At 37.6% G+C, this 72089-nt stretch overlaps 3 protein-coding genes and 1 long non-coding RNA gene across 4 annotated transcripts; all 4 read left to right on the forward strand.

Moving 5' to 3' along the window:
- Positions 1-14788: 14788 nt before the first annotated feature.
- LOC145802968 (uncharacterized) lies at positions 14789-15217 on the forward strand. Its single transcript, XM_082895989.1, has one exon. It carries the CDS (start codon positions 14789-14791, stop codon positions 15215-15217), a length of 429 nt encoding a protein of 142 aa, XP_082752115.1.
- A 6449-nt stretch (positions 15218-21666) lies between these two features.
- On the forward strand, positions 21667-22095 carry LOC145803001 (uncharacterized). The gene has a single exon (XM_082896080.1). It carries the CDS (start codon positions 21667-21669, stop codon positions 22093-22095), a length of 429 nt encoding a protein of 142 aa, XP_082752206.1.
- Positions 22096-30764: 8669 nt separating this feature from the next.
- Positions 30765-32093, forward strand: LOC145795472 (uncharacterized). Its single transcript, XR_014336466.1, has 2 exons — positions 30765-31332; positions 31858-32093. It is a non-coding gene; the product is annotated as an uncharacterized LOC145795472 (long non-coding RNA).
- Positions 32094-44860: 12767 nt separating this feature from the next.
- On the forward strand, positions 44861-50738 carry LOC114304264 (beta-fructofuranosidase, soluble isoenzyme I). The gene is made up of 5 exons (XM_028249436.2): positions 44861-47619; positions 49333-49494; positions 49598-49830; positions 50056-50143; positions 50270-50738. Exons 1-5 carry the CDS (start codon positions 46753-46755, stop codon positions 50483-50485), a joined length of 1566 nt encoding a protein of 521 aa, XP_028105237.2. The 5' UTR covers positions 44861-46752; the 3' UTR covers positions 50486-50738.
- The last annotated feature ends 21351 nt before the right edge of the window (positions 50739-72089 follow it).

Below are 72089 nucleotides of genomic sequence, written 5' to 3' on the forward strand. Positions count from 1 at the left end.
CGTTTTGACCTCAGACTGTGTCTTCTGTGCGTGGCACTCGAATATGTGCAAGGTGTATCCCTTTTGTTTGTCTCTTTTAAGATTTGAAGGTTGCCCCACACGTGTTTTTTTGCGAACACGTGTTGAGTTATACGTCATTATGCTTGCATTGTTATGCATTTTCAATGGTCTGGCGAGACCTTAAATACGCTCGGTCTAGGAGACCTTAAATTCTCTGAAGGTGCAAGTCCTTCGGTGTTTTTTGTGCCCGAACGAATTTTGGTAAGTTGCATTGTACATATATTTCAAGCGACTCGCGTCGTCGCATATTCAAGTTCCCATGCATTATCATGCATTTCAAGCGATGCGTGTCGTTGCGCATTCGAGTTCATAAGCATTTCGAGCGACATGCGTGGTCGCACATTCAAGATCATATGCATTGTCATGCATATCACAAGACGTGCGTTATCACGCATTTACATCAGCATGCATCAACATGCAACATTTGCATTTCAAAAACAAAAACAAACAAACAAACAAAACAACATGCATCATTTGCATTTCAAACAAAAACAAAAACAAAAAAAAAAAAACAAAATGCATATGTCATGCATCATTTTAAGTTATTGCATATGTCATGCATTTCATTGTAATATATTGCATATGTCATGCATTCCACTGTGAATATATCCATTCCATTGCATATTGTAGATATTATATTGTAGGTTGCATGCATTCACTGCATCACTTCCATCTAGGGTTTGCGCCTTTCCTTGTTGAGCTTGGTCTGGTATGTGCCCATACTTTTCACGTCTATACAATCGTAGTTCTGTATGACCGTTCTATGTTAGACATGGTTTGTTTGTGTACATGTCTTTCCTAGGCAAGATTTGGTTTGGCCCGCGTGCCTTATCCATTGAATATATTCCATTCCAGTGCATATTGCATTGTAGCTTGCATACATTCACTGCATCACTTCCATCTAGGGTTTACGCCTTTCCTTATTGAGCTTGGTCTGGTATGTGCCCATACTTTTCATGTCTATACACTCGTAGTTCTGTATGACCGTTCTATGTTAGACGTGGTTTGTTTGTGTACATGCCTTTCCTAGGCAAGATTTGGTTTGGCCCGCGTGCCTTATCCATTGTATATATTCCATTCCAATGCATGTTGCATTGTAGCTTGCATGCATTCACTGCATCACTTCCATCTATGGCTTGCGCCTTTCCTTGTTGAGCTTGGTCTAGTATGTGCCCATACTTTTCACGTCTATACACTCGTAGTTCTGTATGACCGTTCTATGTTAGACGTGGTTTGTTTGTGTCCATGCCTTTCCTAGGCAAGATTTGGTTTGGCCCACGCACCATATCCGTTGTATATATTACATTGTAGTGTAATTTTTGCATCCTGCATTAGGATCATGTTCTTTCATTAGCAGGTCATTCCCCACTTATGTCATTCCACCCAATTACTTGTTCTTGTGTCCGTCTACATCACTCATAGTTCTGCATGTGTACGCGCTTTGAGGGTTGCGGCACCTTTTCTATGGTAGACGGACTTGTTACCTCCATCAATCTATTTGACATCTGTGTGGTTTTGAACCGCTCATGATTGGATCATGATTCAATTGCATTGCATTTTCTTTTGCATTATTATACATAGTTTTGTATATATTGCATATCATTTTGCATTCATTTTGCATGTTATGCATGTTGCTAACAATATTGTACCTGTTATGTACGATTCATTTGAGGCTGGGGCAACCAGACGAACTGCGCAGGTATTGTATTCTCCGCGTGAGACGTATCGAGAATTGCATAATTCTCTTACATCCTTTCTGCATTGTAGTGTAGTTGGATTTGCGTATGCTAGCTTAAAACTGTTGCATGTTATGCTTCGTTACATCTTTCTTTGCATGATCATAAGTTATGTTCGGCTTCTTACATTATCAGTTGCATTTTGCCCCTGCCTTCAGGTGCATATCTTTATCATCTTACATGCTTTGTCTAAGTCTTCGGCCTTGTCAAAAATGGGTCGTCTCTAGGCTTTGACAGTCGCTCCCGTCATTGTTATGACTTTCGAGTTCTGTCAAAGAGGGGCAACTGTAGACACCCCATTTTTGACTGTCCTCAAGACTTGGACGTCACCGCTTGAACACCCGGTGATCATCCTTGTTTGTGTTTGTCTTGAGTTCCCGGAGGTCTCGGCTATGCGCCTTGCCTCAGGATCTCTCGACTCGACTATTTTGTGTCTGGTTTTGCACCAAACACTTGTGTTTTGCCTTGGAGGGGCAGGGAATGGCTTGTGGGCCATCCCCACACATCATCGACCATGGCTTGAGGCCACCGGTTGTATTTTGTTTCCACCGGCCAAATGTTTGGCCGGACGGCACTATAGATGGTCAACCGGCCATTTTTTTTGGCCAAACTGCATTTTTGGGTGGCCTACCACTGTTCATCTGCTTTTGCAGATATTTTCATGCCAGCTATGATAGCTGGCATACACTCTGCTCCCCTCCATACACGTGTATGGAGGGATTTCCCTCTTATCTAGCTTGTCTTGTAAGCTTGCAAGATTGAACCTTCTATAAGAGGAGACCTCTCCTCCCTCCTCTAGGTTAGACACAAAATCTCCAGAGAGACCTTTGATATTAGGGTTAGGTTTTGTATCCATTCTATCTCTATATCTCTCTCTTTCTTTGCCTTGTGTGTGTTTTAGTCTTACTATTCCACACAAACACCTAGTCTTACACCTTTTCTTGGTTGCTAAGGGGCCAGAGGTTTGTTCTTGGTGTTCTTGGGTGGTTTTGAGCTCAAAGAAGCAGCCGGTCCACCATTTGTGAAGAGGGTCTTCAAGGGTAAGAACTTATCCCTTTTATTCCCCATTTTTGCATAGCTTTTTTGACTACCTTGCAACTATTTTTAGACTTGGTGTATAACATATAAAAGTTTTGTTTTTGCCTACTCTAAATAGTTGTTTAAGAGTGTTTTGATCTTTGAGGTTGTTTGACCCGTCTTAAGCCTTGTTAGGCTCCATTTTTGTGCGTTTTTGGTGAGCTCCGGGACCATTGTGTTTGGGCCTCCTCACCAATGAAATCTTGAGGGATTTTAGTGGTGAGGATGGTGCCTTGAGGTCCAAAGAAGGAGAGGGCCACCCCCTCTGCTTGTTGTCCTTGAAAAGGGCCATTTTTGCCTCTTGAGGGAGCATCTAGTTTAGGTTCATGTTGATCATGCCTTAACTGATTTTTGTGCTTATATTGCCATGATATAGCATTTTTTTAAGTTGGTTTAGGCATACCTTGCATGCTTTGCATGCTTGTCTTGTAATGCCATGTTTTCCCCTTAACATGCTTTAGGTTTTGATCCTTGTTCTAGCATGATTTTGGCCAAGTTTTGTGAAGCTTTTGTGTTTGTTTTAGCATGCTTAAGCTCTTTTCTTGGTCATTTTGGTCGACCATAGCATGCTTAGTATAGCCACCTTGCATTTTGGCTTGTTAGCCTTAGGTGTGTGAGTGTGTAGCATGCACTACTTGCATTATTTCAGTGGGTTGGAACCACTTACCATGTTATTTCAATCCTTATAACATGCTTGCATACTTGCATTTGATACTCCTTTGTTGCTTTAAAAGGTTGTTGCCTCATGCTCCATGAATGTGCTTCTTTGTATGCTTGCATGTTTAAGCCACTTAGATGCCATCTAGGTATTCCCTTGGCATTGTCTAGGTCTGCCTTGAACCTGTTTTAAGTCCTCTTAGCCTTGAGAGGCTTGGTTGACTTAGCCATGGTTTAAGTCTCCTCGGCTTGCCTCAAGTACTTGGACAAATTGCATGCCCTGTTTGTCTTATTTAAATTGGTTTGGCACCATCATTAAAATGATTTCCAGAGTTTACATTGCATGCTAATTGCCCATGTTTAGGCTCTTTTAAGTGTGCTTAGAGATTGCTTGTTTGATGCTTAAGTGTTGGCCCATCAACATGTACATGTGTGTGTGTGTAGGCCCTCATTTCCATAACATTGGCCGCTGTTTTAGGCTTGTTTGCGGGCTACCTAGATTAGTTTAAGTCCACCCCTTTGCATGTTGTTGCATGTTCACCTTGTGTGTTGTTGCATACTAGTGTGTTGTTACATGATTGAATGAAGTCACATGCTTGCTTGTATGCTTGAACATCCATATTGTGTCTTGTATACTTGTAGGTTGCATTGCTTCGTGCTTTACATGCTTCTTTACTTAGGTTGTGTGCCTAACCTACATTACACATTACATTGCCATGTTGCATACTAGCCTCCATACCTAGGATGCATTGCATTGGCATGCATGCTTCACCTCTTGAGTTGAGTATGATAGAGGCTGAGCCCCCTTTGCTTGATTATGTACATTGCATTCCATATCAAAATGCATACTTGGTTCCTTGGGCCATCATGCATGGAAATGCGCAATTGGTGGTCCGAGAATCGAGAATCATATCCCTTTGAGTCATGAATATGATAAGGGGTGTGATTGGTGCATACATTGCTTGAAATGCATTGCCATGCTATGTTTTGCCCTCTGCTGCTGTCAAAAACAGATTCTGCAGGAAGATTTGGCCGGCCGGCCATCCATAAGTGGCCGATGGATTAATTTGTGGCCGGTGACCATTCTCCATGGCCGGTGACCAATTCCCTCAGCCGGTGGTGTTCCACAGCATTAAGGGAAGCAACCCTGAAATTTGTGCAGTCTTCAGAGAAGGATAACAGTCAAAACAGAGGCAACTTGTGCATGGCAGTGGCATTCCGAGCGGAACCAAGCGCGCATTGCATTGGGCCCTCTTCTCGAGGCTGTTTACTTCTTTCATTAGATTAGTTAATTTGTTAATTAATTAATTGGTCTGTAATATTTAATTAGCTTGTAGGTTAATTAATTTGTATTATTCTTTCGGTCCCTCCGAGCGAGGGCAAATTTGTAATAAGTGTGGATGCGTGTGTGCATGTCTTCCAACCCCCACTTCTTTCTCCCTTTTACTTACCTGCTTTTGATGGTTAGTATCAGGACATGTTTACTTTAGCATACCTTATGCTATGCATACGTGCATCATTCATTAGTCTTGCATGCACCAGGCTCGGCGCATCATGCTAACTGCATAAAAGTATTTCAAATCTAACTTGAATGCATGCTATCTGTGCATTTTCACATGTTATCCTTAGATTAGCCGAGCCTATTCTAGATTGCATTCTGTATGCGTTGCATTAGCCACTTAACATGGACTTGGATCATGCATTGATTGCGAACATGTTCTTGTCTTGGCTCGGAGTACATTGTAAGTATTTTTATGCTTTAGCATCTCGCATGAATGTGAATGCCAACATGACAGCTTGCTTACCATGTGGCTAGATGCTTATGTGATATAAACTGCTTGAATGCCTGCGGGTGAAGGTTGGATTATTTGAGTTGGAACAACTCGTTGAAATCCGTGCTTTAGCCTACTTGTGAGTAGCAAATTTCAAACTGTTTTTCAAACAAACGGATATGCAATGCTTCGTTCCAAATTAGGCGATCGAGTCTATATTTTTGTGTTGTGCGCATCACATAGTAATTCTAGCTAATTAACTGGAATAAGAACACATAATGCTTTCAAAACAAGATATCACGGTTAGTAGAGGCCGATCTTTGATCGGGCGAGAGGGGGTGCTCATAGCTGACCTTCCCCAATCGTACCCAAGTTTCCGAGCCGAGGCAACTTTGGTGATGACGGACACGTGGCCTTTGGCACCGAGTCAGGGTTTCCTAAATTTCCCCATAAAAAAATATTTAGGTGGCGACTCTGTATCTGGCAAAGCAGTCCATGTTTGGCACTTCTTTTCAAAAATCTATTTCTCAAAACGATTTGCCGGATTTGGACTCTTTGGTTCAGATTAAGAACCGTGACAATTCGAGAGTCCGAACTACAGTGAGCCCAATATGAACAGAACGGGACCCATCCTCCCGGGGCATTCGGGGACGTCTACACCTACGAGAGGGAAAAGTAGTCTACGAATACAAAAAGTGGCCTGCAGGCCTCTATCTCCCTCTAGGCAAAGGCAACAAGGCATAGTCCAAAAACCAGGCCAAGAGGAGAAAGTTAAGAGGTCCCGAGACAAGGCGCTCAGCCGAAGCTCCGGAAACTCAAAACAAGCACAAACATGCACAATCACCGAGTGCACAGACGATGACGTCTGAGTCTTATGGTCGGTCAAAAATGGGGTGTCTACACTACCTAATATACCTCTCACACCTAACACCGAGAAGTGAAAGGAGGATCAAACGGTACAACAGTAGTCCAGATCCGAGGGTTGTGTTCCCATCATGGCAGAGCCCGCGACCGTCAGCCTTTTGGCAAGCTTTTGGGTAAGTCTCCGGCAAACCACCCAAGAATAGCAAATAGAAAACACTGTGACTTAAGCGCACCAATGCAAATGCAAATGCAAAGAACATTAAAGTGTAGATAAAATTTCACATCATGAAGTTCGAGTCAAGTTCTTTAATGTACCCAGCAGAGTCGCTAGAAACTATAGCTTGACTTTTCGTGCCCTCTCTCGGAAGACGAATAGCCTATAGTATCGGTCCCCCGTGGTTCTGAATCTGATCTCACAAGTGCAATATGAAATAGATAAACACCAAAGAATCCAAATCCGACAAATCTTTTGGAAAATCGATTTTGAATCAAAATGTCAGAAATGGACTGCTTTGCCAGATACAGAGTCACCACCTAAATGTTTTTGGAAAATTTAGGAAACCCATGACTTGTGCCAAAGGCCACGTGTCTGTCATCACCAAGATTGTCTAGGCTCGGGAACTTAGGTACGAGAGAGGAAGGTCATGAATTGAGTACCCCACTCACCCGATCGAAGATCGGCCTCTTCCAATCATGATGTGATTCTTATCTATATTATATGCTCTTGTTCCGATTATTAGGCTAGCATTACTATGTGATGCGCATACACACAAGTATGGACTAATTTACGAGAATTGGAACATTTGATTCATGTTTGTTTTGAAAATTGTTTCGAATATGTACCACTTGAAAAAGTGATCGCATATAAACGTTACTCAGCTTATTCCAATTCAAGCGACTAGCCTTCATCCACAGGCATTCAAGCAATTATAGCACTTAAGAAATTAGCTTCATGGCAAGCATGCTAGACATGTCAACATCAACATGCGATATGCTAAAGTGAGTAAAGGCTCACCTAGTACTCCAAGCCAAAAGAGAAATGAGTTAGAAAAATGCATGATTCCTAACTATGCAATATGACTAATGCAGCACATGCGATATGCAATCTAAACAGGCTCGACTACTTAACATGTCATGTGAATCAATTTGATAGCATGTGGTCTAAGCACGTATTAAAAGAATATTAAACTAACAATGCAAGTTAGAATGATGAACGGAGCCTCGGTGCATGCAAATATGGAATATGCTAAACAAAATATGATGCTCGAAACAAATCGTCATAAGCTAGTAAATAAAACGGAGAAAGATATAGGATTGGAAGACATACACATTATTACATTGCACTCTCACAAAGGAAAGTCCGAATGAATAAACTAGCTAACTAATTAAAGCTAAGCTAATTAATTTAACTACTACAAACCCAAATGAATAAATTAGCTAAACTACTTTAACTAATTATTACAACAAATTAATTAACTATTCTACCTAATTAAAATAATTACAATACGATACGAATTAGCTATTCTAACTAATTAATTAGAAAGCCACTTCTTTAAGCACAACACTAATATTATTACAACACAAATCTCAAGGATCGATGGAAGACTCATACATGAATGCGGTTTCCACCCGAAAAAGGCCACTGTTCTACTTCCATGAAGCCTTTGTTGCACAATAGAACATTTACACTATTTTCCACTTTAAGACCAACTTTGTTCTACTTAAAAAATGCACTGCTTGGTTTTGCATTGGTGGCCGGGTGGCCAGGAGTGATGGCCTGCCGTCCACTGATGGTGGCCTGCCGGTCACAAAAGGTGGCCTGCCGGTCATTGCTGCATGGTTCTTCTTGCTGCAACAGAGAACAAATAAGCATGCACAGGGTATCTTCAAGGGTTGTTTGCACAACTCACCCCTCCTTATGGTTTATGAACCAAAAGGTGCAAGTTCAATGAATGCAACAAAACAAGACTCTCAAAACCCCCTCCCTATCATGAAAAATCAAGGGAAGTAGTTGACAATGAATCTTGAATCGTTTTCATCACTAATGAGTATGAAACGACTCAAGACTCAAGGGTTCAATTAATGTCTAATTCAACCCAGGCCAAATTATTATCTTGCTCTTTTTTATTCATCAATTTTATTACTCCATTTTAGTTACCTCTCAATTCTTTAATAAATTGAGTCCACAAGTGAATTTAAGTCCTCTAATGGAAAGAGGACTCAAACCAAGTGTTACTTTGGGCATGAAAGAGACATCATACCGTTGGCAATGAACCCCCAAAGGAATTAAACTATTAAGCATGACACCTGAATCTCATGCTTAAACAAACAAATAATTTGAAACCACTTTTAAAGCAAAGAAAAAGCCAAGAAAGGAGGGAGGTTGCAGAGGTGATTAAAGGTGAGAACATGTAAGAAAAACACTAAATAAATGCAATCAACTCAAAGAAGGTGGTGTCTAAGGCCTAAAACACCAAACTCATGAGAACAATTACACTACAAGCATGCAATATAAGGCTAAAATGCAACAAACACTTACAAATAGTCCTAAAACAATCTTAAATAAGTCCTAAAACATGCTGGAATTAAGACAAAAATAGCTAGAATAATAAGCTAAAACATGGATCAATTTAAGCTGGTAAACAAGCCAAAGGAGGGGTGGCTAACCCCTCAATTTTTGGGACTTCAAAACCAATTTTTTAGCCTCTAAAAAGCTCTAAAAATCAGTGGTAAAAAGTTCAAAAAAAAGTTGATGAAGAGATGGGAAGCACAAGTGTAAAGGCTTAGAGAACAAGATTCAAAGAAGGGTGATTAACCCTTCTACCTTTAATAGCCTTGAACCACAAACTTCAGCCCATAAAAATAGTTGAAAAAATGTTCAAAATCAGCAAGAAAAGATAGAAAAGAAGTAGTTTAATGGGGCTAAAAATTATACCTCTTGAAGAGGAATAACACTTTTGTTTACAAACCAACAAGTTCTCACTCTCAAGGGCTGAAATTTGGACTCAATAATCTCAACAAGGAAATCTCCAATATTCGTTTAGGAAGTGTAGATAAAGGGTGTATAGGTTGCAAGATAGAGATAAAGAGAGAATTTCAAGAACTTGAGGTTTTGGAATTTTTTGTAACCTTAAACCATGAAGGAAGGTCCCTTATATATAGACAAACAGCCTATCTGTGTTGGAGCTTTTGGAGGATAGTTGGCCAAAAATGTCATGAGGTGCCACGTCTTTGGCAAAAAATATCTGTGTTTTTCACCAGTGGCCGGCAGGCCAGAAGTGTGAATTGCCAGCCACAAATGGTGGCCAGCAATAGAAAATCTACTTCTAGTCCCGACTTCAAATGGGAATATCTCCTTCATCCGGACTCAGTTTTAGGTCTTTCTTAAGTCTAAATTGAAGCCCCAGAAGTGTAGCTTCCAATGGTGGTAGTGTCACATCTAAATTCTAAGTGTGGAAAGAGATATGCCTATTTTAGTAAAGATTGCTCATTTTTATCTTTACCAGATTGATGCCCAACTTCAAACGATCATATCTCCCTTATCTGGACTTGGCTTTATGAGATTCTTGAGTCCAAATTGAAGCCCTAGAAGTCTAATTTCCAATGGTTGTTGCCTCACAACTAAATTCTAAGTGCACAAAGAGATAATCTTGATTTTCTGAAGGCTGCTCATTTCTCTCTTAGCGGTTTGATACCCAACTAGTTTTCTTCTCTCTCCTCCAATTTTCTTCAACTCTAAACCTATAAATAAGAGGTTTTTAAAGAGTTTTCAAAGAGCTCACCTCTCTTCCATTTATTTCCACTTTATCCTTGCTCAGTTTATCGAAAAGTGCAACATTTAACGAAATGTAAGCCTCAAAACATCGTAGAAACATTCAGAAAAATATTTTGAAAGAGAGGGTTTTAAGGTCTAAAATAGTTTTGGTAAAAAATGGGGTGTAAGGTTGGGTTTCGAAGCTCTTCTTGCTGAAGAAATCGAACATTTGTACAGCATAACTTTCATCATCGAGTGATCAACGTGAGGTGCCCAAGCCTTAATGGCAGTAAAAAAATGGGGTGTCTACAGATGGGCTGTGTATGTAGGGAGTGGGAGATCTTTAGGATTCCATCCATACATGCTATGGTTGCTATCTCACACAATAGAATGAATGTGGAAGATTTTGTTCACCTCTATTACTCAAAGCAAAACTATTTGATAATCAGCGGTGGGGTTATACCTCTAATATTAGGCCACACTATGTGGACACTGATAGATGATGAGCCTTTATAGCTACTACGATTAGTAGGAATGAGCCTCTAGCAGGCACAAGTCAGGCCAAGTGGTCTCATACTTTGAAATGCAATTGGTGCAAGGAGTTTGGGCACAATAAGAGGACATGTCAAAGTTGTCTAGTCAAGGGTGGAACAAGTACTAGAGGCATGGGTTTTTTATCTGCGAGAGGAGGCACTTCATTTGAGAGAGGTAGAGGTAGGACTTCATCTAGAAAGGATACTTCATCTAGAAGAGGCATTTCAGCTGAGATAGGTACTTCATCTGGTAAAGAAAACTCTGGCAAGGGCAGGGTAGGGGTAGGAGCAAGAATACACATGTAAGCATCTTTAGTTTTCTTTGCGTATGCATTTTTATTTATGACTTGTGTATTTATGTACTAATTTTGGTTTCGAATTTATACACTAACTTTGGTTTGCAACTCAAGAAATTCCAAGAGTGAGCCCTTCGATGCCTACTCAGTGTGTGACACAAGTCACAAGAACAAAAAGTTAGTTTGGATTTTGTTCACTTCATATTTTATTTAGATAGTAAGGGTACAAAACTAAGTTTTTTTGGCATTTTTTTTTCCCTTTTTGTCCAAATAACTTGACTACTTAATGATGGTCTTTGGGTACATATATTGGACAATGTATAGGTGCAGAACAGATCGTGCATGGTGTTTAACTGAACTATAGGATGATGCACACACTTTTGTTTTTTGTTGTGGCCATCTTGATCATACTTTTGTATATGAAGATATAGAGATATGGGTACTGTTTTATTTAATTGTTAGGCATTGATTGGGTAATAACCCGACCCTCGCACATGCTTTCTGTTATATTCTGAGTCCTCGATTGATACTTTTAAATGCTTACTGTGTAGTTCCGTGATTAAGGAAGTGAAATCCATGTCTATGCATGTCTATCTGTCACATAAGGAAACTATCTGTCACCATTAACACGTTTGAATTAGAAATTGGAAGCCTTAACAGCTTAATTAGGTGAAATTGATTATATATCCGTAATCAGCATAATTTTCAGGTAATATTGAGCATGTTCGCGAAATTTTAATTTTGGAAAGATTAAACGATCCATTTTTGTCTTATATGCCTTACTTATGCCTTATATATATCTCTAAGCCTTTAGGAGCCTTGATCAAAAAACAAACAAACGTGAATACCATTTTTGGGGGAAAAAGAGGAGAAATCAGGGGAGAAGGGATTCAACAAGAAAGCTTGGCAAAATTGTTAGAGGTGTAGGATTGAATTCAAGGTAAGCTCAAATCCTTCTTGTTATGGCCACTTAGAGTTTGTAATTGATGTGTATGTTTGATTCATGTCTAATTCATGCTTGATTAATAAGGGTTTCTCCCTATTGGTTGCTTAGGCATCTAGATTGGGTGTGGTATGAAATTATACTTCAATCTATGGTTTTCTATCACCACTTCATGGAATTATGCATATATTATGTGTTATGTTTCAAGGATATGAAGAACTTGAATCCAAGAATGGAATTAGAGAGGGAGATGGCTTGTTGAAGCTCCTAATCTTGTTTAATTTATGATACTCAAGGTAGAATCCATGTTATAGTGATGTTTGGTGGGAATATTGCATTAATCTAACCTTGGGTTGCATGTAAAAATGGAGTGAATACCAGGTTGGGACTCAAATGGAAGTCCAGAATTTCAGAAATTCGCTTGGTCCGCTCGAGCGTAGGAAAGCCCGCTCGAGCGGGAAAAACCACCTCTCAGCAGTTTTGTGCAATTTACAGTCCGCTCGAGCGGCCAAAGTTACGCTCGAGCGGAGGACTCATTTTCAGGAAAAATTAAATGTTTGTTCAGCTTTGAGTGCTTGTTTCTCTGGTATTTTTAGAATATTTTACAGATGATTTTAAAGCGGTTGTAAGCATGCAAGGTGTAAGACTCAGGAAATGCTTTATAAAAAAGAAACTAATGTATTAATTGTGTGCAGGGCACATTCCAGAAGGAAGCAACAAGCCACCTCAACACTGTGAGTAGTAGTACCTACGTAATGTTATGTAATCATGTCAATGTTTCAAGGCATGTAAGGCAATTATGTTAATGTCTCAAGTATGTATGTACTTATGCATGTTTAAGATATGTTGGTGTTAAAACAAGTTTCAAGTGTATTACAAGGGCCTCGTGCCATATGTTCAAGGGCCTCGTGCCACAAGTTTCAAGTGTATTACAAGGGCCTCGTGCCATATGTTCAAGGGCCTCGTGCCACAAGTTTCAAGTGTATTACAAGGGCCTCGTGCCATATGTTCAAGGGCTTCGTGCCATCATGTTTCAAGGGCTTATAGCCACATGCTTATGTCATAGGATTAGGCCTAGGGCCATTATGAATTAAACGCAGAATCAGACAAACCATGTGCATGTTGCATCTTTCTATGTATTAATGCATTTATGTTTCAAGTTAGACGTCGTTCATTATGTATTACTACTCATTGAGCTCGGCTCACTCTCTATTATGTCTGTTTCTGTAGGTTATCAGTCAGGGGGTCAGTCCTAACTTTGACGCTGTCCCTTTTGTCAACCTTTACATGTTCAGGCACCATACCAGGCCATTTATTTTTGTGAAGCTGCTAAGATATGGGTCTGCTTTTGAGAGCCACCTACGGATGTTGTACTTAACTTTTATATTCCTTTTGTTATGCCCAATTATCGGGCTAGGACTGTAAATGTATATGTTATACACGATATCCAAGGATATAGTTTTAAACTTTATCCGCTTTTGATGATGTATGTAATGCATGAGATCCTGGCATATTAGAAATAGCTCAATGGAGTATGCTTGTATTTTTGTTATATTAATATTTTATGCTTCCGATAAGGCCCCGTACGGTGTGTACACCAGTTTTTATGTCAGGTTTTGCTTAGGTCATGCCCAAACCTTTAGGGGCGGGTTATGGGTCGTGACAGTGGTATCAGAGCACGAGTTGCTATCTCACCCACGAATCCATTGAGCTATAGGGTGTCTAGAAAGGGTTAGGCCTCATGTATGACATCCTAAAAATGTAAGACAAGTTCGATGGCAACATTAAGTGTACTCTGATAATACTAACCATGTCACATTATGTCAATAGTATTTAATTAATTGTTGTGTAGATCATGGTGAGAACAAGGACCGAAGATGTGGAAGATGCCACTTCAGCACGACTGGATAGGATGGAAAGGATGCTTATGGAAATGGCAGACCCTACGGCAACAACAACAACAGCCTCACCAACAGCCGCCACCACCACCAGTACCTCCACCTATAGTGCAAGATTTTCATGCTGAAGACCGAACTATCACTCTCACTAAGGAGTTTAAAAAGATGAAACCACCAACCTTCAAAGGAGGAATAGAACCGATGAAAGCTGAGGCCTGGGTATTGGGCATAGAGAAATTATTTGAAGTCTTTCCCTGCACCGAAGCTCAAAAGGTACAACTAGCTGCCTTCACTCTTGAGGACAAGGCACGGAGGTGGTGGATGCTAACGAGAACAATCCATCCAGAATTAACATGGGACAGATTTTTGGGGCTGTTTTATGATAAGTACTTTCCCCAAAGCATACGGGACAAAAAGGTGACTAAATTTGAAATGCTCAGACAAGGGAACAAGACTGTTGCTGAATATGAGGCCCAATTTGCAGAGTTAGCCAGGTTTGCACCGCATATGGTGGACACGGACTATAAGAAGGCACGGAAATTCGAAGGGGGCTTACGGGGTGCTATCTTGGACCGAGTTAATATGTTGAAGTTGCCTACCTACGTAGATGTGCTGGAGAGGGCTGTTATAGCGGAGGGGAACCTCGGTGCTCAGAACCAGATTACCGAATGGAAAGGAAAGAGGCAAAATAATCAATGGTCAAAGGGAGCGGCTACTCCACCAAACAAGAAACAAAACTCAGGGACTTCAAATACTTTTGCCCCTAATCAGAGTACGATTCCTGTTTGTTCGGAATGTGGGAAGAGGCATCATGGGATATGCCAATGGAAGTCTAGAGCCTGTTATCAGTGTGGCAAAATGGGTCATTTGATAAAGGATTGCCCCCAGAGGAGTCAACGAAATGGTAACAGGACTGCTACTAGCTCAGCAGGGTCTACACCAACTACTAACACCAAGGCACCGGTCAAACCTAACAACAATAAAGACATAGCGAGACAAGGCAGAGTGTTTGCATTGGTTCCAGGAGACGTGCAGAATGCAGCAACAGTGGGTGTCAGGTTCATTTATGGTTCACGGTCATTCTGCTTCCATCTTATTTGACTCTGGCTCTACTCATTCCTTTGTGTCAAAATTATTTGCACAAAACTTAGATAAAACTGAAGAAATACTGTCTTATATGTTATGTGTATCCTCACCTATGGGAGATTCTGTGCTTTGTACTTCCGTTTATTGTGGTTGCGAACTTGAGCTTGGGGATGTCCGGGTTTATGCCAATCTGTTACCTCTTGACATGACTTATTTTGATATTATTCTGGGAATGGATTGGTTGGGTGAATATGGTGCAACGATAGATTGTTTAACTAAACGAGTCAGTTTCCATCCTCCGGGACAATTAGAGTCTACCTTACAGGGGCATGGCGTAATTTCTCCACCTTATTTGATTTCGGCAGCAAAGGCATGTAAATTAATTCAAAAAGGGTGTCAGGGGTATTTATGTAGTGTTTTGGAGGGGCAAGTAGTCAATGGAACTGTTGACATGATCCCAATTGTGTGTGAATTTCCGGACGTCTTTCCTGAAGAATTACCAGGGCAGTTGATAGACCGTGAAATTGAGTTTACCATTTAAGTAGCACCGGGAACTCAACCCATATCAAAGACTCCGTATAGAATGTCGCCAGTTGAGATGAAGGAATTGAAAGTGCAGTTGCAAGGTTTATTGGACAAGGGGTTCGTTCGTCCGAGTGTGTCTCCGTGGGGTGCACCGGTTCTGTTTGTAAAGAAGAAGGATGGAACACTCCGACTTTGTATTGACTATAGGGAACTTAATAAAGTCACAATCAAAAATAAGTATCCATTACCAAGGATTGATGACCTATTTGACCAGCTGCAGGGGGCACAAGTCTTTTCCAAGATTGATCTACGATCTGGGTACCATCAATTAAAGGTCAAGGCTGATGATGTTGAGAAGACAACTTTTCGAACCCGGTACGGTCATTATGAATTTTTGGTTATGCCATTCGGAGTTACTAACGCACCAGCAGCTTTCATGGATTTGATGAACCGTGTTTTCAAGCCCTATTTGGATGACTTTGTAGTGGTCTTTATTGACGATATTCTCATCTATTCGAAGAATGCAGATGCTCACGAGAATCACCTCCGTTTGATCCTTCAAACCCTCCGGGAAAAGAAATTGTACGCAAACCGGAAGAAATGTGAATTCTGGCTACTAGAAGTGACATTTCTAGGGCATATCATCACAAAGGAAGGAGTTTCTGTTGATCCACACAAGATTGAGGCAATCGTAAATTGGCCAACTCCTACTGATGTGACTGAGGTGCGTAGTTTTATGGGGTTAGCTGGTTATTACAGAAGATTTGTTCAAGATTTTTCTAAAATTGATGTGCCACTTACACAACTAATACGAAAGGGAGTTGCATTCGAATGGTCAGAGGAACGAGAATCTGCTTTCCAGGAATTGAAGACAAGGTTGACAACAGCACCAGTTTTGGCCTTACCATCCGGTACAGAAGGATTTGTTATCTACAGTGACGCTTCGCACAAAGGGCTTGGTTGCGTGCTTATGCAAAACGGAAGAGTTATCGCCTATGCGTCTAGACAGCTGAAACTCCATGAGAAGAATTATCCCACGCATGTTCTGGAGCTAGCAGCAGTAGTCTTTGCTTTAAAGATACGGAGACACTATTTGTATGGTAGCACCTGTGAGGTATACACTGATCATAAAAGTCTCAAGTATCTTTTTACTCAAAAAGAATTAAATATGCGGCAACGACGGTGGTTGGAACTTTTGAAAGATTATGACCTGAAGATTCATTATCATCCTGGTAAAGCCAACACAGTTGCAGATGCGCTCAGTCGGAAAAATATGGGGATTTCAGCAGATATGGCGAGTATGGTTACAGGACAAAAGGACTTGGTAATTGAATTGGATAAGGAAGAATTGAACCTTGTGTTACATAGTCAAAAAGCCCTAATAGTAGCGATAGTAGCACAACCAACCTTACTTGAAGAGATTAAAGTGCACCAAATGGAAGATGAAACTTTGAGGAAGATACATGATGAGTTCGAAACAAAACCAAAACCGGGATTCAGTGTGGTAGATTCAGTGCTCAAATTTCAAAACCGACTATGTGTTCCCAATGTGATGAGTCTTAAACAAAAATTGATGGAAGACGCGCATACCTCAAGGTTCTCAATACATCCAGGGAGTACTAAAATGTACCGAGATTTAAAGCAGAATTTTTGGTGGCCAAGTATGAAGAAGGAGATTGCGGAGTTTGTTTCTAAGTGTTTGCAATGCCAACAAGTAAAAGCGGAGCATCAAAGACCTGCCGGATTATTGCAACCTCTTCCCATCCCAGAATGGAAATGGGAACATTTGACCATGGATTTTGTTATGGGGTTGCCACGGACTCCTCGAGGTATGAATTCAATCTGGGTCGTTGTGGACCGATTAACTAAGTCCGCCCACTTTCTGCCAGTAAAAACTCAGTATAACGCAGATAAATTAGCAGAGATTTATGTAAATGAAATTGTGAGGCTTCATGGTGTTCCGGTCTCAATTGTGTCAGACAGAGATCCTAAGTTTGTTTCTAGATTCTGGCAAAGTTTACAGGAAGCAATGGGTACAGAATTAAAGTTCAGCACAGCTTTCCATCCTCAGACCGACGGTCAATCCGAGAGGACGATACAGACTCTTGAGGATATGCTCCGAATGTGTGTACTAGATTTTCGAGACAGTTGGGAAACCCATCTCCCGTTGATAGAATTTGCATATAATAATAGTTACCATTCGAGCATAGACATGGCACCCTATGAAGCTTTGTATGGAAGACCATGCCGTTCCCCCGTGTGCTGGGCTGAAGTTGGAGATAGATCCTTATTAGGGCCTGAAATTGTTCAGTTGACCACTGAAAAAGTTCATGTTATACGGGAAAGGTTGAAAACTGCTTAAAGTCGGCAGAAAAGCTATGCTGATAACCGACGGCGAGATTTGGAATTTGACGTGGATAGCTATGTTTTCGTGAAAGTCACTCCGATGAAAGGACACCTAAGATTCGGGAAAATGGGTAAGTTGACACCCCGGTATGTCGGTCCTTTTCAAATTCTGGAAAAAGTGGGTCCGGTAGCTTATCGAGTTGCCCTTCCACCACATATGAGTCAAGTGCATAACGTGTTTCATGTCTCTATGCATCGTGGGTACCTTCCGGATCCGTCACATGTTATTGACTACCACCAAATTGAGTTGAATGACAAGTTGATTTATGAGGAAAAACCAATTCGCATTTTGGACCGACAAGTAAAACAACTACGAACCCGTGAGATTCCAATGGTAAAAGTTGAGTGGCAAGAACATTACGGAATCGACGCAACATGGGAAAGAGAGGAAGAAATGCAACATCAATATCCACACCTGTTCCAACCCTGAGGTAACTCAAGTTTGGAGGACCAAACTTATTTAAGGGGGGGAGAGTGTAATAACCCGACCCTCGCACATGCTTTCTGTTATATTCTGAGTCCTCGATTGATACTTTTAAATGCTTACTGTGTAGTTCCGTGATTAAGGAAGTGAAATCCATGTCTATGCATGTCTATCTGTCTCATAAGGAAACTATCTGTCACCATTAACACGTTTGAATTAGAAATTGGAAGCCTTAACAGCTTAATTAGCTGAAATTGATTATATATCCGTAATCAGCATAATTTTTAGGTAATATTGAGCATGTTCGTGAAATTTTAATTTTGGAAAGATTAAACGATCCATTTTTGTCTTATATGCCTTACTTATGCCTTACTTATATATATCTCTAAGCCTTTAGGAGCCTTGATCAAAAAACAAACAAACATGAATACCATTTTTGGGGGAAAAAGAGGAGAAATCGGGGGAGAAGGGATTCAACAAGAAAGCTTGGCAAAATTGTTAGAGGTGTAGGATTGAATTCAAGGTAAGCTCAAATCCTTCTTGTTATGGCCACTTAGAGTTTGTAATTGATGTGTATGTTTGGTTCATGTCTAATTCATGCTTGATTAATAAGGGTTTCTCCCTATTGGTTGCTTAGGCATCTAGATTGGGTGTGGTATGAAATTATACTGAAATTATACTTCAATCTATGGTTTTCTATCACCACTTCATGGAATTATGCATATATTATGTGTTATGTTTCAAGGATATGAAGAACTTGAATCCAAGAATGGAATTAGAGAGGGAGATGGCTTGTTGAAGCTCCTAATCTTGTTTAATTTATGATACTCAAGGTAGAATCCATGTTATAGTGATGTTTGGTGGGAATATTGCATTAATCTAACCTTGGGTTGCATGTAAAAATGGAGTGAATACCAGGTTGGGACTCAAATGGAAGTCCAGAATTTCAGAAATTCGCTTGGTCCGCTCGAGCGTAGGAAAGCCCGCTCGAGCGGGAAAAACCACCTCTCAGCAGTTTTATGCAATTTACAGTCCGCTCGAGCGGCCAAAGTTACGCTTGAGCGGAGGACTCATTTTCAGGAAAAATTAAATGTTTGTTCAGCTTTGAGTGCTTGTTTCTCTGGTATTTTTAGAATATTTTACAGATGATTTTAAAGCGGTTGTAAGCATGCAAGGTGTAAGACTCAGGAAATGCTTTATAAAAAAGAAACTAATGTATTAATTGTGTGCAGGGCACATTCCAGAAGGAAGCAACACGCCACCTCAACATTGTGAGTAGTACTACCTACGTAATGTTATGTAATCATGTCAATGTTTCAAGGCATGTAAGGCAATTATGTTAATGTCTCAAGTATGTATGTACTTATGCATGTTTAAGATATGTTGGTGTTAAAACAAGTTTCAAGTGTATTGCAAGGGCCTCGTGCCATATGTTCAAGGGCCTCGTGCCACAAGTTTCAAGTGTATTACAAGGGCCTCGTGCCATATGTTCAAGGGCCTCGTGCCACAAGTTTCAAGTGTATTACAAGGGCCTCGTGCCATATGTTCAAGGGCTTCGTGCCATCATGTTTCAAGGGCTTATAGCCACATGCTTATGTCACAGGATTAGGCCTAGGGCCATTATGAATTAAACGCAGAATCAGACAAACCATGTGCATGTTGCATCTTTCTATGTATTAATGCATTTATGTTTCAAGTTAGACGTTGTTCATTATGTATTACTACTCATTGAGCTCGGCTCACTCTCTATTATGTCTGTTTCTGTAGGTTATCAGTCAGGGGGTCAGTCCTAACTTTGACGCTGTCCCTTTTGTCAACCTTTACATGTTCAGGCACCATACCAGGCCATTTATTTTTGTGAAGCTGCTAAGATATGGGTCTGCTTTTGAGAGCCACCTACGGATGTTGTACTTAACTTTTATATTCCTTTTGTTATGCCCAATTATCGGGCTAGGACTGTAAATGTATATGTTATACACGATATCCAAGGATATAGTTTTAAACTTTATCCGCTTTTGATGATGTATGTAATGCATGAGATCCTGGCATATTAGAAATAGCTCAATGGAGTATGCTTGTATTTTTGTTATATTAATATTTTATGCTTCCGATAAGGCCCCGTACGGTGTGTACACCAGTTTTTATGTCAGGTTTTGCTTAGGTCATGCCCAAACCTTTAGGGGCGGGTTATGGGTCGTGACAGTGGTATCAGAGCACGAGTTGCTATCTCACCCACGGATCCATTGAGCTGTAGGGTGTCTAGAAAGGGTTAGGCCTCATGTATGACATCCTAAAAATGTAAGACAAGTTCGATGGCAACATTAAGTGTACTCTGATAATACTAACCATGTCCCATTATGTCAATAGTATTTAATTAATTGTTGTGTAGATCATGGTGAGAACAAGGACCGAAGATGTGGAAGATGCCACTTCAGCACGACTGGATAGGATGGAAAGGATGCTTATGGAAATGGCAGAGACCCTACGGCAACAACAACAACAGCCTCACCAACAGCCGCCACCACCACCAGTACCTCCACCTGTAGTGCAAGATTTTCATGCTGAAGACCGAACTATCACTCTCACTACGGAGTTTAAAAAGATGAAACCGCCAACCTTCAAAGGAGGAATAGAACCGATGAAAGCTGAGGCCTGGGTATTGGGCATAGAGAAGTTATTTGAAGTCTTTCCCTGCACCGAAGCTCAAAAGGTACAACTAGCTGCCTTCACTCTTGAGGACGAGGCACGGAGGTGGTGGATGCTAACGAGAACAATCCATCCAGAATTAACATGGGACAGATTTTTGGGGCTGTTTTATGATAAGTACTTTCCCCAAAGCATACGGGACAAAAAGGTGACTGAATTTGAAACGCTCAGACAAGGGAACAAGACTGTTGCTGAATATGAGGCCCAATTTGCAGAGTTAGCCAGGGTTGCACCGCATATGGTGGACACGGACTATAAGAAGGCACGGAAATTCGAAGGGGGCTTACGGGGTGCTATCTTGGACCGAGTTAATATGTTAAAGTTGCCTACCTACGTAGATGTGCTGGAGAGGGCTGTTATAGCGGAGGGGAACCTCGCTGCTCAGAACCAGATTACCGAATGGAAAGGAAAGAGGCAAAATAATCAATGGTCAAAGGGAGCGGCTACTCCACCAAACAAGAAACAAAACTCAGGGACTTCAAATACTTTTGCCCCTAATCAGAGTACGATTCCTGTTTGTTCGGAATGTGGGAAGAGGCATCATGGGATATGCCAATGGAAGTCTGGAGCCTGTTATCAGTGTGGCAAAACGGGTCATTTGATAAAGGATTGCCCCCAGAAGAGTCAACGAAATGGTAACAGGACTGCTACTAGCTCAGCAGGGTCTACACCAGCTACTAACACCAAGGCACCGGTCAAACCTAACAACAATAAAGACATAGCGAGACAAGGCAGAGTGTTTGCATTGGTTCCAGGAGACGTGCAGAATGTAGCAACAGTGGGTGTCAGGTACATTTATGGTTCACGGTCATTCTGCTTCCATCTTATTTGACTCTGGCTCTACTCATTCCTTTGTGTCAAAATTATTTGCACAAAACTTAGATAAAACTGAAGAAATACTGTCTTATATGTTATGTGTATCCTCACCTATGGGAGATTCTGTGCTTTGTACTTCCGTTTATTGTGGTTGCGAACTTGAGCTTGGGGATGTCCGGGTTTATGCCAATCTGTTACCTCTTGACATGACTTATTTTGATATTATTCTGGGAATGGATTGGTTGGGTGAATATGGTGCAACGATAGATTGTTTAACTAAACGAGTCAGTTTCCATCCTCCGGGACAATTAGAGTCTACCTTACAGGGGCATGGCGTAATTTCTCCACCTTATTTGATTTCGGCAGCAAAGGCATGTAAATTAATTCAAAAAGGGTGTCAGGGGTATTTATGTAGTGTTTTGGAGGGGCAAGTAGTCAATGGAACTGTTGACATGATCCCAATTGTGTGTGAATTTCCGGACGTCTTTCCTGAAGAATTACCAAGGCAGTTGATAGACCGTGAAATTGAGTTTACCATTTAAGTAGCACCGGGAACTCAACCCATATCAAAGACTCCGTATAGAATGTCGCCAGTTGAGATGAAGGAATTGAAAGTGCAGTTGCAAGGTTTATTGGACAAGGGGTTCGTTCGTCCGAGTGTGTCTCCGTGGGGTGCACCGGTTCTGTTTGTAAAGAAGAAGGATGGAACACTCCGGCTTTGTAATGACTATAGGGAACTTAATAAAGTCACAATCAAAAATAAGTATCCATTACCAAGGATTGATGACCTATTTGACCAGCTGCAGGGGGCACAAGTCTTTTCCAAGATTGATCTACGATCTGGGTACCATCAATTAAAGGTCAAGGCTGATGATGTTGAGAAGACAACTTTTCGAACCTGGTACGGTCATTATGAATTTTTGGTTATGCCATTCGGAGTTACTAACGCACCAGCAGCTTTCATGGATTTGATGAACCGTGTTTTCAAGCCCTATTTGGATGACTTTGTAGTGGTCTTTATTGACGATATTCTCATCTATTCGAAGAATGTAGATGCTCACGAGAATCACCTCCGTTTGATCCTTCAAACCCTCCGGGAAAAGAAATTGTACGCAAAGCTGAAGAAATGTGAATTCTGGCTACTAGAAGTGGCATTTCTAGGGCATATCATCACAAAGGAAGGAGTTTCTGTTGATCCACACAAGATTGAGGCAATCGTAAATTGGCCAACTCCTACTGATGTGACTGAGGTGCGTAGTTTTATGGGGTTAGCTGGTTATTACAGAAGATTTGTTCAAGATTTTTCTAAAATTGCTGTGCCACTTACACAACTAATACGAAAGGGAGTTGCATTCGAATGGTCAGAGGAACGAGAATCTGCTTTCCAGGAATTGAAGACAAGGTTGACAACAGCACCAGTTTTGGCCTTACCATCCGGTACAGAAGGATTTGTTATCTACAGTGACGCTTCGCACAAAGGGCTTGGTTGCGTGCTTATGCAAAACGGAAGAGTTATCGCCTATGCGTCTAGACAGCTGAAACTCCATGAGAAGAATTATCCCACGCATGTTCTGGAGCTAGCAGCAGTAGTCTTTGCTTTAAAGATACGAAGACACTATTTGTATGGTAGCACCTGTGAGGTATACACTGATCATAAAAGTCTCAAGTATCTTTTTACTCAAAAAGAATTAAATATGCGGCAACGACGGTGGTTGGAACTTTTGAAAGATTATGACCTGAAGATTCATTATCATCCTGGTAAAGCCAACACAGTTGCAGATGCGCTCAGTCGGAAAAATATGGGGATTTCAGCAGATATGGCGAGTATGGTTACAGGACAAAAGGACTTGGTAATTGAATTGGATAAGGAAGAATTGAACCTTGTGTTACATAGTCAAAAAGCCCTAATAGTAGCGATAGTAGCACAACCAACCTTACTTGAAGAGATTAAAGTGCACCAAATGGAAGATGAAACTTTGAGGAAGATACATGATGAGTTCGAAACAAAACCAAAACCGGGATTCAGTGTGGTAGATTCAGTGCTCAAATTTCAAAACCGACTATGTGTTCCCAATGTGATGAGTCTTAAACAAAAATTGATGGAAGACGCGCATACCTCAAGGTTCTCAATACATCCAGGGAGTACTAAAATGTACCGAGATTTAAAGCAGAATTTTTGGTGGCCAAGTATGAAGAAGGAGATTGCGGAGTTTGTTTCTAAGTGTTTGCAATGCCAACAAGTAAAAGCGGAGCATCAAAGACCTGCCGGATTATTGCAACCTCTTCCCATCCCAGAATGGAAATGGGAACATTTGACCATGGATTTTGTTATGGGGTTGCCACGGACTCCTCGAGGTATGAATTCAATCTGGGTCGTTGTGGACCGATTAACTAAGTCCGCCCACTTTCTGCCAGTAAAAACTCAGTATAACGCAGATAAATTAGCAGAGATTTATGTAAATGAAATTGTGAGGCTTCATGGTGTTCCGGTCTCAATTGTGTCAGACAGAGATCCTAAGTTTGTTTCTAGATTCTGGCAAAGTTTACAGGAAGCAATGGGTACAGAATTAAAGTTCAGCACAGCTTTCCATCCTCAGACCGACGGTCAATCCGAGAGGACGATACAGACTCTTGAGGATATGCTCCGAATGTGTGTACTAGATTTTCGAGACAGTTGGGAAACCCATCTCCCGTTGATAGAATTTGCGTATAATAATAGTTACCATTCGAGCATAGACATGGCACCCTATGAAGCTTTGTATGGAAGACCATGTCGTTCCCCCGTGTGCTGGGCTGAAGTTGGAGATAGATCCTTATTAGGGCCTGAAATTGTTCAGTTGACCACTGAAAAAGTTCATGTTATACGGGAAAGGTTGAAAACTGCTCAAAGTCGGCAGAAAAGCTATGCTGATAACCGACGGCGAGATTTGGAATTTGACGTGGATAGCTATGTTTTCGTGAAAGTCACTCCGATGAAAGGACACCTAAGATTCGGGAAAATGGGTAAGTTGACACCCCGGTATGTCGGTCCTTTTCAAATTCTGGAAAAAGTGGGTCCAGTAGCTTATCGAGTTGCCCTTCCACCAGATATGAGTCAAGTGCATAACGTGTTTCATGTCTCTATGCATCGTGGGTACCTTCCGGATCCGTCACATGTTATTGACTACCACCAAATTGAGTTGAATGACAAGTTGATTTATGAAGAAAAACCAATTCGCATTCTGGACCGACAAGTAAAACAACTACGAACCCGTGAGATTCCAATGGTAAAAGTTGAGTGGCAAGAACATTACGGAATCGACGCAACATGGGAAAGAGAGGAAGAAATGCAACATCAATATCCACACCTGTTCCAACCCTGAGGTAACTCAAGTTTGGAGGACCAAACTTATTTAAGGAGGGGAGAGTGTAATAACCCGACCCTCGCACATGCTTTCTGTTATATTCTGAGTCCTCGATTGATACTTTTAAATGCTTACTGTGTAGTTCCGTGATTAAGGAAGTGAAATCCATGTCTATGCATGTCTATCTGTCTCATAAGGAAACTATCTGTCACCATTAACACGTTTGAATTAGAAATTGGAAGCCTTAACAGCTTAATTAGCTGAAATTGATTATATATCCGTAATCAGCATAATTTTTAGGTAATATTGAGCATGTTCGCGAAATTTTAATTTTGGAAAGATTAAATGATCCATTTTTGTCTTATATGCCTTACTTATGCCTTACTTATATATATCTCTAAGCCTTTAGGAGCCTTGATCAAAAAACAAACAAACGTGAATACCATTTTTCGGGAAAAAGAGGAGAAATCGGGGGAGAAGGCATTCAACAAGAAAGCTTGGCAAAATTGTTAGAGGTGTAGGATTGAATTCAAGGTAAGCTCAAATCCTTCTTGTTATGGCCACTTAGAGTTTGTAATTGATGTGTATGTTTGATTCATGTCTAATTCATGCTTGATTAATAAGGGTTTCTCCCTATTGGTTGCTTAGGCATCTAGATTGGGTGTGGTATGAAATTATACTGAAATTATACTTCAATCTATGGTTTTCTATCACCACTTCATGGAATTATGCATATATTATGTGTTATGTTTCAAGGATATGAAGAACTTGAATCCAAGAATGGAATTAGAGAGGGAGATGGCTTGTTGAAGCTCCTAATCTTGTTTAATTTATGATACTCAAGGTAGAATCCATGTTATAGTGATGTTTGGTGGGAATATTGCATTAATCTAACCTTGGGTTGCATGTAAAAATGGAGTGAATACCAGGTTGGGACTCAAATGGAAGTCCAGAATTTCAGAAATTCGCTTGGTCCGCTCGAGCGTAGGAAAGCCCGCTCGAGCGGGAAAAACCACCTCTCAGCAGTTTTGTGCAATTTACAGTCCGCTCGAGCGGCCAAAGTTACGCTCGAGCGGAGGACTCATTTTCAGGAAAAATTAAATGTTTGTTCAGCTTTGAGTGCTTGTTTCTCTGGTATTTTTAGAATATTTTACAGATGATTTTAAAGCGGTTGTAAGCATGCAAGGTGTAAGACTCAGGAAATGCTTTATAAAAAAGAAACTAATGTATTAATTGTGTGCAGGGCACATTCCAGAAGAAAGCAACACGCCACCTCAACACTGTGAGTAGTAGTACCTACGTAATGTTATGTAATCATGTCAATGTTTCAAGGCATGTAAGGCAATTATGTTAATGTCTCAAGTATGTATGTACTTATGCATGTTTAAGATATGTTGGTGTTAAAACAAGTTTCAAGTGTATTACAAGGGCCTCGTGCCATATGTTCAAGGGCCTCGTGCCACAAGTTTCAAGTGTATTACAAGGGCCTCGTGCCATATGTTCAAGGGCCTCGTGCCACAAGTTTCAAGTGTATTACAAGGGCCTCGTGCCATATGTTCAAGGGCTTCGTGCCATCATGTTTCAAGGGCTTATAGCCACATGCTTATGTCACAGGATTAGGCCTAGGGCCATTATGAATTAAACGCAGAATCAGACAAACCATGTGCATGTTGCATCTTTCTATGTATTAATGAATTTATATTTCAAGTTAGACGTTGTTCATTATGTATTACTACTCATTGAGCTCGGCTCACTCTCTATTATGTCTGTTTCTGTAGGTTATCAGTCAGGGGGTCAGTCCTAACTTTGACGCTGTCCCTTTTGTCAACCTTTACATGTTCAGGCACCATACCAGGCCATTTATTTTTGTGAAGCTGCTAAGATATGGGTCTGCTTTTGAGAGCCACCTACGGATGTTGTACTTAACTTTTATATTCCTTTTGTTATGCCCAATTATCGGGCTAGGACTGTAAATGTATATGTTATACACGATATCCAAGGATATAGTTTTAAACTTTATCCGCTTTTGATGATGTATGTAATGCATGAGATCCTGGCATATTAGAAATAGCTCAATGGAGTATGCTTGTATTTTTGTTATATTAATATTTTATGCTTCCGATAAGGCCCCGTACGGTGTGTACACCAGTTTTTATGTCAGGTTTTGCTTAGGTCATGCCCAAACCTTTAGGGGCGGGTTATGGGTCGTGACAGATTGCTTGTTTTTTTGGGATGCAACTATGAAGCCTTTATACAAATTTTTGGGGGATATAACTGTGAAGTAACTATGAAGTATTGATATTTGAACTTGTTTATGTATGTATAAAGCACTTATATTTGGGAGGGACTCATATTTTGGGATTTGTCATGCTTTCATTCCACAAAAACTAGCACAAACTTGTTGTCTTACACTTAAATAGACAAGCGTTATATATTTCATTCAACAAAAACCAGCACAAGTTTGTCATAGTTGGATATACTTGCATTACATTTAAATAGAACAAACTTTACATATGATGAGTAGGTTACTTCATAGTAACAACAAACATGGCAAACAAACTTATGACCAAACTTATGATTATCAATAGCTTCATATATCCTTGGTTGTCTTCAAGTACTTAAACTCTTATGTGCACATCTTTGAAAATTTTTCCTTGAGATAGTGGCCTTTCAACAGTATCAGTAGCTTCACCAATTGAGTTAACAGGTTTGCACCAATTCCAAAATTTGCATTTTCCTTTTGAACAAACACAATACAACTCGCCTCTGTTTCTTTCAAATCATGTCACCTTGATAGCTGCCTTAAGACTACAAACACATGTTTTGTTTCTATATTTCAGTATGTTAGTTCCATTGTTTAAGGATGACATATCGAGCATGGACATTAAAAAAAAACTAAAATAGTTTCTAATTCAAAAAATAAAAAAAAATATATCATTCACAAAAAAAAAAATTACAAAAAACTAACAAAGAGTTACACACACAGAGAGAGAGAGAGAGAGAGAGAGAGAGAGAGAGTGTGTGTGTGTGTGTGTGCGTGTGTGCGTGTGTGGAGGGAAAGTTTACAAGTACTAGAAAATTGGAGAGAAATGGTTACGATGGTGTGTATTATTTTGTAAGGGATGTGAAGGGTATTTTGAGCATTTATGTGTTTATTGTGGCTAATGTCACTTTTTCTAGTTACTTTTGTAACATGCTTCAAGGAAATCTTATTATTATTTTCAAAAGTAAAGGAAGTTAGTGTAATTTTTTAAACCACATGCAAGGTGTCTACAATTATGGTAAACCTTAGAGGAGATAAGTGTAATTTACTTCTTTTTTTTTTTTTTTTTTTTCAAACACTAATATGTTATTTGCCTAATCAATTACAATAAGTTTGGGAACTCAGACTTATCCAACCAGATTTTTCTAGGTAAGGGATTGTATAGTGTAAGATTTATATATAGAATATATCTAAATTATAAAATGATAATTATGAATAATCTTAAAATAGTTAAATTTAAGTTGGTAGTATTATTATGGTGTGGGTTTAGTTGATGATTTGGATAGCCAAGACTCCGTTTGGTTTAGTTTTAGAATCATGATTTGAGTGTGGAGTTGTAATTTAAGTGTGGAATTGTGAATTGGCCTCGTTTGGCAAGAGGCTATTTTAGCCAATTAGCCAAAAAGTTACTAAATTAGCCAAAAAGCCAACAACCCATACCAAAAAGTCAAAGATTCTCTTTTCTCTCTACTTTTTGCACATCTTTTCGTAATTAGCCAAAAAGCCATCCCAAACATACAAGTTTTTTTTACCTACCTTTTTAGCCAAATAACCAAAAAGTTACTAAATTAGCCTGTTCCCAAACGAGAGTGTTGAAAATAGAAAATTTATTTGGTTATGAATTTTGAAAAAAGTTTTAAGTTTTAAAAAGAGTTTTTGAATTATATTTTGAGTTTTGAGTTTTTGAATTTCGAATTGTATTTTAAAATTTTTTGGATTTATTTTTTAAAAATGTTTAAATATGTTTAAGAAAATTTATTATTTTTATTTAAAATGTATGATTTTTCTATCAAACAATTTTTAATTTGAAAATTTTTATTTTATTTTTTAAATATTTTATTTTTTTTAATTATTTTAAACTCAAAACACAACTCCACCCTCAATTCATACATAGCGATTCTGGTTCAAACTCCACACATTTGGTGTTCTAGACTCAAGTTTCATAGTTCTGTATTATTGTTCTTGTCTTATTCCTCTTTTCGCTCCTTGAGTTTGGCTATTGGGATGCATTGGTTGTGTTTGGAACAGCTTGGTACCTTGTTTTTCAAAAACCTTGTTGCCCAGAATTTTGCCTCTATGCTCGAGTGTCACTTCTTGCACTCGAGCGTCCTTTGTGAACTCTAAGCCTTTAGGGCATATGATCGAGTGACACTTCTTGCACTCGAGTGGCACTTCTTGCCTCTAAATCTTTAGGGCATATGATTATCTGTTTAGCTTTTATTTCATTTTTACTGTTTCGTAACACATGCTGTAGATTCAGGATGTACTATTTATAAACGTATATTGCATGTATCACCCTTTTGTACAACCGAATCTCATGTAATAGAAGAACATCATACTCTGATTCATAATGTTATTTACTTATCGTCTTGGATGGTTTACTACATTTATTTCGGAGCATTACATCATAACTAAACACATAACTCAAAACTCAATTTAAAAACTATTTTTAAAACTCATAACCAAACACATAATTCAAAACTCAATTCAAAAACTCTTTTCAAAACTTATAATCCAAACTCTTTTCAAAATTCTATTAAAAAAATTCAAAAAAATATTTTTTGTTTTGTTCTTTAAAATTATTTTTATTTTATATTTTTTTGAAAATATTTTTTATTTTTTTGAAAAATAATTTTTATTATTTTTTAAAGTATTGGGAAATAATTTGTTATGATTTAAATATAAGAAAAATTAGTGAAACATCCCTCTTCCACTTTGCGTAGTAAGAGAAGTCCAAGATTTTTTATTATTATTATTAGTTAAGGTCTCTCAATATTTTCAGAGAGAAAATTTGACTCAAATTTTTTTTACCCAATTTAGAAAAATTTCAGCCACGTCTAAGAAAAATTTCAATTTTCACAGAGAAATTTCAAAGTATGATCAGAAAATTTTCTCTTTGAAAAATGAAATTTTTCTGAGTCGGGGCCAAATTTTTCTGAGTCGAGCAAAATTTTTCGAAGTTGAATTTTGTTTGTGAAAATGTTGAGAGACCTTAATTACTTTGAAAATATTGTATATCTTTTATCTTATAAAATCTTAATATTAGAAATTTTAAAAAAATAAATTCCCCATAGATATATAGTGATCTAATTTTTTTTTAAATTTAAAAAAATAAATATTTTAAAAATTAAAAAATATTTATAAAATAAAAACTATATATTTAGAATAAAAATTATATATTTAAAATAAAAAATAGAATTTTTTAAATTTTAAAATATTTTAAAAAAATACAACTAAAATATTTTTTTAAAAAAATACAGCCCATAATTGTATGAAATAAAGTACATATTAAAAAAAGCAATTCAAAACTTTTTTCAAAACTTATAATCAAACAATTTTTTTCTTTTTTCAAAACTCATAACTCAAAATACAACTACACACTCAAACCATGGTTCTAAAAATAATTTTAAAAAATAAAATAAAATAATATTTTTTTGAATTTTTTTTGAATAAAATTTTGAAAAGAGTTTGATTATGAGTTTGGGAAAGAATTCAAATTTAATTTTAAAAAGTGTATTTTGTTATAAATTTTAAAAATAATTTTAAATTTTTTTAATTAGAATTACAATTTAAAAAGAGAATCAAACGGACCCAGTCTCCCTCTATGTGATCCTTTCGGTGTAGGTGTTATGTGTTTGTAAAATTATCTCCCTCTATGTGATCCTTTCGGCGTAGGTGTTATGTGTTTGTAAAATTACTGGATCTGACCGCTTCAATTACAATCTCACCCTTCTCTCTCACACATATGTTCGTGTAAAAGGACATCTTCATTTCTCTCCCTTCTCCAGTCAACCAAAAAATGGACTCCAACCCTTCTCCCACTACCATCACCACCCCTGAAGATCTTCCACATTCAACTCCTTACACTCCCCTGCCGGACCACCCCACCTCCTCCGCCGCTTCTCCGGCGAAGGATCACCTCCGACCCTTTAAGGGTCTCGCCGGAATCTTCCTCTCCATGTTGTTTATGTCGTCTATGATTACCTTTTTCTTCTCAAACTTTGGCAATCAATCAGAGTCTTCTCATTCGGCCACGGAGGCGGTGAGGGGGGAGTCGGAGAAGACTTTCCTGGAGTTCTCTGGCACCGGTCCGGCGTACCCTTGGACTGATGCTATGTTAGCTTGGCAAAGAACATCTTACCATTTTCAACCTGTAAAGAATTGGATGAATGGTGGGTACACAAACAAACACTTCTGCTTTTTTGTTTTTGTTTTTTTTTTTTTTTTCGGTTTCATTTTTGTCTTTAGCTGGGTCAATTCATTAATTTAATTGCTTATGATAGTATATATTTAAATAATGTTGTAGAAAGAAACATTTTTTTTTATGGCTAGTTACAAAGAAAAATAAATACTTGAGATCTATATTTTTGTGTCATTTGGTCTACAAGAGTATTTCAACTTTAATCTCTAAGTGTGTCTATTAACCGACTTATTAAGGAACTAAATTGAATTTTTTTTTTATTATATTTTATGGATTAAATTGATACAATTCAAATATAAAGAGATCAATTGACCCAATTTAAACATTAAAAACTAGACTGACAAAAGACTCATATTTTAGGAATAACAAATGTAATTAATCTTTAAAAAAATCTGTTGTATGTACATTGTTATGTATATATATTTTGATTCTAATCAAAATATATTGATCATTTTCATGGCTGTTTGTTGGGGGCATCGGATAATTTCTACTTCAGATCCTAATGGTATGTCTAATTTCCTTTCTATTAGCTCTCTGAATTTGTTTTTCTTATAATGCCTGTTTGTAAGTTCAATAAGGAGGTAATGCTTTTACTTCTGAATCCCGCTCTTCCCGACTATAGGAAGGAATATAATAAGGAAGCAGGGTGTGTGTTGTGCCTACACGGTACTGTGAGGCCCATGGGGCCTTGTCCCGGGCCGATATTGTTAATCCGAATCGTTTATATTATGAGGTTTGTCGAGTAAATTATTTAAATTTTTTTTTAAAATTAATTGAATATCTATAACCTCAAAACAAGACAACATTGATTTTAAAAAAAATAAACGGTTAACATAATTTTGATGCTTTATTTTAAACACTTGGGACTTAATATAGGGTTATATATATCTAATTAACTTGATATTTTACAAATAATATATTCGACCAATTTTATAATATGAGTGATTTGAGTCATCAAAATAAGCTCGAGACACGGATCCATAGAACCACACAGCACTGTGTTGTGCCATATAGGCACAGCATGCAACCCTTGTCCTTGTCCGAAATAGGGTAAATATGACCTTTCCTTCCTATCTCTTCCTTCTCCTTAGAAGGAAGCAGTCTTCTTTGTCCTATGATCTAACCGAATTCTATTACAGCATTTGTTAACCCCTTATATAGAGAAAAATAAATTAAAATAAAAAAGATAAGAACAAAATGAGATAAAAGAAACTAAACTTATTTCTTGTTTTATTTGGTTATATTGAAAAAAAATTTTAAAAAAAAATTGTTAAAAATCACACTCATTGATGTTTGACGAAAAATACACCAACATGCCTTCACATTCGACAAAAAGATTAGAAGCATTCCTTGACATTTGGGTATAATTTAACTTCATATATACAGTATTTATTTAAATTTCATTTTCATAGCACAATATGGTTAAAATTATTCTCCTGCATTGCATATATTGTAATATTCTGTTAAATATTTGGAAATATAGGCATACACATAAATAAACTAATTTAAATTATCACATATATTCATTTAGCTCATAATTTCATAGCACAAAAGAGTGAAAATTATTCTTCTACATTGCAAACGTTGCAAAATATTTGTAAAACAATTATATATATATGGACATATAAAAATACACATAAATAATTTAATTAATAATATTGCAATCACATATATTTATTTAAGTTAAGGGGGGTGGCTGTAGATCTTTTCACCAAATATTAAGGGGTGCGTACGTATTTTTTGCTAAATGTCAAGACGTTTTGCTAAATGTCAAGACGTCTCTTTGATATATAGGCCTCGTTTGGGAAGTGGCTATTTTAGAAGGCTATTTGATTTTTTGGCTATTTTAGTAGGCTATTTTAGTTTTTGTGTTTGGAAAGATGAGATGGATTTTATTTGAGTTGTTGTATTAAAAAATGTGTTGAAATGATGTTTGAAATTAAAATGACAAATTTGTCCCTAAAAAAATATTTTTTTAAATTGCTATGAAGGGGTAAAATCGTAAAATGTTCATTGATGGAACATTTTCTCTAGCTGACAGTGTACGCTGCCTACACTGCCGGCTGTGCAGTCCTTTTTTTTTTTTTTTTTTTTTTTATAAAGAAGCTTGCAAAAGTGGCTTTTTGGCTAAAAAAAATTTTTAGGCTATAATAGCCTCTTTAGGCACTTCCCAAACAGCGCCATAAAAAATGTCAACAGATATTGTGTATTTTTATCAAATGGATGTTTCTGAATAAGTTGTTATTTTTTTTTACTAACTTGTTGAAAAAGAATTAATATAAAAATTTCTTTTTATTGCTTTTTCCTTGAAAAATTCTAGATTTCCAAAAAAAAAAATTTTAAAAAAATCCTAGAACCATATTTTATGTAGTGTTTATTACCAAAATAGTAATGTTTTACTAGTAAATTATTGTCTTGGTCAACCCAAAAGTGACTAAGGAAAGAATTTGTAGGAAACTAAAATATGTTAATCTTATTCATTTTGTGCTGGTTTTTACTTCTAATCTTAATTATGAAAACATCAAAATGCTAGTTTGATTGCTAGTAAATAAATTTTGTAGTCTACATCAAAATGATTGATTTAAGACTTATCTATTTCAAATTGATTGTTGGTATTTAGTGCATTTGTGCAAGTCCTATGCTACAAACAGTGGGCTCAACTTTTTAGTTGGACTGACGCAGAAATTTAAACAATGGGGACCACGAGAGGTGGCCTCATACAAAAGAAAATTGGGCCAATATTATTTTATTAAGGATAAATTATACTCACATTTTGTAAGATTAAAAAAAATAAAGTAATTTTCATAATTTTAATATAATTACGTAAATTTTTTTTAAAATCTTAATTTATATAATATTTAATCTATTTTCATTAATAATTTGTTAGATATATGACTATAATATGATATTGTTATTTATTTTATATTAAAATTTATATTTTTTTAATTTATTCTTTTATCTAGTTTTATTAAAATGAAAGTCAATATAAATATGTTAAAATTATAAAAGTTTATGTTTTAAATCTTGGGAGAAGTTAGTTTAATTTACCTTTTTTTGTCAATTACTTTATGAAACATACATGGGCACAATATTAAGTTTGGTTTTGGAATATACATGTTTAAATTTTCAAAATTATTTTGATGAAAAAATAATAAAAATTTCAGAAACATTTTTGAAAAGTATATATTTCTTATATATGTATATATTTCAAACTCAATCCGGTGATAAGGGGAATAATTTTTAATTTTTGACGTGCTTTCATCACGAGTCGATCAGATGATGTGGAAAAGCTTTAAAAAAGGTAAATTATAAGCTTTTAAAAAGGTAAATTATAGTGACACCCCTGTATGTTTATGCAATTACACTTGTTACTAGATTTTTTTCTTTTTTCTATTTTTTTTTTGGGTAAAATATATATATTTTTAATATTTTTTTTTTCTCTTTAGTTATCTGTGATAAGTGGATTAGTTTTATTTTTTTCATTTGCTATTTATGTTCTTGAAAAGTCTATCAGTTGATGTGGAAAAAAAGAAAAAGAAAAAGTAGAGATGTTAAAAAAAAAAAAAAAAAAAAAAAAGTTCGGGCGATAAATTACATGCACTAACATTGTCATAACATTGTCACCCCATTTATTATCTGAAATTACATTGACACAACTTGTCAATAACACTATTTAATGGTACAATTACTATATTGCCCATGATAATTTATTTGTTACTCCTCTAATATAGACAACTCTCTCTTAAAACCACCATCATCACCCCACGTCCAATGCATCTCCTTTCTATTCTTCTCTTTGTCTATCTTCTTGTTTATGCCTCAACCTACTCCTTCAAATTTTTCATTCATAGCCCCCACCTTTATAGGAATGGATCTTCATCTCTCTCTCTCTCTCTCTCTCAAGAAAGAAAGAATCCTTCTATGATATTGTTCATTGCTAATTCATGCCCTTCTTAAAAAATTCCTTCAATTATCTTAGATTTTTGTATGAAATTAAGATTTGTAACTGAGATTGATCTTGGGCAAACCTTTAGTGTCTACTTCAATTTCATTTGGGTAAGTGAAAACTGCAATGGTTTATGGCGGTCATATGGTGGTGGTAATATTTGTGATGGGTGGTGGTATGATTTTAGTTGGTGAAAGGCACTAGTATGGGTATCGTGTGGTGGGTAAATAATGTGGCTTTTGAGAGGAGGTGGTTGTAGTGGTGAGTGTGGTGAGTGACAGAAGTTGGTATTCTACTGGTGGTTGTGAATGTCATAATATATATATATATATATATATATATTATTGTTTACCCATTATTGAGTTCATGCAATAGCCATATACATGTGTGTATATGTATTGAAAATGGTCAAACCAACTAAGGTAAAGCTGGGGCTAGACTGAGCTATTGCATTGAGCCTAGTAGAGGTTTGGCCCAAGAACACTCGGCCACTCTAAAGTAGGTCGAGCAAAGGGCCGGTTCGAGTTTACTTGACTACTCCGTAGTGGGCCAAACAGAAAGACTAGCTTGCTACTCCTTGAGATCGGCCAAGGAATAGAACGGCGTGACCAAGCATATCCACAATAAAACCCTATACTTGATTTGTGCACACAAGTAAGAGACATGTCATCCAACCTCTTCACCACTACTAGTATAGACTAGTGGGACGTGGATGTGGATGTGTAAAGGGACACGACACACATATGACAAGTCTGTATGTCTAATCATCAGACGTACTTGTCGTCCTCCTCAACTAAGGAACGATCATAGATAAGACAAATGGGATAAAAGAAGCAGATGAAGAGATAAACAAGACTTGGACAGCAAGTTTGCATAGCCTATATAAGGTAATCTCAATCCTCAATCCTCATATGGAAGACATTCTACATTCTCTAAGTAATACACTTTCTCTCCGTACATTCCTTCTCTCTAGTTCTCTAACATTACCATCGGAAGGGGTTAGTTCTCTAACATTACCATCGGAAGGGGTTTTCCTACCCAACCCTAGTCTGGCATCCCTCATTGCTTGTTGCTTGTGCAGATTTCGACTCCCAGAATAAAGCTCCACCTATTATGTGAAATCACCCATGCACATGTGTTGCATGCATTTGATGATTTTCTTTATATTCAAACTCTGTTTCCTGTGTGCAACTGCTACCTTCTTGGATTCAATCGATGAATAGGTGAAAAATATGTTTGCACCTATGCACTTTCATGCCAAATTGCCAATACTCCTCAATTCAGAATTTAGTACATTGATGGCTCATCTTGCATCGAACAGTTTGATGAGACCAATACACAATTTCTTAACAGAAATTGCTATGAGAACTTCATATTCTTCTAACTTCGTTTTAGTTATAGGATTGATGTTAGTTATACATGTTGGACAATCTTCAATGTATTCAAAGAAATGAGAGAGATTGTTTGATTACAAAAATCAAAATAGTATATTAAAAAAATAAATAAAACAACAAATTCTTATTTTGTTGCAAAAATAAAATTAGAATCTGAAAAGGAAAAATTAATAAAACAAAAAAGTAAACTAATCACTTACCTTTTTTTGACCAAAATTTTGGTTAAGTCCAGTGTTTAACACTATTTTCTTAAGACAATTTGTCATCTCCTATGTGCTTTCAGATTATGGACATCTATCTCCCAAGATAAAATGATCAACAACAAAAAATAGTAGCACTACAAACTATTCACACAATGAACACACTTTGTGTTTATACACTTTCTCACAAAAAAATAAATGCAGCAAAATGCAGAGAGCAATAGCAAAGGCAAGAACGAAAATTATTGAATGTAAAATCCATATGAGGGACTGTCTATTTATAGAAGGGTTGGTGGCTTTTTAGAATAGGTAGAAAACCTGTTTGGACAGGTTTGAACAAGTACAAGACCTGTTCAGTTTGAATTAAACAGATATGAACCTGTTCAGTTTAAATTTAAGCAAATATGAACCTGTTCGGTTTAAATTTAAACAGACATGAACCTGTTCGAGTGGATGAAAAAATTTGGACAAGTGTGTTGGACCAAACTGCCAATTCGGAATAAATTTCGAAATTCAAATTCCAAAAGGTAAGAACTTAATTTTAGAAAAATAAAATTCTTATGTTTTTGGCCCAAAAAAAGATAAGCATTAGGCGGACAAGCCCAACCAAACCTCACATCACGCACCTGCGCCCAAGCCCAGCCCAGTCCAACCACATAGACAGACGGACGGTAGCGCGTGTGGGTTTGTTTTGGGTCTAATGGGCGTAACACACTTTGCTCATAACCTCACCCTTCCACAAAACTTGGATACCTCTTGGGGCCCTCCCCAAGTTGTAAACCCAAGGCTTATAAACTCATACAATGTTAGCCTAGCCAAGCAATGTGGAACAAGCTTTCATTCCTTCAATTTGGGAAACCCACCAAAACACCATTTTTATGGAGCTTATTTTGGCATCAATTTTCCATTCATCCGATAATGGTTTTGAACAACCAAATATACTACGTGAATCACAACGTGACATAAAACGCGTTACCACCAATACCTGCCAATCTCAGCGTATAGGTCCCAACTAAAAATTAGACCAAAGTTTTAAGAAAAATCTGTTTTTTTGCCAAACAATTTTTTCTTTTCCAAACCATTTCTTACAATCCCCCCACATGAATGGAATTTGATGACAACAGAAATACAACAATATGCAGAATTTGTCGAAAGAGTATAAATCGAAAATATCGTGCATCAAGATAGGTAACTTTCGGCTTTAAACCTTCCCTAGTGATAACCTATTGGACTTACTAGCTAACCAATGAACGTGATGCCTTGAATTGTTCAACCGTTAGTGTAAGCGAAGACAATAGATTTCATACAAAATATCTTCTGACACATCGTGGTTCTCACGATTGTGTTCATTTTGGCCTTGAACGCTCCTGGTTGTTCGTGAGTGCTTCTAGAGAATTTAGCCACTTTATTCTCATAGAATCGGCCCCAGTTCGACACTCATATAGGTGATTCTTATTGTGAGTATCTCTTATACTCGTCTTGATTTTTATGCCTAAATCAGGATATAAATAATCATTAAAAGCAAAGCTTATTCTTAAACCCCTACATACAACACATGTTGCAGATATCACTATCACCATAGGAATGGGTAGGGATTTTTTAATCCCTTGGTGATTTCTAGTGAGTCACACATAACTTAGTTATCTATTTGAACTTAGTTCTTGGGATCTCCAGTTATCTAAGTAGGGTTACCATTATGATGACTCTTATGTAATAGGCTTTAATCCCACCCCTTCGATAAATTATACACTTGCTCTTTTGCCAAATCTTTCATTAATGGATCTGTTATATTCTCTTTAGATTTTATATAATCTATTGTGATTATTGCACTTAAGAGCAATTGCCTTACGGTATTATGTTGATGACGAATATGTCGTGACTTACCATTATACAAATGACTCTATGCCCTGCCTATTGCAGATTGACTATCATAATGAATGCAAATAGCTGGAATAGGTTTTAGCCACATTGGAATGTCTTCTAAGAAGTGGTGAAACCATTCTGCTTCTTCTCTTGCAGTGTCTAAAGCGATGAACTCGGATTCCATTGTGGATCGTGCGATGCATGTTTGTTTTGTGGATTTCCAAGAAACAGCAACGCCCCCTAGAGTAAAGACATATCCACTAGTGGATTTTTAATCTTTAGTATCAAATATTCAATTGGCATCACAATGATCTTCCAATACTTCAGGATATCGAGTAAAGGTCAAGCCATGGTCACGGGTAAATCTTAGATATCTAAGAACTCGAATGATCATTTTTCAATGGTTTTCTCTAGGGTTACTAGTGTACCTACTCAATTTACTAACAATATGAGCTATATCAGGACACGTACAATTCGTTAGGTACATTAAGCTTCCAATGACTTGAGGGTATTTTAACTAAGACATATCATCATCTTTATTTTTCGATAAATAAAGACTGATGTCTACAGGTGTTCTTGCTACGTTCACATTATCCTTGATATATTTACCAAGAATTTTCTTAATATAATGAGATTGTGATAATGTATATCCATCAGATGATTTAGTAATTTTCATTCCTAATATAACGTCTGCGACTTCCATATTTTTCTTATCAAATCGTTTGTTCAACATTTGTTTGGTTGATTTGATTATGTTTTGACTGCTTCCAACGATACGTATGTCATCCACATAAAGACAAACAATAAGATAACCTTTGTTAGTGTTTTTAACATAGACGCATTTGTCACATTTGTTTATCTTAAATTCATTAGTAAGCATAGTGTGATCAAATTTTTCATGCCATTGTTTAGGAGCTTGTTTTAATCCATAAAGAGATTTTACAAGCCGACAAGCTTTCTTTTCTTGCCTTGGCATTACAACCCCTTCGGGTTGCTCCATATAGATCTCTTTATTTAGATCACCGTTTAAGAAAACTGTCTTAACATTCATTTGATGTATCTCTCAATTATATAATGCTGCTATAGCAATAAGCATGTGGATGGATGTTATTCTTATCATAGGGGAATATGTGTCAAAATAGTCCAGACCTTCCTTTTGTTTGTAACCTTTTACCCCAAGTCTTACTTTATATTTGTCTATTGAACTATCTGCTTTAATTTTTCTTTTGAATATCTATTTATATCTAAGAGATTTAGAACTGGGTGGAAGATCCCCAAATTCCCAAGTATGATTTTGTATAATGGATTCCATTTCATTATTAACATCCTCTTTCCACAAAGGTGTTCCAGGACCTGACATTGCTTCCTTAAAGCTCTAAGGCCCATTTTCTAACAGGTATGTCAGAAAATCTGGATTAAAGGATTTTGGTATTCTCGCTCTCTTACTTCGTCTTGGTTCATCATCAGTTAAATCCGATTGGTTGAGACCGTTACTAGTCTCTTGCGTTTGATTGTCATTAGTCTTTCGACTTTGTGTACAATCATAAGTTCTTTTATGTGAACTTAATTTCTCTCCTTTCTTGTAAGGAAAAATATGTTCAAAAAACACAACATTCCTTGATTCTATAATAGTGTTCGCATGTATATCAGGTATTTTTGATTTAGAAGTCAGAAACTGATATGCATTATTATTATGCGCATAACCAATAAACACACAATCCACTGTTTTTGGTCCTGTCTTAGGCTTTTTCCGAACATGAACTTCTACCTTTGCCAAACACCTCCACACTTTTAAGTATTGTAGGAAAGTGGTCGACCTTTAAACAATTCATAAGGAGTGTTGTTTGTTTTCTTGTGGGGTATTCTGTTAAGAACATAATTAGTAGACAATATTGCTTCCCTCCACAAGTTCTGCAGTAAGCCTGAACTTAGTAACATGGCATTTATCATTTCTTTAAGGGTTTTATTGTCATGTTGTGCATAAAATTCATTTAAAGGTGCATCATATTCATCACCGCTATCACTTCTAACCATTTTAATGGTTTTACCAAGTTGGTTTCAACTTTAGTTTTATAGAGCTTAAACATTTCCAAGGCTTCATCCTTACTTCTAAGTAAACATGCATAGCAGTATCTTGTGCAATCATCGATAAATGTTATGAAATACTTTTTGCCTCCTCTAGTTTGAACAAATTTCAGATCATACACATCAATATGAATTAATTCCAGAGGTTCGGTTTTTCTTTCAACCAATTTAAATAGAGCCTTAATTAGTTTTGCTTCTACACATATCTCACATTTGTGATTATGATCAATTTCAAATTTTGGTATATAATCCAAACCAATTAGTCTACGCAAAGTATCAAAATTCACATGTCTTAATCTACCATGCCATAAATTTGACTCAAGAATATAAGTAAAATATGTGTTGTTCTTATTCATAGCAGATTTTGGTACAACAGCCATTACATTCAACTTGAAGAGACCATCACTCATGTATCATTTACCCACATACATATCATTCTTTGTTAATACAAATTTATCAAAGTCAAATACAAGCCTAAAACCATTTTTACTTAATAAAGAATCAGAAACTAAATTCTTTCGAATGTTTGGTACATACAGTACGTTGTTGAGGGTCAGTTCCTTCCCCGATGTCATCTCCAAGATTACTTTCCCTTGTCCAGCCACAACGGAAGTAGACGAATTTCTCATGAATAGTTGTTCACCATTTGCAGTCTCATTATAAGTAATGAACATCTTTTTGTTCGCTCAAATGTGTCGAGTTGCCCCCAGTGTCGATCCGCCACTCTTTGCGATTTCCAACTAAATTAGCCTCAAACACCACAACAAAGAAATTGATGTCATTTACCACGTTAGAAATGTAATTGACTTCTGTCACATTGGCTTGATTGGTGGTCTTTTTGCTTGTGTTTCCGTGATCCTTCTTAGGACGACGACAATCAGAGGCACGATGTTCGGTCTTGCCACAATTATAGCATTTTCCTTTAAACTTTTTATTGTCATTGTTGTCGCCTTGTTTAGGACCATCTCTAGCAAACTTTCTCTTCTTGTTATGTGGTTTGGGCACTTGTTCCACTACATTAGCCTTGGACTCAATGAGATTTTTACTATTCCTCTTTTCAGCCTTATGGTTATCTTCCTCAATTCTCAGTCTTACAATCAATTTATCCATGGTCATCTCTTTGCGTCTATGTTTTAAATAATTTTTGAAAATTTTCCAATCCGGTGGTAATTTTTTTACTAACGCTGTGACTTGGAAAGACTCGCTAAGAAACATATCCTCAACATGAATATCATGTAAAATTAATTCAAGACTTTGAACTTGAGAAATTACCAATTGGGAGTTTATCATAACAAAATTCAAAAATTTACCAACAAATTTTTTTGTGCCAACATCTTCTGCCTTGTATTTTTTCTCCAAAGAATTTCACAATTCTTTTGTTATTTTCAAAGGGCTGTAAACATTATACAGTATGTTGTCTGTGCCATTGAGGATGTATTTTCTGCAAAGAAAGTCAGAATGCTTCCAAGCGTCCACAATGGCAACAACTTACCGATCATTTTCATCCTCTTTTAGTACTGGAACATTTTCATGGAGAAACCATGCAAGATTAAGAGTTGTAAGACAGGACAGCATTTTCTACTGTCATCTCTTAAACTTAGTGCCATTAAATTTTTCCCCTTTTTCTCCATGACTAATTGGAACTTGAACATGGTTTTGGGTAAGGACCAGAGTCGTTGTAACAATTGAATTTGAAGTACCACTTTCAAAAGTCATAATATAGGATTACAAACAACAACAAAAAAAAAAAAAAAAAAAAAAAAAAAAAAAAAAACCCAAAACCAAAATAGAAATTAATTTTCTAGTTACTAAATTTAGAAAAATAAAATACAACACAATAATTTCCTTATTACAAAAACTAAAAAATTATTTTATTGGATTCAAATAAACAGGTTTATAAAACAAATTCTATTAATATATTGAAAACTTATTAAAGAAACAAATTTTGTCTGAAGATTGTTGGACAATCTTCAATATATTCAAAGAAAGGGGAGAGATTGTTTCATTACAAAAATCAAAACAGTATATAAAAAAATAAAACAACAGATTCTTATTTTGTTACAAAAACAAAATTAGAATTGAAAAGGAAAAATTAATAAAATAGAAAAGTAAACTAATCACTTATCTTTTCTTGACCAAAATTTTGATCAAGTCCAGTGTTTAACACTATATCCTTAAGACAGATTCATTCTCTCCTCGGTACTTTTAGATTATGGACGTCTATCTCTTAGGATAAAATGATCAACAATGAACAGTAGTAACACTACAAAGTATTTGCACAACGAACACACTTTGTGTTTATACACTTTTTCACAGAAAAATAAACGCAGCAAAATGCAGAGAGCAATAGTAGAGGCAAGAACGAAAATTATTGAGTACAAAAATCCAAATGAGGGACTGTCTATTTATAGAAGACCTGGTGGCTTTTCAGAATAGGTAGAAAACCTGTTCGGACAGGTTTGAACAGGTATAAGACCTGTTCAGTTGAAATTAAACAGATATGAACCTGTTTAGTTTAAATTTAAACAGATATGAACCTGTTTGGGTGCAGGAAGAAATCTAGACAGGTGTGTTGGACCAAACTGCCACTTCGAAATTAATTTCGAAATTCAAATTCCAAAAGGTAATAATTTAATTTTAGAAAAATAAAATTCAAATCTTTTTGGCCCAAAAAAGATAAGCATTGGGCTTGACAAGCCTATCCTAACCTCACGCCATGCACCTACGCCCAAGCCCAGTCTAGCCCAGTCCACCCGATCGAATGGGCTCCGGCGGCGGCACCACATATGTTTGTTTTGGGTCCAATGGGTGTAGGCCATTTTGCCCATAACCTTACCCTTCCACAAAACTTGGGTACCCTTTGGAGCCTTCCTCAAGTTGTAAACCCAAGACTTATAAACACATACAATGTTAGCCTATCCAAGCAATGTGGGACAAGCTTTCCTTCCTTCAATTTGGGAAATCCACCAAAACACCATTTTCATGGAGCTTGTTTTGGCATCAATTCCCTATTCATCTGATAATGGTTTTGAACAACCAAATATATTACGTGAATCACAACACGACATAGAACGTATTATCACCAATACCTGCCAACCTCGGCGCATGGGTCCTTACCGCATGGGTCCTCACCGCATGGGTCTCACCTAAAAATTAGATCAAAGTTTTATGAAAAATCTTTTTTTTTTTTGGCCAAATAATTTTTTCTTTTCCAAACCATTTCTTACAATACATAACCACCAATACATATATATATATATATATATAATTTCTTGAATTTGTTGACTAAATTCTATAATGGAATCAAATAGTTTTGGGGGATGAGTATATACTGTATGGGTTTTCAATGGAAGGAGTAGGTGAGCTAGGAAAAGAGGGTAAAGGGTGGTGGGTTACACATACACAGAAAAAGGAGTTGGATGAAGAGACATGGAAACAAAAAAGGACAATATTGGCATTTTAAGAATTTTTTTGCTAATTTCACACTTTTTCATCCTGTTTGTAAATGGAAGACTAACGATTGAATGAAAGTATCATAAAAAATTTCAAAATAATGAAAAACAATGTGGTTTCAGAGAATTAAAAGGGTAATAATATTATTTCAGAAGCATGAAGGGGCGTCAATGTAATTTGAAAAAAATGGATTATAAGGGAATGCAATTTGATTTCGGAGAATAAAAAAGACGATAACATTATTTCAGAAATACGCAGGGGTGTCAATGTAATTTAAGCTGAAAAAGTGGAATGGTTCATTTTCTTTAAGAGGCTTTTGGGGCGATGAAAAGGGTTGTGCTGGTTCCCCGTCTAGTCTATATTCTTTTGGTAACAAAAAATTACGGTCCCAGATTTACATGTTAACAATTTTATTGGTGAGATATTTGTGGGGTGAAAATTAAATTAAAATAGTATGCGTTTATGATAAAATGAATTTAAGTTATAGATTAATATTTTTAAATAAATTCAGGATAATTTTTTTTAAGATTGTAATATTACTATTTTGGTAATGTAACAAGTCAGTGTCATCTGTTGGTATAAAAACGCAATTTCAAAGATCACATGGAAAATTATTGGGCGATGTTGGAGGATCACCTACATTATTTATTTATTTATTAGTTTATCAAAAGGACATTATATATAATATGATTCCATGAGGATGAAACAACCAATTTAACAAACCATCCATCCAAAAGAAGAGCTCACATCCTTTAGAATGATTTTTGTTATAGTGATTTTAGAATGAATTTTTTTATCTTTTATTTTTTATTTTTGTGTATATTCGTAAGAGAGTCCCATAACATAGAAGAAATGGATAATACAACGAAGAGTATGATAAAGAAAAAAAAAAATTATTAATGTTTACATTCAGCAATTATTTTAGACATAAAATTGCACTAGTGTCAAGGCTTCCCTTAAAAATTGCTTACTAGTATTATTATTTGATTTTTTCAGTCTAATAAAATATATATATATATATGAAAAATGATATTTAATATGAAATTTTATTTTGAATGTTATCTCAAATTTGAACTGCATGACATAGATTTGAAGTTGATATAATGTGAGGCACACCCAAAACAAATATTGTCACTAGAAATATTTTTCTAAGTACTTTTTTAGGGAATTGTTTTTGATATGTAATATTATTGCAAAAATATTATTATATCATATGTTACACAGTAAAAAGTTTTAAAAAATAAACTTTTTTAAATAATTAAAAAAGTTGAGAAGTAGACATGTTATCTAAAAAGGTTGTCTTTAATTTCCCCTAATTGCGTTTAATACATAGAATAACATTTTCTTCTTATTTACAAAACAAAAATTTTCATGATATTCTGTAGTCAAACAAATCCAACAGAATTTTTTTATTTTTTATTTTTTGTGGCCAAACAATCCACTCACCCTCTCTTGTCCAGAATTTTCTAGGAAAAATGACTGAAAATTTCAAGAATACAATAATGATGGTAAGTCTTGCATTTTATATATGTGGGTGTGGGTGTGCTTGAAATCGATAATAACAAATTTGTAGATATGATTGAATTCGATATAGGTAATTGAAATCGGCTGTTACAGATGTAGATATGGTTGAATCAGTAGTATCACCACAAAAAATTGAGGTTTTGGAGATCAAAATTTAGGGATAAAATTATTTTTTAAGGACCAAATATTTTTATTGTGAAAAATGTCGTCATTATATTTTTAGTAATGAAAATTAGACATTAGTGATGAATTATTATCTTTTTAGGACACAATTTTTTGTCTCAAAAAATAAACTATTTTGAGACCAAATTATTTTGTCCGTAAAACTCTATTTATTAGCAACATTTTTCAAAATTTTGTTGCTAAAATCCTTGTTTTTTACTTTTCGGGGACGACCTTTTAGTAACTATCCTCACGACGATAGAAATTGGTCCCTAAATATCTTTTGTAATAAAATTTTCACTTTTAAAGATTAAAATGTTTGGTCTCTAAAACTCTTATATGTTGTAGTGGTGGTAGTAGCTAAAGTTATAGAGGAACATTTTCGAAAAGCGAAAATTGTGACATTCTGTGTCCACACTAAATTCAGTGTTTATTTTATATAATAATATTGATTAACATTAATAATATTTAACTGATTAGCAAAAAATTGAATGGTTTATTTTAAAAATATACTTGTCGTTTATTTTTTCTTTATTTTTATTTTTTAGATAAATGCAATTAGTGAAATATGTTACAATTTTCATATCAACTTGATTTTTTTTTATAGATATACATGAAGGGTTCTATAAATGTAATAGTTTGGATTATTGAAACAAAATCTGTAATGGACCCTACAAATCCCAATAGCATCTTTCACTATAGATCATGGACAGGAAGGAAGCCCATCCCTATTTGATGACCTGCTTATATATGTTAAATTTTGCATGGTTGTAGGTCCATTGTTTCATATGGGGTGGTACCACCTTTTCTATCAATACAACCCAGTTTCTCCAGTTTGGGGCAATATCACATGGGGCCATGCAGTATCAAGGGACTTGATCCACTGGCTCTACCTCCCCCTTGCCATGGTACCCGATCACCGGTTCGATTGGAATGGTGTTTGGACCGGGTCCGCCACGCTTCTCCCCGATGGAGGAATCATAATGCTTTACACTGGTATTTCCGATAATTATGTGCAGGTGCAAAACCTTGCATATCCTGCCAACTTATCCGATCCTCTCCTTCTTAATTGGGTCAAGTATAAGGATAACCCGGTTATAGTCCCTCCACCCGGTGTTGGTCTTGAGGACTTTAGGGACCCGACCACTGCGTGGCATGCCGGGGATGGCAAATGGCGGGTCGCAATCGGGTCAAAGATTAATACAACGGGTATAATCCTTGTGTACCAAACCACTAACTTCATTAACTATGAGCCATTGGATGGGATTATGCATGAGGTTCGGGGTACGGGCATTTGGGAGTGTGTGGACTTTTACCCAGTTTCAACTACCGATATGAATGGGCTGGACACATCATTTAATGGACCGGATATTAAGCATGTGCTTAAGGCAAGTTTGTTTGATGAGATGAAGGATTATTATGCACTGGGGACATATGATCCGAATAATAACACATGGATGCCCGATAGCCCAGAACTGGATGTGGGTATCGGTTTGCGAGTAGATTATGGAAAGTACTATGCATCAAAGACATTTTATGATCAGAACAAGCAGAGGAGGATTTTGTGGGCTTGGATTGGAGAAACTGATAGTGAAAATGATGACCTCTTGAAAGGTTGGGCATCCGTTCAGGTATATTACTTGTCTATCATCGTAACAAAATTTCTCTATTTTAGTAAATTTAATTTACAATTCCGTGTGTTCAAATTATGTAAATAAGTTTAGGGTAAATTACAGTAATCCTTTTTAAACTACGACCCATTTCATCAATGCTTCATAAACTTTAAAATTCAACATTGCCTCCTCAAAATATTATCTTGTTGCAGTTAACTATTTCTGTTAGAATTCTATTAGAAATTTACACAAAATCATATCATATGTAAAGTACATGACACATTTATTGAATTTTTAGGTCAATAATACTCCTATATGTTGATCCTATGTTTACAGTCTGCCCACTAAAGTAAGGAAAACAAAATACAAATGGGATTATTAGATAGGAATATTATTGTCCTAAAATAATCAATAACATGTATTATGGTCATAAAAAATCAATAAATGTTTCATGTACTTCACATATGACCTGATTCTATTTAAATCCTTAACATAATCCTAACGGAAAGTGTTAGATAATAGTTCGAGATGGCTAATTGTTGAGTTTTGAAATTCAAAGGGGCAAAGTGCAATGAACCGTAGTTTAAGAGGGTTTATTATAAATTACCCATAAGTATAACATATGGTTATAGGCAACATTTTATTACATTGGAGGCAAATGTTGCGTGAAAGAATTGTAATTACAAAAGAACATGCTACATTTGTAACTGGAAAATGTTGCATATGCTTCTTTGTTGTGTCATGGTAGAAGGAATAGAATAGAATACATATTATTACAATTAATTATCGTAACATGTGAGTTTAGAGCACTCTCAACCAATAAGAGTGCGAAGTAAAAATATAAAATCCAAGTACAATACATCTAGTAAATGGGGATGCCTTTTTAAATTTCCATGCAGAACAAATAAATAGTTAATCTATGTTTGTATTGAAGCAAATGGTGTATCGAGTTGGATGAAGAAGAATGAAAAAAAATTGTAACCTAGTAATTCAAAAAAACAATCCATTGTTTAACAAAATCTCAATAATTTTAAAATTTCAAATGATCTATATGTAATCAAATAAAGCCTATTTTATTTGAGCAAACAATAAAAAAAAATAAAAATAAATTATATATAAACAAATTTTATAGCAAAATAAAAATGGAAAGGTAAGTGTAGGGTTTTTTTGAAAATGATAAAAGAAATGGGCTATACATTTAACAAATTTAGAAGGTGTATATAATTTTGGAAGTGATAAATTGAATGATATTTTGAAAAAAAATCACAGGAAAGTGTAACATTTAAAGGTTGAGGAGGGGTATGTCCCCGCTAGGTCTTAATTGGCTCCACCACGGGAAGGATGCATAGCTTAATCCCATTGCATGACATCTGAGAGGAGTAAATTGAGTATAGACCTAACATTGGTATGATTTGTAAAAAGTAAATGCCCTCATATCGAACTCACAACTTCAAAGTTCATAATCGAGTTTTAACCACTAAATACTTCATTGTGTCGTAGATGTATAGAATAAAGGCAAGTTCATCGTAAGCCTACAGTGATTTTGTTTGTTTGTTTGTTTTATTTTTTTAAGTTTTTCTTTTCTAGAATAGAAAATGATTATGTTCTGGCCCATTGGATAGCTATGTTCAATCATTAGTTCATGTCTGAATTGAAACACTTGTTATTAGAGTAAGACTTCTACTAAAACTCATGAATAGAGAAGATTAATTCCCTGTTATGTTTTCACAGACCATTCCAAGGACTGTAGTGTATGACAAGAAAACTAGAACTAATATACTTCAATGGCCTGTGGAGGAAGTGGAGAAACTCAGGTTGAAATGTATTGAGTTCAATGGCGTAGAGCTTGGACCCGGATCAATCGTGCCACTGAATATAAGCTCTGCTACACAGGTTCATGTTACATATATTTTAATACAATTGTCGGATTATTATTGTAAACATGTATTAATTAATAATAGTCCACTTACATGTACCCGTGTGATAATGGTGACAGTTGGACATAACTGCCACATTTGAGGTAGATAAGGAGGCATTGGAAGCGACACTTGAAGCCGATGTCGGCTACAATTGTAGTACTACTGGTGCTGTTGTGAGAGGCACTCTAGGACCATTTGGCCTTCTGGTTATTGCTGATGATTCGCTATCTGAGTTTACACCGGTGTATTTCTACATCTCTAAGGACATTGATGGCACTTATAAGACCTTCTTTTGTTCCGACGAAATGAGGTTGGTTTCTTCAACTATATTAGGAACGCAAAAGTGGGTCCCATATAAGTAGGTCCATTTGGAATCTCTTTAATTTTCTAAGAAATGTATTCTTGTTTTTGATTTTCAAAATTTTTGAAAATAAAAACAGAAGCATTACCAAATGGGCTTCCTAGTGTTTATATTGATTATGATCAAGCTAACAAGAAATTATTTTTTACATGAGATGGTGTTAATCGTATGCAGGTCATCGAAGGCTTCTGATGTTAACAAAAATGTTTATGGAGGCTTGGTCCCTGTGCTAGATGGCGAAAAATTATCTATGAGAATATTGGTATGTAAAATCATTAAATTGTATGTAAAATTCAGTTTCAAATCTTATTAAGTTGTTTTTCCTATAAAATTTCATTTTTGGGGGATTAATATATGAACCTAAATGGTTTAAAAAAAAATAAATTAGGTTGATCATTCCATTGTGGAGAGCTTTGCTCAAGGAGGAAGAACAGTGATCACATCGCGAATCTATCCAACAAAGGCAATTTATGGAGCAGCACGAGCATTCTTGTTCAACAACGCTACAGGAGTGAGCGTCACAGCATCGCTCACGATTTGGGAAATGGATTCTGCAGATATTCAACAATTCCCCTTTGAGTCAGATGATGTAATGTTGCTTTAGTCAAACCGTCTTGTTATGTTCATCAATTGTTTGGTTGTTTGGTTGTTGGGAAAATTTGAAGTAGAAGGGAAAATGTAGAATCTTGCTGCAACCAAAATGATATTATATTATTCCATTTTTCTGAAGGGTTGCCAGTTTGTTTTAGGCATGTTGTTTGGTTGGCAATCTCCATTGTATTTCATCTCTAAACAATAATTATTGAAGTGTTGAGAATTTCAATTGTCATGAATGCAAAGCATTGGTTGTTTGGTTAGCTCTGCCTAATCTATGTTGGCCACCAAAATGCAAGTAGTTCTTTTTAATTTATGTATCCTTTCAATGAGATAGCTCATTATGCATGGTCTTTCTTTCTAGTGCTTTAACATGTATCTGTTCATGTTGGAAATTATGTCAGACTTAACCCGACCCATTACTCATGGAGCGTCTACATGACTTATAGATAATTCACTTATTAAATAAATAAGATAATTAAAGGATTATCTTTGGAAGTGTTACAGTGGTAGTGAGAGTCTACAACTTCACTTCTATCAGCAAAGAATCTCCATATATCTTATATAGAGAAAATAATATACGTATTATTGGTGTGGGAGTTTATCCAGAAAAATCTTTGCAAAAAATATTTCTCTCTTTGTTCTTCCCTCCTAGGTCACTATTGTAGAACCAAGGGATTTTGAGAGTGGATAATATATTGCGTAACTCTGGTAGTTTCTCAATTGATGACGAAGGGTTTTACGGACAAGGCTCGTAATTCAAATATTCCAATCTAAACCATTTCTGCTTCAAATAATTTGATTACCCGCATATTTTCCTCCATTGGTATTAGAGCCATGATTGCTTGTTTTTGCCTCATGATTTGCATGCCATACATTGGTTTTATCCATTTTCAATTCAATATTATCTGTTTTACTATTGTTGAATATTATGGCATGTCGAAAAGGTTTTTGAAAACTCTAATTTTTACAAAACTCCATTACAATAGATTTTTTAACTAAAAAATCAGTACAAAAAAATTGTTTTCAATAACAAAAATTAACATATTTTGAAATGAGCTTTCCATCCATATAAAATGGGCTTTAATCGGAATAAAATTGAAAAATATATGGTGTTTCAAAGATTTTTAGGCCAAAATTGCTATTTTTAAGAACTTTTGGGAAAACAGGTCCAGAAGCCGGATAAGTGCGGCTTGACTTGGCTCGTCGCAACTTGGTGTGCTTCCTGATGTTAGCGCTGGATAAGAGCGGCTCAGCTTGGCTTGTCGTAACTCGGCGCGCTTCCTGACGTTAGCATGACGTATCTTAGAGCAATCAGTGCGACACAGCTCAAGCATGGTGTGACTCAACGCGATTTTGCAACCAACACGGATGACGTCAGTGCATTGTATGTGGTTGACGTCATTAACACGTGAGGTGAGCACGTGTGTACACATGCCACGTGGCGTATGTAGCTTCTACTACACGGGTAGAGCAGCTTCCATAGCGCGTGTGTGGCACGTGTGCACGTTTCTCGAGGTGTGTGCGGTACATGTTAGGCGTGTGTAGATTCCCTGATATTTGTTATATTTTTCTATGTAATTGATTTGGCCATTGTTTTTTGGAATTAATTTATATTGAATTTTCTTTGAATATTCTCACATGTTTATATAGATTTTAATTCTGAAAATTACAAAAAATTAAAAATATAATTATGAAAATTATAAAAAAAATTAAAAATTCTAAAAATTAAGAAAATTTTAGAAAATTATTTTTTTGCTTTGTCAATAATCATGCATAATTTGTTAATTCCTTTTAGTTGTTTTAGCATTATTTTTTGTGTTATTAAATTGTGAAATTAATTAATTAATTTTTTAATATATATTAGTTGAGAACTAATATATATTTTTGAGTCTTAGATCTTCATGACTACACTTTTTTCCTTAGTATGAATTGTAATTTGACCTCCATTCTTTGGCCATTTGTTTATTGATTGATGTTTGTATGTATGGATGGATGGAGGTAATGTTGGTAATTTTTTGTGCACATGTTCATAAATTTATTTTTGTATTGTTAGAGGTAGACTTCACAAATGTATTGATGAAGTAGTATCCCCAAGTTATTTTTTCTTAGAATCAATGTAATATGATTCTTTTGGGTTGTAATTATTTATTTTTTAGATGTATTTTTTAATAGCCATATAAGGGGATATGTTTCATTGTCACCACTACATTTCAAGGTTGCCTTAACATATTGTACCATATTACCAAAAGGGATTCAAGTGGAGCCCACGAGCAAAATTGTGTGGCGCATTTTTGAACTCATATATTATGCATGATTTTATGTTGTAGAATTAAGAGATGTTTTTGCCTATTAAATAATTCAAAATTAATTGGGTACTATATTTTAACTCACATAGGTGGAGATGATTACGAGCTTAACGAAGTTTTCAATCTCCCTATGTAAGTGGAAATATTGCATACCAGTGGTGTTTTCGGGAATAAATTTTTTAAAAGTGTGCTAATGTCATACCTTATGTAATCAATGTAGTGAAATGGCCTCTAAAAATGTTGTTACCAACCTCACCAAAGATGAAATGTGATAGTTGTTTTTGGCAGATCGCTCAAGCGGTCGTTTTGTTACTTGAGCAAAGATTGTTAGCTCTCAATAGTTTGCCATTTTATAGGTGAGACAGCTCGAGTGGTGAAAGTGATCGTTCGAGTGTATATTTCATGCTCTAAGTATTTTCACTGTAACTCTGCAAAACTTTGGGGACCTCACATTTACCGGTCAGGCGATCTCTTTGAAATTTTGTTGGTTGCTCGAGAAAAGAAAATTCGCTCAAACGATCTGTTCGGGAGATGTAACGCCCCAAATTTCTAACACAAATGATAATACAACAATCATGGCTCTTTAAGGAAAACCGAATATAAATCTCCAAACTTATATTACATGATACAATAGTTCTTCATGCAACAATACATTAATCCAACAACAAGTAAATACCCCCAAGGGTTTACAAGTTTCCTAGGCTTGAGCCTAGTTACACAAAACGGTTATTCAAACTCACACACATACAGCCCTTGGCTTACACACCGAGTCACAGCAAAATGAGAGTCTCATACTCTCAACACAAATTTCTCGCCTTTAGTTAGGCTGCATCACCACATCTTTTCCTGCACAAAAATCCTGTACGGTGAGCATAAAGCCCAATAGGAAATCCTTAACAAAGTATATACATTTTATATAAGTCTCAAGAGATGAAATGAGAATGCCATGCTGTGCCCTTTTGAAGATAAATCACATTTTTATCTTTTAAAAGCCATCATACTCAATGATGTCATGCAATTTCAATTGTTCAAAACTTAACAATTTATTTCAAGGGCGGTAAATAGAACTCTGGTGATTCGTAGGTCGGTATTTGCAAGTAGACTATACAAGTATTACCAAATTGTCATTTTTACCGGTATTAACCGGAAGGCTCGACACTTATCCGCGTGGATTTTTGGTCTTTTAGCCCGGACTTTTAGGCCAACTTATTCAATATCATCTACACCACCTATCAAGACTTACCAACGTATTTACCGCAAAACCATTTCATAAAAACTTGTTTCTCAACATTCTTTTCTCAATACAAGTTTTCAAATCAACTTTCAAAGGTTAATATAATCAAATGAATTGTCATGCCAATAACACAAGATGAATATAAATACTTTTATTCCAATTCATAATCCAATGAATAACACAATTCATTCTTCTCAAGTATCCTCAACAATTAGTCATTTCAAGACTATTTCAACATTTTCAACATTTCAAGACTATCATTCATGGATTTTCAGTTTCTTTTAAAAAAAAATCCCCAAATTCTAGTTTTCTCACCAAAACTATACAACTCAAATATTTTGAAAGAGAACTTTCCAAAATCATCTTTTCTTCAATCAACGAAGATCAAAACCCATAAGATCATTTTAAAAGAACAAGAGACAAACCCACTTTCAAAATCGCTCAACTTCTTGAATCAACAATCAATTTTCAAAGCTATCGAAAGATGATTTCAAAAATCATATAGATCTTGCAAAAATATATATATAACTCTAAGAAAATCCCTACCTCAAGTTTTGAAGAAGAAATGAAATGAAACTCCCAAAATCAACGGTGTTGAAACTCGATCTTCACTGCACACAACGAAGTCCTCGAGATGATAACCCAATTTGATGAAGAAGCAATGGCAAAACTCAAATGGATCTTGAAAAATCAAGGTTTTTGATCTAGTTTGTGTAGAGAAATGTAGAGAGAAGGGAGAGGAAATCTTTTTAGAGAGAGATATACAAAAGTGATCTGAAATATCTGATTCACGAACTAATATAACATGGTCCGCTTGAGCGTGGAAAGCCCTGCTCGAGCGTCGAATACACTTTCCCAGTACTTTTGCAGACAGGTCAAACTTTTGGAATCAAACATTCTCCGCTCGAGCGTATAAACGTCGCTCGAGTGGACAAGCAACTTCGAATGCATTTTTCATTTTTGCTTTGGCGAGCTGACCGAGCAGCTCGACCTCCGTAAGCTTTATAGGGTGACTCGACCCTCGATATACTCAATGAAGTGGAAAAACATGAAAGAATTAACTTCCGATACAACTCTGTAAGGCACAATTCGGGTTGGATTCGCATCTAAAGGTTTGGAGACATTACCTGTTCCAAACATACCACTATAACCCGATAACCAAAAATAAGGGGAATACAAGGGAAACTAAGATACGTAACACCGTTCAAAACCATACCAAGCCGAGCCCGGAACACCACAAGAGATGGGTCAAAATCGGGATCACTATAGGAGAGCTCACTTAAAAATCGATCTAACTCATTCCTTCCTTCCTCACTTTTCCAATTGTTCTCTCTCTCTCTACCACCCATTTCGAAACTTGAATACCCCAAACACTTGATTCCTTCAATTTTTACCTTAAATCCTCCTTAGATCGTTCAAGATAATCGAAGAACAAGACTAGTTCAAGATATCTACCGATTATTTAACACTTCCGTCGGAGTTTCATGTGGATTCTCATCTTTAGCTTCTATTTTTTAGGTAGGGGTGTACTTAACTTGTTATACCTTTAGTTTGGGACTCATATGTGGTAATTTCATTAGATACTTATCATACATGTACATATATATATAGACCATTGTGTTAGTGATGGGATTGGACAATAGTGAAATGTTTCAAGGTTTTGAAAAGATTTGTACTTAATATCGATGACCAATGTTGTTTGTGAAGAACACTAGCATCAATTTCATGAGATGTAGGAAAATCCCTAAATTCTATATAAACCCTAGCTTTGGAAATTGTTCAATAAAAAGGTGTGATGACTGGGTGCGCTACTCGTTTTTTTTTTTCCTCACTTAACTTTGGGTTTGTTGTGCTCGGAAGTTTTTCTCAAAATTTTGTTCTTGTTTATTCCAGTGTTGAATTTCACTTGTTTCAGAGGGTGCGAGGTCAGGTCCTGAAGGTCTGGAGTTGAGCCGAGAAAATTCTGGGTTGGAGGACCAGGGCCATACATGCGGGGCCTTGGGCCGCACGTACGGGAGATGGGCCGCACGTATGGGAGGTGAGGCCGCACGTGTGGAATACAGGGAAAAAACTTGGGTTCATACTGAAATAGAAGCACGTGGAGCAGCAGGTGCGGGAAAGAGAGGGCCGTACGTATGGGGATGAAGGCTGCACGTGCGGAAGGCACGCTACGCACGTGCGGGAAGGACACCGCACGTGTGGGCGATGCTGAGTCCGAAATTCAGTCTTTTTCTTCTTTCTTAGGCTATGTGTATATCACTTTTGTATATCATTTTCTCACTCTAAAATCAACTTTTGCTCCTCATTCTCTCTAAAACCTCCACTAAAACATCTTAAAACTTTGATATCTTTGGATTCATTGGAGTTTTGACCCAACTTCATTAAATTTGGAGAGCTAACCGAGAGCTTCATCTTGTGCGGTGGGGATTTGATTTCAGCATCGTCAGATTTGGGGGTTTCTCATCTTTTGTTCTTCAAAACTTAAGGTAGGGATTTTTCTTAGAGTTATATATATATATATATATTTTGCAAGATTATGTTGATGTAGGACTCTTTGAAAAGTGTAGTGATTTTGATTTTGGTTCATGTGAAAGGATGATTGCAAAAAAAAATGGGTTTACATCTTGTTTTTCTTACAATATTTGATAGCTTGACTATGTTATGAGAAAGGATGATTTGGGATGAGATTCCCTCTTTGAAAAATGAAGAAATGATGAGTTTAGGCAAAAACCTAGAACTTGAGATTTTATGAGAGATGTTGAGAATTTGTGAATGTTTATCTATTACAATGTTGAAATGAGTGAGTAATTGAGAAATCTCTTGTTTTACTTAGTAAATGGTAAATTTTCTTGAAATATGAGAATCATTGATTTTGGGTGATTGATGCACTAAAATGTGACATAATCATGAAATGATAAGTTTGTTGAAAATGCTTGGGTATGAAAATGTTATTATTCTTGGAGGGTTCATATGGATATGTGATGATCTTGTGAAATGCATTGGATAGAGAAATGGAAATGTTTGATAACAAATGGAGCATTTGTGTGAAAGTCTTGTAAATGGATAACTATTGCATCACATGGATAATTGTTGCATGGGCATTTCAATATATTGCTTGTTATAAAATCTTGAATTGGGATTTGAAACCTTACATTGAGAAAGAAATATTGTGAAATGAGTTTCATTGAAATGTTTTGGGGTGAATACGTTGGTAAGTTTGGTTAGGAGATGTAGATGAAATTGATTAAATTGGCCTGAGTGTCCGAGGTGAAAAACCAAAAACACGGGTGGAGGAGGTACCATGTGCCTACCGGTTAGCTACCGGGAAAGTGGGGATTGGGTAGCGCTAGTTATGCCTACTTGCAGATACCAACCTAGGGATTACCTAAGTCATATTTACTGCCCTTTAAACTAAATTGTAAATTTCTGAATTATTGAGATTTCAAATTATTTTCGAGCATGTTAGTTTTCAAAAGATGAAAGATGAAATCTTCTTTTAAATGGCATATCATGGCATGCGCATTTCATATTGGGAATCCTGTATAAATGTATATACTGTGTTAAGAATTCTCTATCGGGCTTTATGCTCACCCCTATGGGATTTTGGTTCAGGAAAGGAGGTGGTGAACCCGCCAATCTAGGGCGTGGATAAATGTATATAAAGCACAAGGCTCTGTTTTGTTGTGATCATATTTGTAAGCCTGGGGCTATAACTATTTGAGTCTGAGAGACTATTTTTGTGTAAGCTTGCTTAAGCCTTGGAATTTGTAAGCCCTTGGGGGCATTTTATTTATTTTTCAGAGTTGGCGTTCTACATGCTATAGATTCATGTATTTCATATCATTGAATGTATAATTCACATGTGGGACTATTTTGTACAAACTTTAATGATCAATGTTATGATGATTTAGGGAATTGCTATTATTCTATAATGAATGTTAGTCGATGTACCTAGTTTATGTTGGTGAATTTGGGGTGCTACAAAAGGGATTTCTCTTAATTGATTTCAAAAGTATGAAATTGAAGGCAATTGCTTAACTTTGAGGTGGAAATGTATGATTTGAAATCCTTTTCTATATACACCTTGTGTTGGTGATGATTGTTAAATGAACCATGGTTATTATTGAAAGGTGAAATAGTGAATTGTGTGCATTGAAATCATTTTAGGGGAAAACTAGAATTTATAAATTCATGCATCGTATGCATTATCAAATTTCTTTTATGATACAATAATGGTGTGAACAATGGGAAGTTGAGAGGGGGTAAATAGTCTATGAGTCCGAGTAGTGAGTCGGGTGGTTTTGAGTTGTGTATTGTATTTGGTACCCTGGCGGAGAGTCAAGGTACCCAATTGCCCTATCTACGCATACTACCGGATGAATGTGGGAAAATGTTTATGGGTGTCCATGAGCCCGCCATTTCTGAAGTCGGCAAATGTAGAAAAACATAGTTTTGGGTGTTTGCATCCCCACCATTTCTGGAGTCGGCAAATACAGAAAGGAAAAATGTTTTCAGGTGCCCATCGCCCCGCCGTTTCTGGAGTCGGCAAATGTGGGACTATTTTAAGTATACAAAACTGATATTTATGTATGTGTTTTGAATTTCGACTCTTACTTGGAATGTCATAGTATATTTACCACCCCGTCTGAACTCAGGAAATGCTAACTTAACCTACATATTACTCATCTTATATTCATGCATAAAGGCATCCATACATATACATAATAAAATTTATCAAATGTTGCACTGCATGATCATGTGTTTTTCAATTAATGTTATAACCTGTTAAGTGCATTACCTACTGAGCTTTCGCTCACCCCAAAGCTAACCAATTTGAGGAAATAAAGATGAAGTGCCTCCTAAATGAATATTTTGTGTTGAAGAAAACTTTTGAGATGTGAAAGCTCATGCTTGAAATCATATTATGCGTATGCTAGGGATAGTTTTGGATTACTATGTGTAGACATGTATTTTGATGTGACAAGGAACAAATTTTGAGGAAAAGATAAACAGTAGCTGATTTTGTTATATCATTCCTTACTAGTTGAACTATTTTATTTTGTTTGTAAGTGTAATGAAACTATGTTGTAAAGCTTGGAAATAGTTCAAAAGGGAAGGAATGTTGTTAATGCTATGTCATTACTATTTTATTTTGTTTGTGTTGTCTGTGTTCTTGATCTTGTGTTTGTAATGCCCAGGTGAAAACAGGGAACAGGGAGGTTCATTTGTCAGGGCATTACAAGAAATCTAATATTTGCTTAACGAACAAGAAGTCATAGAAAATTGAACAACCCTTAAGTTTCGATTTGAAAAAATGATCACTGACCAACATTGTCATGACACGGAGAGCCATTAGAATTGGGTCAAGGAAGATCGATGCGAGCGCTATACTATATTTAGTAGCATACATAATAATCTCACAAGGGAGTCTGAGACAAACCCCATTGCTTAAGACATGTGGAATCAACTGAATATTACCTATGGGACCACACTTGTAACCGAGTTGCTTGCTCTTATTTTGAAATTTGAGCAATTTGGGCTTGAAGTGAAGCACTTAGGGTCGCATCGTAGCGTTGTCCTTGTTGCCCAAGTAGGGCAACGTCAGGTATTCAGGCCTAAGCGCAACAAACAAGGAAAACGTGGTGGTGTAACTAGTAACCTTGGTCCTAAGAAAGGTAATGTGGGAAAGTGCCATTGAGGTAGGAGAACTGGAAATAAAAACAAGACTAAAGTCAAGTGCTATAACTGTAGGAAGCGAGGTCACTTTGCTCAGGAATGCCTTGATACAAAGAAGGTAGACCTTTCACTTAACTCATTAAATACTTTTGTTTGTTCACATGTATGTGTTGCTAATTCTCTCCATGGTCGGATTATAGTTAGAAGCAATCCCCCACAGAATGAAAGAAAGAGTTGAGTTCGTGAATTACAGAAAGATATTTGTTGGCAAGTAGTACGTTACTTTGGGTAATGGAACTCGAGAGGATGTCCTTGGAGTTGGTTCTTATTAGCTCGAGACGTGTCTGGGGCGCACTTTACTCCTCCACGATGTGCTTTATGCACCTGGTATCTAATGTAATTTTTTTTATTTATTATCAATTATTACTTTGTTTGGATTTGGTTTTAGTGGTAGTTAGTTGGATACATATTTGAATAAGGGCTTGTATGGACAAGGTTTTCTTTCTAATTGTTTGTTTATGCTAGATTTGAATTTTTTTCTCATATTCTTATGTGTCTTGTGATAATGATATATTAAAATTCTATTAATTGGCATGCTAGACTTGGTCACATAGGAATAGATAAAATGACTAAACTAGCTAAAGAAGGCCCGTTGGGGCATCTTGCTATTGTAAGTCTTCCTGTATGTGAGTCTTGTTTGGCAGGAAAGGCACCTAGGATTTTATATCCTCCAGAGTTAGTCCACTTTGACATTTGTAGACCTATAAATGTAAAGGCATGCCATGATGCTTCTTATTTCCTTATATTTGTTTATGACTATTCATGGTTCAATAATGTCTATTTGATCTCACATCGCTTTGAGACGTTGGATTTTTTCAAGCGCCTTATTGCATTGGTTAAGAATCAGGCAGGCAGGAAATTGAACATCCTTTGAATGGATCGAGGGCGTGAATATTTATCACATTAGTTCTAGGGACTGTGTGTGGAAAATGGGAACGTAGGCAGTTTGAAACAAAATGCTGTAGCAGAGAGACTGAATCGCACTTTGCTTGAAATGGCTAGATTGATGATGACACAAGTCAACCTCCCTATATCTTTTTGGGAGGATGCTCTTATGACTACTGCCTACATCCTTAACCGTGTGCCTTCAAAGTTAGTTCCAATGACTCCGTATGAGTTATAGAAAGGTGCAAAACCTGACTTGGAGCATTTGTGGCTTGGAGTTGTGCGAGTTTTGTTCACAATACTTCTCATAAGTATGGAAAGTTAGGCTCTAGAGAAAATAAACAAGTGTTTGTTAGATACTCAGAATGCTCAAAGGGTTATGTAAAGTATGATGAACATCCCTATAGTGGAATGACTAAAACTGAGCTGTGAGATGTCAGTTTCATTCAGAGTGAATTTTCTAGTATTGGTGAAGTAAAGAAATATATTGTGCTATTCGAGTTGTAGGAGTCTAAGGAAGTCACACCATCTTTTGCGAGGATGGAGAATTAGAGACTCATCTTGAAATTGCCAAAGATAGTAAGAGTGCTTTACCTTCTAATGAGAGTGTTTCACTAGAAAATCCTAGTTACATAAAGGTAAACGTGGAATCATTTATCATCATCTTATAAGATTAAAGGAAAATCTTTCATGTGTACTCCGTTGGATCATGATGAGTCTGCTTCGTACTAGAAGCGTTAGTTTCATCAAATGCTAGCAAGTGGATGACTACTATGAAGGATGAAATGAGTTCTATGGCTCGGAACTAAATTTCAGAGTCGGTTGATGTAGACACCCCATTTTTGACTGACCTTAAAACTCAGACGTCATCGTTTGCGCACTCGATGATTGTGCATGTTTATGCTCGTTTTGAGTGCCCGAAGTTCTCGGCTGAGTGCCTTGTCTTTGAGCCTTTAACCCTCTGTGTTTTGGCCTTATTTTTGGGCCAAACCTTGGTGCCTCTTGCCTGGACAGGGAAAAGGCATTGTCAGCCACTTTTGGCACTTGTCGGCCACTTTTCCTCCTTGTCGGCTACTTGATGTGGTTGGTCGGCTAGAGGAGGTGGCTGGCCGGCCACCTGAAGTGGCCGACGGTCAATTTTCTCCTTTTTCAGATATTTTATGTCCCAGCTGTTGATAACTGAAAGCCTCCTCTATACATGTGTATGGAGGGATGAACGCAAGCTTTTGGCTTGGATTTCTATATAAGAAGAGGTCTCTTCCCCATTTTGAGGGTTACAAAATTTTGTAAGCATAATTTCTTCCTCTCTCTCTAGAATTCCCTCTCTCTCTCTCTCTCTCTCTCTCTCTCTCTCTCCCTATTTTGTGCTTGAAAGTGAGTTTTTTCTATACATTTGCACTAGGACCCTTAGCCAAACACCTTCACCTTGGAGTTGAGGTTCTTGAACGTCTTGTTTGAGCTCTCAAAGCTGGTTTTAGTTCAGAATTGCACCTGTTTTAGTGTTATGCTTCAAAGGTAAAGGCTTACCTTTTTTAAGCTTTATTTTAGTTGCTTGTTTGGTCACCTTTGCGTGTTGTTTTTGGCCTAGTTTTCAACTATAAAAACTCCATTTTTAAGGTTTAAAAATGGTAGTCTAAGGCCTTTTTGGAGTTAGGGGTGGTCCACCTTCTTTTATAGCTTGTTTGCTAAGGTGTTGTGCTCTTTTTCAAAGCTTTTAAAACAACCTTTTTTGGCCTTTTAACCACTGAATTCCAGGGGAATTTCAATGGCAAAAAGTATGTTTTGAGGTCCAAAATATGAGGGGGTGGCCTCCCCTCCATGTGTCTTGTTTGTATGTGTAGATGGCCTAACATGTGAGTATGTTTTTCTACCATTTTGTGACTTGATCTTAGCATGTTTTTGCTATTATTTTGGCATGATTTAGCTCTATTTTGAGCTGTCTTGGTCATATGAGGCTTGCTTTGTATAACTATAGTGTAATTGGCTTCACTAGCTTTGTGCTTTTAGGCCTCTAACATGCCGTGCATGTGTTGATTGCATGATATAGCATCATTTTATATATGATTTCAATGCATATAGCCTTGTCACACTCTCACATACTTCACTTTTTCATTGCTTTTGAGAGTTGTGTTTTGAGCCTAGCTTGCGAGCCAACACATGAACATGTTTTTGTAGCTTTTGTGCTTCAATTCCAGCATGATTTAGCCACTATTTTGGCATGTTTAAACTTTGTCCAGAGCAGGTTTGGTCATTAAGGCTTGATATTACATGCCTCTAGTGTAATGCTCTTCACTAGTATAATGCTTTTAGCTTTCGAACATGTCTTGCACGTGTTGCTTGCATGATTTAAGGTCTTCAGCATGCCATTTCAACATCAAAAAGTCTACAACCTCCCTCATTTTTTCATTTTTCTATTTGTTTTGAGGGTTGGTTAACCTTATGGTTGTGTTTAAGCTTGAGATAGAGCTTGTGCTCAATGGCTTTAACCCTCTTTTGAGGGTTCCTTCTAGCCAAAGGCATGATCTCTCTTATTTCTTAAATCATCCTTTGGTTGACCCCTTTCTCATTAGAGGACTTTCACATTGGACTTAACCGGTAAAAGAATGACTTGGTAATGTAGAATGTGTAAACAAGAATTGGACAAGTAAAACACGACCAAGATAAGCATGTTGTGTTTGCATTGCATTGTGTTCAATCGGACGTTATATTGAACACAAGGTGGATTGGTCCATTTCATACTCAAAGTTATGAAATGAGCCAATTTCCTTTGTCGCCGTCACCCTTGATCATGCATGATAGGGTGGTGGCCCTTTGAGTCTTATTTGTGCATTCATTAAGCTTGTGCAAGCTTGGTTCTTTAGCCATCATGCATGAAAATGCTTGATTGGTGGCTTGAGAGCCAAATGCTACACTCCTTTGAGCTTGAGAAATGATAAGTAGGGTGGTAGTACACACATTCCTTGAAAAATGCATTGTTTTGCCTCTGTTGTTCTCTGCTGCAGCAAAACCAGAAGCCTAGAAAAAGGGGTGGCCGACCGGCCAGTTAAGGTGGCTGACCGGCCACCGTCCATTTTTTGTGCAAAAGCATATCTGAGTTAGGGCAGAAGTAGTCTGGAAGTTGGTGTGTTGTTCAAAGATCAAGGTGAGTGCAAACAGAGGCAACTGACGGCAAGGCGATGGATTTTCGGGAAGAAGCCAACCGAGCATGCATGTCTCCCTTGCCCGCGAGGCCACCTTACTTGCTTTAATTAGTTAGTTGTAGCTAATTATTTGATTTGAGTATTGTACTTAATTAGCTTAGCGTAGCTAGTTATTCAATTTCAATTGTGTTGTAATTAATTAGCTTAGAATAGTTGATTAGTTGGTTTGTAATAATTAGCTTATTTTAGTGTAGCTTACCTTATTTATTCGGACCCTCCTTCGCAAGGGCGCAATGTTGTAATAAGTGTGTGTGTGTGTGTGCATGTCTTCCAACCCTACGTCTTTCTCCCTTTCACTTAACCGCTTTCGATGGTTAGATTAGGGTCACGTTTTGATTAGCATACCCTATGCTTTGCATGTTTGCATCATTCATTTGTCTTGCATGCACCGGGCTCGGCGCATCATTCAAGCTGCATCGGATTTCAATACTTATTTGAATACGTGTATGAAATCGTTGCATTCATATGCCATCTTAGATAGCCGAGCCTATTTAATTACATTATTGCATGTGTTGCATTAGGTATTTTAACATAGTTAGGATCATGCATATTTCTAACTAGCTTTTGTTTTGGCTTGGAGTACACTATAAGTTTTACGCTTCAGCATACTTGCATGAGTGTGAGTGTTGCCATGATAGCATGCTTGCCATGAGGCTATTTGCTTATGTGATTAACTGCATGAATGCCTATGGATGAAGGCTTTGATTGCTTGAATTGGAACATTTCGACAAGTGTGAGTTTTAAGCCCACTTTGCGAAATGGCAAATCATGTTGTTTTTAAGCCCACCTGAGGGTGGCAAATCCGCGCTTTAGCCCACTTGTGAGTGGCCCTTTCAAACCATTTTAAAAAACAAACATGAGTCGATTTGTTCCATGTCTTGTAACTTAGTCTATACTTGCTTGGGTGTGCGTCACGTAGTAAAGTTAGCTAATAATTAGAATAAGAACACATGAGGTTTATAAAACAACATATCATGCTTAGTAGAGGCTGATCCTTTGATCGGGCAAGCGGGGGTGCTCATTTTAGGACCTTCCCCTCTTGTACCCAAGTTCCCGAGCCGAGGCAACTTTGGTGATGACGGACACGTGGCCTTTGGCACGAGTCAGGGTTTCCTAAATTTTCCAAAAACAAAATATTTAGGTGGCGACTCTGTAATCTGGCAAAGCAGTCCAGTTTTGACATTATTTGATTCAAAATCGATTTTCCAAAATGATTTGCCGAATTGGACTCTTTGGTGATTATCAATTTCACATTGCACTTGTGTGACTAGATTCAGAACTGTGACAGGAGTCCAAACTGTAGGACCAATTCGAGCTCTCCGAAAGGGGGCGCGAAAAAGTCGAGCTACAGTTTCTGGTGACTCTACTGGGGATTTAGAGAACTTGACTCGAACTCATGATATGTTCTTTTATCTACATTTATGTGTTTCTTTGCATTGCATTTGCATAGGTGCGCCTAAGTCATAGTGTTTGCCATCTGCTATTCCTGAACGGTTTGCCGGAGGCTTGCTTAGAAAAGCGTGTCATAAGGCTGATCGATCACGGGCTCTACCACGATGGGAACACAAACCTTGGATCTGGATCACCGCTGTACTGTTTGATCCTCCTTTCACTTCTTGGTGTTAGGAGAGAGGTATATTAGGTGGTCTTGCAGAGGCACCCTTTTTAACTGATTGACTTAGTTGCATATTGGAAGCCTTAGAGACTGTTCCAAACTAGGACAGGTTGCTCACCTGAATGCAGGATTGTATGAAACCGCATGCGTGCATAGTGAATCCCTAGTTCCTGACAAAACTAGGACAGGGAAACCCTACCCCACCACAGGGGTGTTTTGGCTCTCACTTGCTTGATACGTGCTGTTAGGGTGTGTCTCTATAGGAATGTATGTATCAGTTGCAAGTCTGGGTATCAATCTGAGGACATCAGTGTTTGAGGGTATCAGTATTGTGGCAGAAAATTTGGGGGCAGAAATTAGTGTTTAAGTACAGATTGTCCAGCTTACGATTTCAGCTGTGTGTTGTTTTTATCTAAGCCGAGATACTGTGCGTTTGCTGATTGTTGTTTCCTTTTTGCTTTTTTTTTCTTTTTTTTGCAAGGTAGTATTTTCACCATTGCTTCCAACGAGGCAGTTACCCCCAAGCACTCTGGACCAGAGTAAGAAGGCTTTATCGATCTGGGGATCTTGTGAGAGGACAACCAGTGTTTGCTTTGCTACCCCCGGTTACAAGATGGATGAGAGTTTGGCATAATTCACCAGTTCATCAGTTATCTGTGCTCAGCGAAGTCCGGTTTTCGACTTCTACCTTAAAGAGGGAATATATACCGGTTCTGTCAGATCAACACCCCTCAGTCAGTATAGAGGATATGATGCGTCAACTCCAACAAACCATCGAGGCCATGCAGCAGGACGCTGCTTGCCAAGCAGAGGTTATCGCTCGCCAAACAAAGGTTGTAGCCCAGCAGGCTGAGCTATTTTCCAGACTTCAACAACAACAACAACCACAACAAGTAGTAGCATCTGCTTCGCGCCCACCCCCACCTAGGGTTCCGATACCCAGGGATATAGATAATGTCCTGGAGAATATGGACATTCCAACAGGTCCAGTCCCACCTCAGATTTCCAAAGCACCGGCCTACCCAACAGACACACCGTTCAAGTTTGAGGTCGATCCAACCGCTTTGAAAGTGAGCAAGCTTGAGAAGCTATTCAAGCGAGCTCAGGGAGTCAACTCGATCCCAGATATAGAGGACGGCTACACAGATTTGGCTGTGACATTGCTGGATAGATTTAAAATGCCTCACATAGACCGCTTTGACGGCTCGGGCGATCATATGGTCCATTTGAGGCTGTTTTCAGATATTCTGCGGTCGATGGGCCTGACTAGACTGCAAAAGCTATCCCTTTTTGGTCGGACCCTGTCGGGTATTGCAGCCATCTGGTATGCTAAACTAGAGGATTCAGTGAAGAGGAGTTGGGAAGAGATGTCCGAGGCCTTTGTAGCTCAATATTCTTACAATACTCAAATCGAGGTCACAACTCGTGATCTCGAGGCCACTAGGCAAGAGCCGAAGGAGGGCTTCTCTGACTTCGTCACCCGGTGGAGGGCCAAGGCCTTCATGATGACCACCAGGCCAGTTGAGAAAGACCAGATAAGGATGGTCGTTCGGAATCTGCAACCGAAGCTACTACAGAAGATGATTGTCTTATCCCTCTATACCTTTGCTGATCTTCATGAGATAGGGGTATAGATAGAAGATGCTATGAAACAGGTCTGATTGACCAGGAGAAAGAGCAGCCCAAGAGGGCCTTTACACGCAGTTCGAATGCAGCTATGAGTAGCAATGTAGCTGCGAGGACTTCTGATGTAGGAATGGTCACCACCACACCAAAAACAACCACACCCTTTACCGGCACATCTGGAGCCACCTCACAACCTGCAAAGTACCCACCTCGGGGCCAAAGGGTTTTCACCCCACTCTACATGTCTCTGTCTGCGGCCTTGAGGGTCCTGATTAGAAAACGACATCTAAAGCCCCTAGAACCACACCCATTGCCAAATCTCCTCCCTCCTACACACAGCCCAGCCAAGTATTGTGCCTTCCATCAGCAGTATGGGCATGATACTGACTTATGCTTTAGACTTCGTTATAAGATTCAAGATCTCATTGACAACAAAGTGATAACGCCTCCTGAGAAGCCAAATGTCACTACAAATCCCCTTTCACCACATAACCAACCCCTTCCTCCACCCAGGTAAGTAAACTTGATCTAAACAATGGTCGTCCCATACGACCCAGCATATACATCACTCCTTCCCACCTGCCTAAGCCGGCACTATTCATCCTAGAAAGCACAGACTTGTGTATGATGAGCATGTCCATATCCCAACTTGAACCCGTGGTGGTGGTTGTGATAGAAGAGGGCATGCCTGAGGGCTCTGTGGGCTTAATTGAAGAAGAGTACAACCCTCGCCGCTTTATTGCACCAGCTGATCAGGCCATGCTGATGGTGGAATTGCCAATGGGGATAGAGGTAAATGTAGTCCGGGAAAACGGCCCAAGCCAGGGGCTGGATGACCTAGCTGAGCTTGAGGAGGACATCGCTAATCTGCAGTTCTTTAATGAACAAGATCCAGGATATGTGAGCATCAATTGGTTTGACCTAAACGGATCAATGGATAATACATGGTGGCTTAGTGATGAGCCAGATATTGATGAGGGGTCTTAATTGAAACAGGGACAGTCAGAAACAAGAACGTCTGCAATGGTCGGAATGGTCGATGACAAAGGGGAATTGCCGGAGAGCACCGGTGCGAAGAATTTTGCTTGAGAATTGGGTAGCATTTGTACAGTAGATACAGAACATGAGGCCACGCTGAAGCGGTTCAAACAAGAAAGGATCGAGACTGATCAGAGGGCTAGAAAAGCCAAAGCCCCCGTGGGGACAGAATGTGTTGTGAATACGGGAACAACTGCAACGGAACCGGACAGTTGTTTGTCGGTTGCCAAGGGAATGTAGTGGAAGACGATAATTTGCGTCTGGTACATACTGATGAGGACTGGGGACAGAATCTCCTGGATGATACGTGGTATACCGAAGAAGTCGACTACATGACTCAGAGTGGGAGGTACTTCAAGCCCCCACATCTGGACCAACCAGAAGCATCAGGGAAAGATAAGGAAACAGAGAAGCAGAAAGACAAACTGTTAGAGGAGGAAGCTGTACTGAAGCAGCTGAAAAAGATTCAAGCAAACATCTCCATATAGGGATTGCTCATGGCCTCACGGGTGCATAGACAAGCCGTCCTATCAGCAATGGATAAGGCTAAGCTCTCTATTGTTACAACCACCGAGCAATTAGTGGGACTGGTGTTCCCAAGTGGCACTTCACCGACTTTGACTTTCACAGATAAAGAATTACCGCTTAAGGGCTCCGAGCACAACAAGCTGTTATACATCTCTATGGAGTGGATATCAGTTGTCTTAGTTGATATGGGATCTGTAATTAATGTGTGTCTGTTGCGTAAGGCCTATGCTATCGGTTTAAAGCCGGCAGATTTCGTACCAACAACCCAGCTGATTCGGGCTTATGACAATACCAGTCGGCAAGTGATGGGGATAGTACGGATCAAAACTCAGGTTGGCTCGACACAATAGGACATCGAGTTCCATGTCCTGGATGTTCCGGCCACCTTTAATTTACTCCTTGGACGGTCGTGGCTGCACCAAGTGAAAGCTGCCTCTTCCACTCTGCACCAGATATTGAAGTACCCCCATGGGAAGGGGGTAGGTATTGTTTTTGGGAACTTTTCCATACATCCGCCGCTGGAGGTTACTACACCGATCTTGGAAATTGCACACGGCGAGGAGGATGTTTTCTTGTCTAGGTTCACCTTAGCCGAGGCTCGGGTAGTGCAAGATCTTCTAGCTGTTGATGAGGAACTGTATGTTAGTGTGCAATCTGTTTACCTCATGAATAAGCTTCAACATGTACCTGGAATAGGATTGGAAAGGAGCGGCCGGAAGGGCGTTGCTGCATTGGCCGAAGTGCCACACAACCCTCATACCTTTGGTCTAGGTTACACGTCGACCAAAGAGGATTAGGTAAGAAAGGGAAAGGAGATGGCAAGAAGAGCCAAGGCTAAACAAGCTGGGAAGCATTATGAGTTGATGCATAGACCTATTCAAGGAACCCTGAACGGCCGCTTTGTCCGGGAGGGTGAAGATTTTCCATTTTGTGGCTGTCTTGAGCCATGGCTGAATTCTGAAAAGTGGCGCTTGCCCGGCTTCGAGATCTTTTTTGACTTACAGTTGCAAGGGGATGAAGTTGCAGAAGAGTAGACTAACCTACCAGCCGTGGCTGAACAGTGCAAAGATGATGAGTCTGATGGCACAGAACTTGAAATGGGAGTAGCGCTGGCTTGTCTCTTCTCCGATCCTCAGATCACACCAGAGAGCTCGGGGGGTGATTTCTCTATTTCCATGATTGGAGATCAAATGGTTGTGGGCCCTTCTTCCGACATTCTGGATGCATCTATTGCACCATCCCTCGTCTGGTAGTATGAGGAAGGCTTTTTGTCCAACAATTCTGAGTTAGGTAGTGAACTAGAATCTGATTCCACAGAGTCTGTGGAGTCTGAATCAGATTCTAGTTCTTCTGAGTCAGAGTCCGGTATTCTGAGGGTTGATAACCCGGATGCCGTTGTTTTGTCCAGGTCGTCTTTTTCCTTTTCTTTTGAGTCAGTTGTAACTGAGGAATTAGACGAACTGGAAGTTGTGAATGGGAATGGTACCACTACTGTTTTAGAGTACTTTTCTGTGCCACTCATTTATTGCATTAATTAGGACTTTCAAAACTTTGATAAAAACGACGAGGGTGAAATTCCTCTGGTTTTGAAACATTTGATTGATCGAGAGGAGAAGAGGTTTGTAAAGCCTTTGGTTGATGAAATCACTTCAATTAATGTTGGTACTGAGAAGGATCCACGTCTGGTCTAGATCAGGTCCACTTTGTCTTCAGAGCACGAGCGCTTAGTTGCTTTAGTAAAAGATTTCAAAGATGTTTTCACGTGGTCCTACGAAGACATTCCTGGAATCGATCCTGAGATTGTACAACACCGGATCCCTCTTGACCCTGAGGCCCGACCCGTCAAGTAGAAGCTTCAGAGAATACGTCCGGATTGGGCCCTGAAAATCAAGGAAGAGGTCACCAAGCAGATAGATGCAGGGTTCTTGCCAGTATCTGAGTATCCTACTTGGTTGGCCAACATTATTCCGGTGTCGAAGAAAGATGGCAGAATTCAGGTGTGTGTGGATTTCAGAGATCTGAACAAAGCTAGTCCGAAGGACAGCTTTCCTCTACCGCACATCGACGAATTGGTGGACTTCATCGCAGGGCATGTGTTGCTCTCCTTTATGGATGGATTTTTCGAGTACAACTAGATCTTGATGCACCTAAGGATAGGGAGAAAACTGCCTTCACCATGTCGTGGGGAACCTACTACTACAGGGTGATGCCGTTCGGTTTATAGAATGCTGGGGCTACTTATCAACTGGCTGTAATTACAATCTTGCATGATATGATCCACAAAGAGGTAGACGTGTATGTGGCCAACATGAGTGTCAAGTCCAAGGAAAGAGAGGGCCACTACGCCGCCTTGAAGAAATTTTTCCAACGGATCAGAGAATATCGGTTGCGACTAAATCCTCAAAAATGTACTTTTGGTGTCACAGTAGGCAAAATTCTAGGGTTCTTGATTACACAAAGGGACATTGTGGACGTCTCCCGAACACCCCGGGAGGGTTGGTCCCGTTCTGTTCATTTGGGGTTACTACAGTTCGGACTCGACTTGTGTCACGGTTCTTAATCTGAACCAAAGAGTCCAAATCTGGCAAATCGTTTTGAGAAACAGATTTTTGAAAAAGTAGTGCCAAACATGGACTGCTTTGCCAGATACAGAGTCGCCACCTAAATATTTTTGTGGGAGAATTTAGGAAACCCTGACTCGGTGCCGAAGGCCACATGTCCGTCATCACCAGAGTTGTCTCGGCTCGGGAGCTTGGGTACGATCGGGGAAGGTCAGCTATGAGCACCCCCTTTCGCCCGGTCCGAAGACCGGCCTCTACTAACCGTGATATCCTTTTTTGAAAACTTTACGTATTCTAAAACCAATTATTAGCCTAGAATTACTACGTTATGCGCGCAGCAAACAAGTATAGACTAGATTGCCTAATTTGGAAATAAACATTGCATATCCGTTCGGTTTGAAAATGCTTTGGAATTCGCTACTCGCAAGTAGGCTAAAATACGGATTTCAACGAGTTTTTCCAACTCAAACAATCCAACCTTCACCCACGGGCATTCAAAACAGTTTAACACATAAGCATCTAGCCACATGTTAAGCATGTTGTCATGGCAATATTCACACTCATGTGATATGCTAAAGCGGAAATACTTACATAGTACTCCGTGCCAAAACAAAGAACTTGTTAGCAAACATGCATGATCCAAGTCCATGTGAAGTGCCTAATGCATCGCATACAAAATGTTACTAGAATAGGCTCGGCTATCCTAAACATGTTATGTGAAAATGCACAATTATCACATATTCAATTTTTGATTTGAAGTACGAATGCAATTAGCGTGATGTACCGAGCCTAATGCATGTAATACAAAATGCTTGAATGCATGCATGCATAGCATAAGGTATGCTGAATTTAAACATGCCCTAATCTACCACCGTAAGCAGG

The sequence above is a fragment of the Camellia sinensis genome, chromosome 1 (assembly GCF_055761805.1).
Source record: "Camellia sinensis isolate YWXY chromosome 1, ASM5576180v1, whole genome shotgun sequence".
NCBI lineage: Eukaryota > Viridiplantae > Streptophyta > Magnoliopsida > Ericales > Theaceae > Camellia > Camellia sinensis.

Coding starts and splice junctions, on each gene's coding strand:
- LOC145802968 (XM_082895989.1), top strand. CDS start 14,789: ATGGGAGATTCTGTGCTTTGTACTTCCGTTTATTGTGGTTGCGAACTT.
- LOC145803001 (XM_082896080.1), top strand. CDS start 21,667: ATGGGAGATTCTGTGCTTTGTACTTCCGTTTATTGTGGTTGCGAACTT.
- LOC114304264 (XM_028249436.2), top strand. CDS start 46,753: ATGGTTGTAGGTCCATTGTTTCATATGGGGTGGTACCACCTTTTCTAT. Junction 47,620..49,332: donor AAGGTTGGGCATCCGTTCAG/GTATATTACTTG, acceptor ATGTTTTCACAG/ACCATTCCAAGGACTGTAGT. Junction 49,831..50,055: donor TTTTGTTCCGACGAAATGAG/GTTGGTTTCTTC, acceptor AATCGTATGCAG/GTCATCGAAGGCTTCTGATG.